Here is a 71169-nt window from a genome sequence, read left to right as displayed (position 1 = left end):
AGGCACAGTTCCATCAAATGCAAAAGTCATTCCTCTGCTGGATATTAAATCCACTTTCCACAGCAGACAGCCTCAGAGCAATGGAAAGCACCTTCTGTGCCCAGCACAGATCCCAAGGTCCCCCCAAACCCTCCCTGCCCCAATTCTGCCCAGATTTGCTCTTTGCACACACGAGTCACACACTGAAGTCAGGAGCTCCCTCCATGCCCAGAGGGAGGAAAAGAGAGAAAGGGGATGAAGAGCTCTCCTGTGCAGAGCCAAGGTCCAAGTGCTCTGGGATGTCCCAGCAGCATCTGACATGTCCACCATCCCCCAGAGATTTCCGCACAGGAACAGTTTTAGACAAAGGCAAAAGAAAAGGCAATTCTGTGAGATATAAACACAATTAAGATGTTGACTAATATGATATTTATTTCAGCTTCAGAAAGATTGGGCAATTCCCTGAAGCTCAAAGCATGAAACCAGTCAGCTGAAGGGCACTTGAATGACCAGAAAGCACTGGGAGGATTGCTGAGGGTTTTTTGGAGGACAATGGACATATGTAACATGTTCACAATCCAGCCTTCATAGAACCTGAGTGAGGTCACCATGCCCTTGAAGGACACAAAAGAAGGAGAACACGCTCAGCAGCAGACGGTTCAGGATGCAAAGGCAGACAAGAAAACCACAGCGAGATGCATGAAGATAAAAGACTAACTAAAATTAACTGAAATATCAAAATGCGTGCGTAAAAAGGATTTAACCAATCATGTGTCGACGGAAGGGAACCAGGACATCAGTTTGATCATCACAGGCTCAATTTTATTGATCAGTACGGCGGGTTAAATACAGTTAATAATGAGCTTCATACATATTGCAAAAGTTGAGCTCAGGATTGGTCAGCTTGCATATCAGCACCTACGCCTACTTCTACATTCCTATGGTTCTACTTTTGATACTTTCTACATATTCTTAGGATGTATTCAGGACTAATCTCAACTCCCTATCCTCATGTTGCAGCAAGGTCGCTGCTGACTCTTCCTTTCAGCTTGCTGACTGCTGACATTTCTCCTTCAGTTTAACCAGCGGCATTATATCAGTGTGGCCTTTCTCAGCTAACCAATTATTAATAATGCTCTCCACACGCTGTGAAAGCAGGCATGTTGTTGCACTTTTGAGCTCCCCTTGGGATGTCTATCGCAGCTGCAGTGTGCCTTGAGATCAGGGCTTCTTCATTATAAAAATCATAATCCTACGACTATCCCTAAGGCTAACCCTAGGAAGGTAAATCAGGCTGGGATTAGGGATGTTCCCAAGGAAAAAGCCCTGGAGGGAGCAAGTTGAGGCAATTTTGCGCTGCCCTAGGGAAGTCTTTCGCAGCTGCAGTGGGCCTGGAGCTCAGAGCTTACTCATTTAAAAAACCCTTTCCCTATCCTGCACTGGAGGCAGGTAAATCAGCCTAGGTATAGGGATGTTGCCAAGGAAAAAGAGGTGGAGGCAGCCATGTTGCACCACTTTTGCTCTCCCCTGGGGATGCCTTTCGCAGCTCTGCAGTGTTCCTGGAGCTCAGGGCCTCTTGCTTTAAAAACCCTATCTCTAACCCTAACTGGAGGCATGTAAATAAGCCTAGGGGTAGGCATGGTCCCAGGGAAAAAGCTGTGGAGGCAGGCATGTTGTGGTACTTTTGCGCTCCTCTTGGGTAGTCCTTGGCAGCTGCTGTGTTCTTGGAACTCAGGGCTTTCTGGTTTAAAAACCACTAAAAATCCACTAGTTCTGGCAGGGAGAAACTCTGCCAGCACAGAAAACATCTCCCATCGTGTTCTAGAGTTTGCACGGAGATCTGCCAAGTGTTTGGCAGGGAGAAAAGGAAAGTTGTCCAAAACAGCTTCCAATCGAATGTTCATGTGATTGGAAAAGTCAGGAGAGTGGTAAGGTACTGTTTTCTATCAGTTGGCAAGCTGCGCACACAATCCCAGTGTCGTACAGCTTCCTTCTTCACCTTTCCGAAGCTGCCGCTCTCTCCGGCTCCTGGAGGGGAAGAAGCGGCTTCTTCGCGCAAAGACGATTGTGCCGCTCACAGTGCTCTCCTTAGCGCGGCTTCTGCCGAAAGACGCCCGGGAGCGACCCTTAGCTCCGGAGAGCACCGTACCTTCCCATTCAATTTTTAGGCTCGACAAACGAAATGGTATACTTGCAGCAGTAGGGCGGGACATTGAACTGGACTTTCTCCTTTTAGAGAGAAGCTAATGGAAAAGTTTCACCGGAATCAGAGCAGGCTGTAAAAGAAGAAAAGTGTCATGAAAATAAGCCAGCCTTATCCTCTTAGTCTTGCTTGTTGTGATTGGCCAAGAATGAAATGTGTCAACTCTGTGTTTTTGGGTTTCACATCAGTAACAGGTACTTCAGCTGCTGTACTTCTCTCCTAAAGTTAAGAACAGAATCCAAGGAATTGTGATTCCATGGTCTCAATTCACCCTATGGTGCCGAAAAAGGAGTGGAAGGTGCACGGGTCAATTAACTTGAATGGCCTATGTAAATCAGCGGCCACTGATTTCCTGAAGGCTTCAACAGGTTAGTTGCCTATGTTTTTCTTGGAATTGTTTTAACCTTTGGTCATGTTTTTCTTGCGATTCTTTTACCCTTTCCCCATTAGTTCAGCCTTTGCTCTCAAGCCTTTGCTGACATTTCCAATATCTCGGTAGCCTGGAAAAATGTTGTCTTTATTGATCACATCATTATTCCCTTCCAAGGGTTGTTTGCCTCAAGTCTCAGTTTGGCTGGTTTTCTGCTAGTTGATTGTCAGAGGGCAGCAGGTGTTTTGTAAGAGCAAGTACACAATCCCATAGCTTGCTTTTCTTTGGATTTGGCCTGTCTAGAAAATGGAATGACTGAACATCTCTGAGAGGCTTTTCTCTCCTCATTAGGTTTCACTGGAAGGGCAGATGCAAATGGTCTACCTGAAGTCTTGGCACAGAAGAAAGTAGTGGTTTGCTGCTGCATAGAGCTAGAAGCTTACAAAAGGAAGGCCTTGGGCTGAGGCCCATTACTTTGGCTAAGTAGAAAAGGACTGTGGGAAGGTGAGGCAGCTGAATTCGAGGTAGATCAACAAGTTCTAGAACCATCGTGTGTTCACAGCGTGGCGCATGGTGGTTGGTTGAATTGTGTTTGTTATGGCTTAAAGCTATGGAACTGAGAAAGGCCTAAGTGTTTCAAAAGCCTGGTTTTTGTAAGAAAGCAGCTCTCCTTTGCGTCTGCCTGGAGACTCTGCATCACCACGGACCCTCACTGCCAGTTTGCCAAGGAGATGATCAGTAGGAATGTTGCAGAGCTGCTGTGTGCATCTGAATGGAATGGCAGAGAGCGAAGCGCTGGACATTTCTGGCTTTAGTTACAATGCTGCTGCATTGGTGCCAGTTGAGTTGGTTTTCCATCAGTGGCCTTTCTGTCTAGAAGTACACTGCCCAGAGTATTTGATGCCATTTCCTTCCTGTTGTTTTCATACCTTCCTTCAGTTGAAAGGATGATACAACCTTTCCATTTTGAAGATCCCTGTTAGGAAACACTATGCCAGAGGAGTCATCGCTCCCTTTTCTTCTGCCTCCTTTGCCATTTTCAGAGACTCATTTCAAATTTCTGCTCATGTCAAGAAGAATACTGAGACTACTTAGCAGGGTTGACGCTCTCAGCTGCTTTCTTTCCTCTTTCATACTGCTTCATACTGGATGTGACTTCAAGGCCTCGTTTTGTCATCTGCATTTTGCCGTGATCCAAAGCTTCCAGGCCTGTGATTCTAGGCCTGTGAACACAAAAAGAACTCTTAGTCTTTTGCAAGAACTACCCCTAGGAGGATTTGTGTTCACTTTGATCTCTACAGTGTTTCAGAAAAAAGGAGATTGTACTCTCTTCTTGTGTACTCTCTTCTTGTGGTCTCATTTCCCTCTCTCCGCCTTGCATGTCCTAGTTAATCTACCGGCGTGACTCATTTGGCATCATCTCACGGTGCAAATTCTGCATAGTTTCATGTCCTTACAAATGCCAGTTGCCAAGGAGCCTATCTAACCATTCAAGGGGCAAAGAATTGTAGGGCTGGCCAGTTCAGGTGCTGAAACTGTAAGTCATGCCATATCAAAGTGACAGAGCAAATCAATTGATCTCGGACTTTCAGCTGGACACCTCTGAGAATAGCAGCTTGTCAGCAATGACACAGCCATCTTCCTCGCTGTATTCCAGAAAGAGGAAAGGGATACCTTCAACGGTTAATATGTTTGGCATGAGAAAACAGCAAGAAATGTACCGCAAAATACTTGAGTCAGATCAAGTGCGTTTCTCTAGTGAGAATTTTGCTCTTGTTCTTTCTTGTCTGTGCCTTTACTTTTCACAGAAGACAGGGGAGCATTTCATTATTACTGTTCTTTTGTTTTCTCTTGTTGGCCTCCCTCTTTCCACCTGCAATTAACAAATTTGCCTTTCTTTACTGGCTTCTCTTTCTTTACTTCTACAAGTTGACATGAGGTCATCCAACCTTACCATCAATGTTCTCAGACAGTGGAGAGAAGTAGAAGGTACAGCTAAATGGATAAAAGAAACCCACAAAAATAGACAGGTTTTTACAGTCTTCTGTGAGAACATTAGGACACAAGATGTCTTTGAACTGAGTAATGCTCTATTGATTTAACTTTTAGTCCACTCTATTATTATTACTATTATTACATGTGTTTGGCCTTTAGTACAGAGCCTTGGAACTAATCCAGGCCAATACTTGGCTAATTTTGTTTTATTTCTAGTGAGGACTTTGTTTCTTAAGGAATAGTCCAGAGAAAGAGCGTCCATGGTACAGTTATGGGTCATAAATTTCTGGTACAGTTTGTGCTGGTAATACATCTAGGAAAGAAAGGTTTGACATCTTGTTTGACTTTCAAATGGAACCATGATTTGAAAAACCTAAGAGTTGCGGTTCCCCCCCCACCCCACACCCCAAGTACTTCTCTTTGCACTGTTACTCAGGAATTACACATAAAAGCCCACCCTGTAAAATACGTTGCAGATACTTTGCAATAAGTGCAGCTTAGCAGCTAGAGATGATAACGCGGGTTAAATAACATTGCTTCTGCAGTGATGGAAACTCTGTCTACGCAGACATACTCAACAAAGGTTACGATGGCTTAGCTCCTGGGCTCAAGTGAACGTGCATTTTAGAACTTCCCAAGAAGGTGAATTCAACCTCCTTCATTGCTCTCTGCTGGAGTCCCAAGAGAATTTCAGTCTGCTTTTTGTCATTTACAGCTGTCACTGCCTAGCTCTTGAACATGAGACTCCCTCATGACTGATGAAAGTTGTCTAGTTAAGAGTGGGTGAAAGACATGCTCTTGCTCTAGAAGGAGATGAGAAGGTTTCTGCAGTCTTTGTCATCTCTACTGCTTGTGATTTCTATACAAAACCAGCGGGAAGTTTTCTGAAGGCAGTCCAGAAGCTGGCAATATGGACAGCTTACAGCCGAACACTTGCTGCAGTGCAACCATGGTGACACCAGAAAGGACTTCAAAAATTTAAAAGGGCAAACAAAGCAGTTGGAAGGAAAAGAACATGAACCATTATTCCATTTTTCTAATCTATCTTTCTTTCAATCATCATTTTCGTGCAGTTTCGCGGCTTGCGTTGGTATCCCTCCGAAGGAATCTGAGACAGAGTAAGCTTTTGAATGGAGTAGAGGTGAGAAACGCAGGCCAAGTTGCCTTTTTTGCCATCAAATACCAGTTACGCTTGAACTACCCTTTGCTTAAGGTGCTTAGCTTACACTAAGAATTGATTAGCACATTTTGATGTGAGCAAATTTTACTGTCATGACTGAGTAAATTTTGCTGTCACTCAGAATTTTACTGTCGTCTGAATAGCAATGTTTGTGTCAAAATAGTATTTTGTCTCCTGTATCTGCAGCAGGTAAGCCTTTTGCTGTCAGCAGTGTTGCTTAACCTTTCATGTCATATCCCTCTTCACATCCATCTTCTGCTTAAGGCTTATTAATCTACTTTAGAATTGGCACGTGGAATAAGACTACTTTTCATTTTTGAAAGCTAATGTCATTTGACCTACTTACAGCAAATAATTCATTAATTGCAAGTCCCCAGCTAGCATCTTTTTGGCATATTCTAAACTTCTAAAGAAGTAACAAAAGCACTCTCCAATACTTGACTTTAATATCACAGTGGGAACGCTGGTCTTGTTTCCAATAAACAATCATGGGTATGGTAAAACAAAAGGATGGGTTAGAGTTTTCTCTGTTAACCTATAGTGAGCTTGGATTTTGCAATATGCATGAAGTTAATTAACACTGTTATATAAAATGGCTAATTTAATCAATAAATTGGAGTCAATGCTGATCAACGACAAGGTGGATAGGCTTCCCTTCGCTTTCAACACAGTGCCAAGTCAGGCTGGTTTGATAGTACCAAGTGGCTCCAGCAATCTGCCATCCAGAAGCGGGGCAAGTGAGTTTTGTTTGCCAGGGAAAAGGGCCGAGGTTTGTGTCTGGGAGCCTATAGCCTGGAGTGGCCGGCTGGCTCCTGAAAATCTACGATACACAGGACGGTTCCCAGACCCAAGGTGGCTCCAGTGCCAAGTTGGGCTGGTTTGATAGTATCAAGTGGCTCCTGCAATCTGCCATCCAGAAGAGGGGCAGCTGAATTTTGTTTGCCAGGGAAAAGGGCTGTTGATTATGTTTGAGGGCCTGGGGCTGGAAGAGGCCGGCTGGCCCCTGAAAATCCACGATACGCAGGATGGTTCCCAGACCCAAGGTGGCACCAGTGCCAAGTCAGGCTGGTTTGACAGTAAGAGGTGGCTCCTGCAATCTGCCATCCAGAAGAGGGGCAGGTGAGTTTTGTTTGCCAGGGAAACGGGCGGAAGTTTGCGTCTGGGGGCCTATGGCTGGGAGTGGCCGGCTGGCTCCTGAAAATCCACGATACGCAGGATGGTTCCCAGACCCAAGATGGCACCAGTGCCAAATTGGGCTTGTCTTATAGTACCAAGTGGCTCCTGCAATCTGCCATCCAGAAGAGGGGCAGCTGAATTTTGTTTGCCAGGGAAAAGGGCTGTTGATTATGTTTGAGGGCCTGGGGCTGGAAGAGGCCGGCTGGCCCCTGAAAATCCACGATACGCAGGATGGTTCCCAGACCCAAGATGGCACCAGTGCCAAGTCGGGCTGGTTTGATAGTACCAAGTGGCTCCTGCAATCTGCCATCCAGAAGAGGGGCAGGTGAGTTTTGTTTGCCAGAGAAAAGGGCCGTGGTTTGTGTTTGGGGGCCTGTGGCTGGGAGTGGCCGGCTGGCTCCTGAAAATCCACGATTCGCAGGATGGTTCCCAGACCCAAGGCGGCACCAGTGCCAAGTCGGGCTGGTTTGATAGTACCAAGTGGCTCCTGCAATCTCCCATGATCACATGAAGAAATACTTTCTGGTGTCTGTACTGGCCCATATGCTCTTTCTTCTCTCCCTCAACTTCTCCATCATCTCTCATCTGTTTCACATGCGCTATCTTCAAGGTCCACAGGCTACTTTTCACAGAATCTTCAGGCCTGATGCAGTAAGATCGATGAATAAAACAGAGCTGGGATCTATTTTCCAGTTTGGATAAAATGCATTCTGCACACAAATCCAAGGAGAAGGTGCTGCCCGATGCCCAGAAAAACTTTCACTACTGCTAGTGTTCTACGTCAACCGCAACTTAGTCTGAAAGAAAAGCTTTTTCTCTGAGAGCATCTGAGAGGTTTGCATGAAGCACTGATATCTGACATATGCAATTTTGAATTGGAGAGGAAAAAGAAAATGGCAAGAAGTTTTTAATTTTAGTGGTTTCAATTTTAATTTCCGTGCACTTTTTCAAAACTTGTCAGCTCAAATGCCCATCTACATCTTTTAGTCATCTGTAAGTCAGTATTCATATAAAATGTGCTTCAAATCAAAAGAATTTCAAATTTGCACTCCAAGTTTCTATGCCTAGATTTATGATTTCCTACACATATTAGATGAAAGGAAGGCCTTTTTTACTGAGGGAGTGCTGGAACACTGGAACAGGTTGCCCAGAGAAGTTGTGGATGTCCCATGCCTGAAAGTATTCAAGGTCAGCTTGGACGGGACTTGGAGCAGCAACAAAGGAGAAGCTTGATGGTAGAGAAACAAAGTTGGACTATAGAAGAAACTCGGATTGAAGTATAGGAGCAAGTTTTCTCTCAGCTCTTGGGGTAAATTCAAAGTTGTACAAAATGACATTTATCTGTGATATTCACGACTGTAACAGAAAGGTTCATGAAAACTGTACAGAAGATAGCAAATTTCAAAAGAGATAAGAATTACAGCATAAAATCCACGGGATGGGTTACAACATGAGACACTCTCTAAGAGAAAATCTCTGTGTTTCAGCACTTCATCATGGTAAGATTTCATGAAGTGCCAAAGAAGGCGGCAAAATATCATTCGGGACATTATTGACTGGAATTCAGCCTGGCCATTAGTAGGAACTGGCTTTGAACACATCATGTAGATATACCACACACACTTTCCCTTCACTGAAAAATGACTGTTTACAACGAATAAGCAATTGACGATCACAATTGATTGAAAGCATCTTAAACATGTCAAGTATTTCATTGTAGATGATCTGTGATCCAAATGCTTCTTCCACCTTAGAGAGGGACAGAACAATTCTTCCATATCATGATGGTTTAAAATTGTATCAACCAATGTTTTCTGCTGAAAAGATATCATCTATTTTTTTCTATTTTTGGAAGAAAATATTCCTAGACATACAACAGGTGAGAACTAAGTAATTTTAAAGAAACAAATGAAATGAAAGTATTCTGTAAATAGAATTAAATGAAAAGCTGTGTTTTAAATAGGAGCTAAATATTAAACAGAATTTTTGTACCAGGCATTTGAATTACTGCACCAGCTCTTTTGCCCATAAAGAGAGCATTTCAGTCTTTTCCTGCCTGCTTCCCCTTTGGAGACAGCTGTGGCCCTAGGATTTGCGTCTGAGGGAGAGCTCCATCCTTGGACCTCCTGATCTTTCCCAAGTGGCCAAATGGGGATGCACCAGCAGCACTGCTGGGAAGGTGCTGGCTCAGTGGCTGTTTTTTGAGACTGTGCCCCCCATATCAGCTTTATGTGTGTGTGTGTGGGGGGGGGGGGGGGGGTGCTCTGGTGGCTGTGGTTACACACTCACTGGCCTTGGCAGAGCACAAGTCGGAACCTTTGAAGGTTCCAGCTGCTGTGAGGCGCAGGAGGCAGAGCTGGTGCTAGGCACAGTGTGGTACTGTGCTGAGGGAAAGGTGAATACAGTTAATAATCCACCCTCAGCTAATCACTGAGGGCTGATGGGAGGCACAGGCTTGGTGGAGTGGCTCAGACACTGCGGCTCCGCCGTGCAAAGCAGCATGGCTGAGCTGGTTGTTGGTCAGGTAAGGGCTCAAATATATTTCCTGCAACTTGCTCCAGCACAGTTCAGCCTGGAAAAAAGGCGTTTTTCCAAGTGTAGGGGAGTCAAGCTCCAATAAATGTCAGCTGAGCCCTGGTGCTTGCTCCCCTGCATGAAGCCTCAGTGAGGCACCAGGGCCTCCTGTCAGCAGGAGGGGAAGGGAGATCAGAGTTGTTGGAAGAATACATGACTGAAGGCTGAGCACAGGGTTGGTGGTGCTTTGCGTGGCTCTTGCATGACATCCAGGCTGGGTGTTGCAGTGTGAGCTAACCTTTTGTTTTGCATCAGGCGTTATGCCAGAGCCAGCCCCAGGCTGCACATTTTCACCCAAATCCATTTTTGTTGTTGCAAGACTGCTATACCTGCCACTGGGTTTCAACCAGTGTTACCAGCAACACAGGTCTGTTGGTGTGAGTGAAACACCCACACAAGCTCTTTACAGCTTCAGCACAAATTGCAATACAGGAAAGAGGCCTTCTCCTCACAGCCCCAACAGATAAGGCTGAGTAAGAATCCCAAGCCAGGACAAACTTCTCTGCCATCCCTAACCCATGCCACACATAGATTGAGGGATAGGAGTCTGCAACAACTGGAAACTGCCCTTGACCCACTGCTTTACCTGGAGAGGATGCAGCTGTTCCAGCTGAGGGTTCCCACACGGGCACAATGGCTGGTCATGGTTCGGAGACGTTTCTGCTGCTCAACGTCCCATAGCTTATAGGGGCCTGAGTAAATATATGTATTGCAGTAAAAGATCTCTGTATTGTATAAGTGACCCTGCCCTGATTCTAGTTATTGTAAATGGGCTGCAGCTGCAATGTCCTTGATTGGGCAGTAGCCTGTGGAGGTAGCTGGGATAAAAGGGGGTGGGGCATTCAGGGAGGGCTGTAGAGGAGCCCTGGCTGAGAAGGAACAACAGCACTGCTGTGAAGAGCTGCTGTGAGAAAACCACCCAGAAGGTATGAGACCCTAGAAATATTATATACAACAATGTAAATGCAACAATAGCTGGAGAGGCAAAGTAAAAAGTTCTTCAGAAGAAACCAAATCCTGTTTCTATGCCCTAGGAACCTCACTGCACAGGCTCTGGCATTCAGCTTTCTCAGTAAGGGAACAGAGAAAATATGTATCTCATGACTATAGCACAGAAGGTAACGCTGCTTATCAGAAAACGCCCAAATCAAACCCTGCCTTGCACACTGGGCAGTTCCACCCCACACCAGGGAAGACAAGTCAGGTGCATGGCATCCTTCCTCTGCCAGCCAAGGTTTTGTCCCCAGGCCCCACAGTTCTGTCAATCCCTAGAAAACACCTCTAGTTTTACTCCTGCATTCACCTGAATCTCAGCACTACTTGTGCCAACAGCAAGGTAGTCTCCTTCTTTAATCCATGATGCAGAGGAAATGTAAACATCTGGATGCTCCGTCTGCAGCAGGGGGATAATCTCCCTAGTAGCGTGATTCCACAGATAAACAGTGTCATCCAGAACCACTGCCAGGAAGTTCTGGGAGCTCCAGTCTATGAGATTCAGTTCTACACTTTGAAAGAGCAATGCAGGTCACACCATGCTTGGCTAGAGAGCCCTGCCCTTCACCCGTGCTGCTGCAGCAGGTGTGGGTGCACACGTGCACACACACACGTGCAGGTGAGGGGCAGCCTTCTGAGTGTCACTATGCCCAGCTGCTGGGGCCAGGTACCCTGCTCCAAGGCATCTACACTGTGCCCTAGACCACTGTGCCTGTAAGGCCACACAGGGACACTCCAGAAGTGGTCTGTGCTGGCCTGGGTACACCAAATAATACAGACAGCCCAGTTACCCTGTCCTAGGAACAGCAATCCAGTTCAGAATGTTCTGGATGCCCAGCACTCAACCCTGTAGCCTACTTACAGTAGTCGTTGAATATCTCTGGTGCATCCAAGACCCGTTCTGGCTTTGAGGGAATATATCTGCTCTTCTTCCTGCTCAATCCAGGTGCCATTTTCTGACTGTAGAGCACTTTCAGGTTATTCTGATAGTCTGTGTGCAGGGGAACAGGTTTGTTAACCTGAGTTAGTTTCCTCCCAGCTGAGTGCTGCTCACCCAACTAGGAATCCCTTGGAGTGAAAATAAAGTCCTAAGAGAAACACTCACAAGCCTGCAGTGCACTAAAATCACTGGCAGAATGAACTGCTGAGCAGGGGTGAGCTACAATTTCCTCATTCATGGAAACAAATTTAACAAACACTTGGGTTTTTGAATCCCATTATATTTAGTTGCAGTTTAAGCTAGAAAGTGCACAGCAGAAGGTTTGATGCTCTTACAGACTTCATGAACGTTTGGAACCTGCAGTACCGGTAACTGTCACCGACATCTTTCCATAAAAATCCTTTCTTTAGGATTTTTCCCCCTTCTGAGAAGCTGTGGCCTCAGCAACAAAAGGTAAACAATGGTTATCTGCTGCTGGGGAATGCAACAGGTGGATGCGTGATCAGTCTTGGGTGAATGTTTGGATTTACTGACCACTCACAGTGGAGCTGGGTCTCACCCTCTGCTGAGACACAGCCCTTTGTTTATTCATTCTTTTCCTATTCTTAGCTTAGCTAGCTTCTGAGAACTTTCCTTCTATTTCTTTTAGTATAGTAATAATGTAATATATATCATAAAATATTAAATCAAGCCTTCTGAACATGAGGTCAAGATTCTCATCTCTCTCTCCACCCTGAAGACCCTTGCAAGCCCTGTGACAGGTGACCAACTGGCAGTCATAGCAACTCTCCTAAATAAATTCACTTTAACTGTTATGCCCTCCCTCGACCTCAGGAACCTTAAGAAAGGAGACTCCAGCCTGTACAGCTCTCAGAAACCAGTTGATTTCTCCTGTGACCACACACAGAGCCTCTGTGTTGCTGTTCCCCTGACCTGATCCCTCCTGCTGATTCAGCTCACACGGAGCCTGTATCATACCTTCTGGAGCATTCTGTGGTTTTCCTCTGAGGTGGAGGATCTTTGCCTCTTCCACATCAAAACCATTCAGATTCACTGCCCAGGCTTTCTGTTGCTCCTACAGAGACAAATCACCCTCAGTGCAATGCATTTAAAACAATTCCCACACTACAATTTAAACAGACATCTAAGTCCCCTTCTCTTAGAATCTGAAGATGTTTGACTGTGCTGCAAGGGTCAGTCACACAGAGGCAGGTCAAAGCAGTTTTCCTCAGACTTTCATACATTGTCCTGCTCACATTTTCAAACAATGGCAAATTCAGTGTCATTGCCAGAGGGAAAAGCCACAGCCACAAAGCGACCAAATGCTTCACAAACAGATTTCAGAACACAGTGTAAAACATTCCAGAAGTGTTCCCGGTGGAGACCTTGTCCTAGAATAGCTACCACCAGCAGTTTCACTTTGCATAGGCTTACAGCTTTGTGTTTTTGTTGCCTGCTACATTTTAAAGCCTCGTTAGTCAAAAGCTAAATTTTGCTACCAGAAGCAGCATAGGCTTCGAGTGCATGGCAGTCTCTACAGCTTCAGTCTCATCCTAGGCTCCTGAAGCCCAGAGCTGCAAGTAGTGATGGCTGGGACTTGTCAGTGCCGTGTGCCCCCTTGATAGAACCTATTGTTCACTGCTCTGTAGAGGGGCAGGAAGGCGTAGCAGTTATTGAAGTAATTGTAACTTAGCAACATGCTCACCTTCTTGGTAGGGGAATCCTCAGCAGGGTCATTCTCTTTGGTTAGGAGGAAATTTGCCATCTCCATCTGCATAGTGCTGCGTTTGGGAATGTAGCGATCCCCCCCAGCCTTTGCTGGGGTGCTTTGAATTTTGGATCCAGATTTACCTGCATTCACATATGAAAATATTGTCTTACAGCTATTTAACAGCCTGTATTAGAGCTTTCACGGGAGCAAACCCAACACACTTGCACATCACACCCACCAGACAAGTAGGACTCTGAGGTCTCATGCCACCCAGTCCCAACTAACTTATATTTTCCTCCCTGCCACCAAGTTGGTTAGGGACTGTGTGGTGCAACTCCTTGGGTCTAGTGCAACAATTCCAGAGTCCAGAGATAAGGGGAAGATACAAAAACGCTCACAGGATGTAAAGCTGTCAGCTGACAGTCCTGCCCACACTCGTCCTAGCATACAGCTGTGCCAGCAAGGCTCAGCTGGGTGAACAGCAGCTCGCCAGCCCCAGTGCTCAGAGCTCTGCCCCTCATGCTGGCAAGGAGGTGGGTGGCTGTCAGGAGCACAGCCCACCTCCTCCTGCCTGAGCAGCAGCCGGTAGGGCAGCGTGGCAGGGAGCCCAGAGCCCCATGGCTACGGACAAGCAGCCTGGGCCAGGCTCCCGCACTCAACCTCTGCCGCCGGTGGCCGGCGCTCACCGGGTGTCTTGGATGGCGTCTTGCTGGGGCTGTGGGAGCGACATGCCGGCTTTATGGGGGACACGCCGACAGGGCTGGGCCCGGGGCCGCTCTCCTTGGCCTTGCGCTGCCATGGCGCAGGCGGCGCGTTCGGGATCAGCGTGTCCAGCTTCAGCAGCCCGTGCAGGTCCGCCTCCAACAGGAACTGCACCGTGGTCCTGCGGGCGGGCAGGGTGAGCCGTGCCCACCGGCCGGGCTGAGCCTACTCCGACTGCCCCGCCGGCCTCCCCACCACCGGACCGGGCAAGCGCTCCAGCTGCTCCTCCCCACTAAGGGACACCCCCACTCTCCCCAGCCGCTCCTCGGGACACCCCATCAGCCGATACGCCCTCCCTCCGCTTCTCGGGGGTCCTTGATCAGGCAGCACCCCTTCCAGCCGCTCTTTGGGGCTTCTTCCGATAAGCAACATTCTCCCTTCCCCTGCCTTTCAAGGGCAATCTCGTCCCTGCTCTTTCTCCTCCCCACCGTGCTTTGCCTCCGCCCTGTGCCCCTGGGGCTGCTCTTGGCCAGGCAGCCTCAGTGGGAGCCAGCACTGGCTGCAGCCCCAGCGGGCCCCCAGGACAGGGCCCAGCAATTAGGAGGCCAATGAAAGCTCTGGGCAGCAGCAGAACCCTCAGCAGAGTTCTTTGGACAATCAAGGACTGGCCACCCCTACACTGCAACCTCACTCGGAATGTTTTCTGTCTGACGTAGACTTTCAAAAGAAGCTCTTTGAGGGAAAGGTGAACTAAACACTCACCCTTTTCTCTTCCAGCAAGTCCAAATTCGGACAGAGCATAAGATGAAGATAAGCTGCAAAACAAGCAGGCGGGCCAGTAACCCTAGCCAGAAGCCTGTTCCCTGACAGAAACCCCTTCCAAGGCCCTTCTGGGAATCAGGAACATGTGCTGTGGTTCCAGCTGCACCTGTGGGAGCAATGGGGAGCGTCAGCCCGTGCTGTGCTGCACTGCTGAGCTGGCAGCACGGTGGACGCGGGCAGGACGTTCTCCATTTCCCCAGAGCTGGGGCCTGCAGGGACCTTGCTGCCCCTTGGCACAGGCTGTGCCACCCAACAAAGCCCAGCAGGCCGAGAGGAGAGCCCGGGCGCAGCAGGAAGCTGAGAGAAGGCCCTGCTCTAGAACGGAGGGAGTTTCACCAGAAGCAAACAAAGATGGTAATTTGAAGACATTCCCACTGTGCTCAAAATTTGTCTGAGAAGATTAAGACGTGAGCTTGTCATAAATCCCAGGAAATAACTGGGAAAAGGTTTTATGTATGTTGGTTGTGACTAGGTACAAAGCTCCTGTGGGAAAAGAGCCTCTGCAGCAGGCTGGCTGGCTGAAGGGGTCTTACTTCTTCCTAGAATAAAGATTACCACTGAAATGCAATTTTATTTTTTATTGTATAAGGGGAAAATATTTTCCAGACCTCTAAAACCAGTTTCAAAAATACAGATGTGTTGTGGAAAAAGGAATGAAACATATGAGGATTTCTCTACACAAGAGATATTTCTAAATATTTTTAAAAATGAGAAGTGAAGACAAAATGAGGTCATTTTTTTGGATTCTAAAACTACTTTAAAAAATCTTTAAGTACTATAGGAATTGGGAAAAAATATTTGGGGGTGTCTGTCTACAGAAAAAATATTTTGAAATATTTCTACAAATTTCTAATATCTAAAAGTGAAAAATTAAGAAAATGGGGTTGCTTTTTCTCGGGAGCCCCATGCTGCTGCCTGCCCACTGGGCTCCCCCAGCCCTCGGGACCCCGCCGCTGGTCACAGCAGCCCCTGCCTGGCTCCTGCCTGCCCACACCGTGGGCATCCACGGCTGCTCCTGGCCATGGAGCTCAGCCAGTGGTGCTGCCGGCCGGGCTTTGCTGCTGCTGCCACCCAAACACTGGGGTGACGGCACCTTCCCTTTAGTGCAGCTAAAGAAAGGGCCATCACCTGGCCTGGCAGAGAGCGGGGATAACTTCAGTGTTGTTTAGAGGGCAGGCCCAGGGGGCTCAGGGGCAGAGGAAGGGACATGTTGGACTCAGGAGGGGCAGGAGGGTGCTGGGCTCCTCCTGGGGTCTATAGAAGAAGTCGGGACAGGACAGAGGAGGATTAAAAAAGAGATGGAAGTGGCTTGGGGATATACATGGGGAGAGGAGGTGGCAGTGGGATATCCAGGAGAATAGGAGATTTCCTTGTCGATGGCTGTTCTGCAGTCTTCTTCTCAGAACTCATGACAGGGCTGCCCAGGCCCTTCTAACTGCTGGAGGAGCTGCTCCTGCTGTTTGGGTGTGACATGCAGCCACCATCTTAAAACTCCTGTCCAGAGGTGGAACTGTGGAAAGAAGAGGTGGCTGAGGCCCCAGCTGCCAGTGGCACACAGGGAGCCTCCTGCACAGCCGGGCCCAGAGCTGGCAAGGCTCCCCAGCACGGCTGGAGCTGCTGGCACAGCTTGGCCCAGCTGCACAGCTGTCCCTCAAGGCCCCGGCCCGCAGGGCACGGCTCTGGGCAGGCTCCCTGGCCAGGAGCGGGCCCCAGAGCGCCTCTGCCTTTCAAGGGCAATCTCGTCCCTGCTCTTTCTCCTCCCCACCGTGCTTTGCCTCTGCCCAGTGCCCCTGGGGCTGCTCTTGGCCAGGCAGCCTCAGTGGGAGCCAGCACTGGCTGCAGCCCCAGCGGGCCCCCCCAGGACAAGGCCCAGCAATTAGGAGGCCAATGAAAGCTCTGGGCAGCAGCAGAACCCTCAGCAGAGTTCTTTGGACAATCAAGGACTGGCCACCCCTACACTGCAACCTCACTCGGAATGTTTTCTGTCTGACGTAGACTTTCAAAAGAAGCTCTTTGAGGGAAAGGTGAACTAAACACTCACCCTTTTCTCTTCCAGGAAGTCCAACTTCGGACAGAGCATAAGATGAAGATCAGCTCCAAGACAAGCAGGCCTGCCAGTAACCCTAGCCAGAAGCCTGTTCCCTGACAGAAACCCCTTCCAAGGCCCTTCTGGGAATCAGGAACATGTGCTGTGGTTCCAGCTGCACCTGTGGGAGCGATGGGGAGCGTCAGCCCGTGCTGTGCTGCACTGCTGAGCTGGCAGCACGGTGGATGCGGGCAGGACATTCTCCGTTTCCCCCAGAGCTGGGGCCTGCAGGCACCTTGCCGCCCCTTGGCACAGGCTGTGCCACCCAACAAAGCCCAGCAGGCCGGGAGGAGAGCCCGGGGGCAGCGCAGCTTTTTGGGCAGTCGCTGCTTGGAGGGACACGGGCCACACCCATCCCTGAGCAGCCCCTGCCAGCCCTGGCCCTCCCTGCCCCGTGACAGCTCCCCCCGCCCCAGGGCACAGAGTCAGGCCCTGTCAGGACCCAGTGCAGCCCCTGCCCAGTCGGGAGCCAAGGCTGGCTCTGGCCCTGGGCTCGCGGCAGGGCTCCCGCTCGGGGCTGCTCCTGTGCCTAGGGCCTCTGGGCACTCAGGGCCAGCTCCAGAGCAGCTGCAGCGGGAGGGACGTTGGTGCACGAGTCCCCTTTTCCCAGGGCTCTGAACGAGCTCCAAAGGCACCTCCAGCTTTGCCGGGCTGTGCAAGGGAGGCCCTGGTAGAAGAAGAAGAGCTGCAGCCACACAGCTCTGCCAATGGCTGAGCCCTGCTGAGCCTGGCACAGCAATTACCTTCTGTGCCTGTGCCCATGCCTGTGTTTGGCTCGGACTTCCTTCCTGCAGCAGGGGCTGCCAATCGGCCTCTGCTTTGTTGGGGAAACACCTCCTTCTGTCCTAACTTTTGGCCCATCACTTGAGAAACAAAAAGTACACCTTAAAAGATGGAGAAATTCTCCATTTCTTTAATGGCATGTTCAGAACGTCATGCTTATGCAAAATCGGATAAAATCAACAAATCATCTGGGCTTTTTCAGCTGGGCCATGGCCCACCGTCCTTCAAACACCTGCCAGTGCTGAGCAGAAGTTGTGAGTGGATCGTGCAGGGTGAGGGCACACACATGCATGGCTCTGTCCTGGCACCTGCAGCGATGCCCCCCTGGCCGAGCTTTGGGCTCTGAGCTGGCAGGTCTCACAGGGGAAAGGCCTTGGCGTACCCTCACCATCTCCCAGAGGCTCAATCCTGAACATGGGCTGGGAAGCCAGATCACCTTTAGCAACAGGCTCAGCTGCAAAGAAAGGCAGGACACAACAGCTCCAATGGCACTGCTGAAGATTCTCCTTCAGGCCCGAGTGGCAGTGAGGGCATCTGGGTGATTGGTGCCCTCCAAGGCACTCCCTTGGCTCTGCCTTCCACTCAGGAGCAGGGCCAGGGGGACCTCGTGCCTGCAGTGGCCCCACACTGGGATGGAAGGAGCCCCTTGCGGGGCAGTCGGGGCAGAAAGGACTCCCTGGAGCAGCCAGCAGCTTGAAACCCAGCCCCAGGCAGGGCCAGGGCTTAGCAGTGGCAGCAGAAGCAGCTCGGGCTCCCTGGGGGCTGCAAAGGAGCTGAGAAAGCCTCAGCCCCCAGGCACAGCCCTGGGCCCAGCCCCTTCCCTCTCTGCTCTTCTCTGTGGCTGCACAGAGCACACAGAAGGACACAGTGGCATTGCACACGGGAGGAGGATGGACAGCTAAATGCCCCTTCCTCCCACTGACAGCGATCCTGTGGGATCCCTCAGGGCTCCAGAAGGGAGCAGGGTAAGGTTTCCAGAACTGATCTACCTTCAGTGAAATTTAAGGGAACTGGCTCATGGTAAGCTCTTGGCATACTGACACAGATTATTCTGTCAGGAAAGGTACATTCAGAACATGACTCCAACATCTGACAAGGTCTTCAAAGCACCATTCACCAGCATTTCCAAGTAATCCAAGTCATGATCCCAGTCGAGGAGGGATCACAGATGCTACAGAACCATTTCCATGGTGTGTTGGGATCCCCTTCTCCCTTGGGGAATTGGGGACTGCAAGGGGGTGGGGTAAGGCTGCGGGAGCCTGTGGCTCCTGGTCACTCTGTACGCTCTTTGCAGGTGCTGTCCAACATGCCTGGAGGGGCAGCTGGAGCAGCCCAGGGCCCTGGGGCTCTCTCCCTGCCACACAGGAAACCCTCACTAAATGCTTGGGGAAATCTGCAGTGCCACAGCTGTCGCTCCCAACCTCCGTCCCTCCCTCCTGCTTGCCCACCTGCCCATGGAACAGCTCCCACAGCCCACGGGCACATAGCCAGGCCCTCTCAGGACACACTGGAGCCTTGCTCTCCCCCTCTGCCCTTTCCCCACCACGGGCACCCTGTGCAGCCGCTCCCAGGTTTCGGGACATGTCTCCCACGGAGGGAGCCCAGCAGGACAGCTCAGTACCCGAGTGCCCTGAGCCTGCTCGGGACAATTCCTCTGGGCTGTGCCCATCTTATCCGGGCTGTGCCCGCAGTGCCAAGCAGCAGAGAGGGCAGCTCAAGCCTCAGCAGGGCTCAGGCCCAGAAGCACAGCAACTACCTCCTGTGGCTGTGTCTGGCATCGCCTCCCTTCCTGCAGGAAATGCCACCTTCAATAGAGCCCCTCTGTCCATCCCTTGAGAAAGGAAGAGGCACAGCTGGATCAGATGGAATCATTGCACATCCAGGAGGTGGCCTGTTCAGGAGGCAATACTTGTCCAAAACATGGATAAGGATCAGGAAAATTGATCTTGGAAGGGCATTAAACCAAGAAACAAGTACTTCAAAACCCCTGGAGGTGGCTGCCATGGTGAGTTCGCTGAGGTGTCAAAGGCCAAGCCACACCCATGGCTGCTTTCCCTGAGGTGTCACAGCCGCAGCCCCAGCCCCATGGCCGGGTTTCCTGAGGGCTGGCAGTCCCAGTCTCGCTCCATGGCCGGTTTCCTGAGGTGTCACAGTCCCAGTCCCACTCCATGGCTGGTTTCCTGAGGTGTCACAGCCCCAGTCCCGCTCCATTGCCAGTTTCCCTGAGGTGTCACAGTCCCAGTCCCGCTCCATGGCCGCTTTCCCTGAGGTGTCACAGCCCCAGCCCCACTCCATGGCCGCTTTCCCTGAGGGCTGACAGCCCCAGCCCCACTCCATGGCCAGTTTCCCTGAGGGCTGACAGCCCCAGTCCCGCTCCGTGTCCGGTTTCCCTGAGGTGTCACAGCCCCAGCCTCGCTCCATGGCCGGGTTTCCTGGTCGCTTTGAGGTGCTGTTCCTCTCTCTCTGTGGAGAAAGTAGAGGCCAAGGAGCTTGCAGAGCAAGCCCAGAGCCACGAGGGCTCTACTGCCTGCTCAGCCCTGTGTGAGCTCTGCTCCTTCATGCCTTCTCCTCCCGTTGTCAGGTCGCACTGACACTCGGCCTGAGCCCAGTGTTCCCTTTTGGGGCCAAGGGAAATCTCTGCTCCTGCCTCTGGCACAGGGTGCTCTGCCAGCAGGTCAGGGAAGGAGACAGCCCTGGAGAGAGGCATGAGCAGTGGAGGAAAGCCAACATCACTGCAGTCTTGCAAAAGGGCACCAAGAAAGAGCCAGGAAACTGCAGGGCCATCAGCCTCAGCTCCATCCCCAGAAAGGTGACAGAACAGCTCCTCTTGGATGCCATCTCTAAGCCTGTGGAATAACAGGAATGGAAACCATGCTTGACCAATCCCATAGCCACCTGTGCTGCAGTGACTGGCTGGGCTTGTGAGGGGAGAGCAGTGGTTGTTGCCAGCTGGGACTTCAGCAAGGCTTTGTCCCTGCCTCCCATAACAGGCCCCTGAGGCAGCTCAGGGACAGTGGGGCAGAGAAGTGGACAGGGGAGCTCCAAACTCAGGTAGCTGTGAGCTCAGGGCGCCGTGCTGGGCCCAGCCTTGTTTGCCTTATTCCCCAGTGACCTGGCAGAAGGGACAGAGTGTTCCCTCAGTGTTTGCTGATGGGACAGAATTGGGAGCAGGGCCTGAGGCACCACAAGGCTCTGCTGCCCTTCAGTGAGACCTGGAGAGGCTCGAGAGTTGGGCAGAGAGGAACCTAATGAAGTTGCACTGGGAAAAGCCTCTAGAAGAGCTTCAGGCTTTGTAATTACCAGGCAACAGAAGTGTTTTAGTATAGTGGAGTCTATAACGTTGTCTTGTAATGTCCAGTCAGGGAAACCACTGCGTCTCTGTATGTCATAGGACCAGTCACTTGTATGTATGTCAAGAAAGTCTTTGGGAGAAACATGAATGAATTCAGAAACTTCCCCTGATATTATTTTGGATTTTCACGATTTTCTGGAATGCTGGGTGAAGTGTAAGGATGCCAAAAGGAAAGTGAAAGCAAACCAATAAATCTTTAAAAACTCAGAAGCCTCTCCTGTCTGTTCCTTGAAGAAGTTGCCAAACAATGTCACTTTTGCAATCCTTTGAAAGATCTTATAGGAAAAAGCATTGGCCAAAAGTGCTGCCCTGTGTTTCTGAACAGCAACATGCATTTTGTGTTGATGCAAGGTTTGTACCAGGGTTTGGGGTTTTTGTGTGTGCTTTGCATGTGAGTCTTTGCAGGACTATTAATAATTAGACCATGTACTGAAGAGAACATGTTACTGTGTTGTGCTGTTCAGTGCTGAAGAGGGTTGAGACAGAGCAGGTAGCTCTGTGTCTGTGTGTAATTGCATGAGCAGCACGGGAGCAGTGCCCAGGGCCTGGAGAAGCAAACGGGTTCCCGGTGCTGAGGACAAGGTGTCCAGAGCTCGGGATTGTCCGGCCAAGCTCTTCTGGCTCCTTGTGCTTCGAGACCTAGCCGGGAACCCTGCAGAGCCCCGGGTGCAGCTTCCTAACTTCCCCCCTCTTCCTCTGCCTCCTCCCTGCCTCCAGGGTAAAGGCGCTCCCTGGCATTGCACTGGCTGTGCCTCCCTCCTAGACCAGTGAAGGGATCGTTTCCCAGCCAAGGTGGCTCTTCCATGGAGACAGGAAAATGGGCAAACTCCTGCTGCCCCAGCATCAGGCAGGTGCAGTGTGTCCTTGCCTGTCAGTCCCTGCCCTGCTTCCCAGAGATGCCACTGATTGTTCCACAAGTCATGGATCTGCATTTCCAGGAGCATGTTTGCAAAGACACGAAAGAGAAAAATTGACAAGAATTGTTTGTGCTTCTCTTCCTAATTTTTTCCAATGTATTTTCTAGTAGGAAAGCATGGACCAAACTGGCAAAGTTCCTATAATGTAGGAAAAGCATCCTCCTGTATTTGACTTGAGTGGAGGACAGTTGCAAGCTCTCCTGTCAAATGTACATAGAAAATTCTCAGTGAATTTTCTGTCTTTCTGCTGAGTCAGTATAAAAGATGACGCTTCTCAGAAGCTTAATACTAATTTTTCCATTTATATGGAAAGTCAAAGTTGTTAGTTCATATGATGGCAGGATAACGGAGGCAGCTGTGGTGGTGTCCAGGTTTATCTCCTGTACCCAATGGTGATCAGCAGCAGCATCAAATCAGGTTCATCTTAGTTTTCTGCAGACAGGTCTTGATGAAAACATCAGTTCACCTAGAGCAGGGTTTGAATCCCTGTAGTGCAGCTGACTCCGCACGGGCTCTCTGGGCCACCGCCTGCCAGGGGCAGGAGCAGAAATTTCCCTTGGCCGGGGCCGGAGCCCTAGTGTGGCAGTGCCTGAACAGCACCTCCCTGCCTACAGTGCCACCCTGGCTGGCTGCCCCAGGGCCTGGCATTTGACCCTGCACTTGCTGCAGGAGTCCTGGCCCTGCTTCCACCCTGAGCAAACGCTCGGACCATTTTAGAAGCTCGGTGCCCAAGGGGGCCGCCACAAGTGGTTGCCAGGGACCTGGGGCCATGGCTGCCCCGATTTTGGGTACACGGTGCTGATGTCAGAGTGGCCATTGTGACCTGTGCCACCAAGGCCACAAAAGGGAACGCGGGGCTCAAGCCGAGTGTCAGTGCGACCTGACAACGGGAGGAGAAGGTAGGGCGGGGATGTGGCTGCCCAGGGACCAGAGGGGCCCCACACCTCGGGGCTCTGGGCCTGTGCTGCAGGCTCACCTGCCTCTCCCTTCCCAAAATCACAGAATCAGCAGAGGAACAGCCAGAGGACACTGCAGTGTTACTCAAGGCGACGACGGGAGGAGAAACAGACAGGAGCAGGGCTCACGCAGGGCTGAGCAGGGAGTAGAGCCTCGTGGTTCTGGGCCTGTTCTGCAAACTCCCCCCCCCCCCTTCTTTCTCCCATAGACAGAGAGGAACAGCACCTCGAAGTGACCACGTCCCTCGAGGAGATAGACTCAGCGTAGACAGCCGCCATGTCTGACAGAAAGCAGGAGGGTCCTGGTGCCAGGGAGCCAGGTGAAGGCAAAGCAGCTCTCTGATAGCTTGGCCCAGGGGCTCTTGTGGCAGCAGGCAGCGTGGGGATCAGAACAGAGGCAGGGGGAGGCAGGAGCTGCTCGGCCATGCCAGGGCTGGGAGCCTCCTTCCTGCCCAAGTGGGGCCCAGCTGGGCCAGGGGGCAGCTCCTGGGACAGCCGTGCCCGCAATGGCCCCTGCTCTGCAAGGCCTCCAGCGCTGCCCATCAGCCAGGCAGGGACAGAGCAGCCTTGGGGCCGATGCTGCTGCAGGCTCAGAGCCCCGCACAGCTGCTCATGCCCGGTGCCATTGGCTCTGTCCCCTGCAGCCTGCATGCTGTGTCGCCGTGCCGAGGCTGACCCGGACATGTGCGGTGACAAACTGCAGAAGGGTGGGCTCTGTGCCCACGTGTTCTGCATGGTGAGTGGCTCCGGGCGCTCCCTCCACCTTTGCAATGGGCAGCTCCTCCCGCCCCCTCCTCATCAGCTTCTCCCCTTGGCTGCAGTTCTTCGCCACTCTACTATTTCGGCAAGAGACGGACCGCGGGGGACTCATGGACTTTCTCCCTCGAGATCTCCTAATTGCAGTGCGGCGGGCGGCACAGAAGGTGAGAGCCTGACAAGAGCAGGGAGATTTGTGCCTGGCGAGGTTTGCCAGAGCTTAGCCCAGACTGCAGGAAAGAAAGGCCGGCCCAACAGTCGGGACAAAGTCTGGCTCCCAGCAGCTCTGGCACAGAGGCCCTGGCACAGCAGCCTCCCTCCTCCAGCTGGCGGCTCTGTGGGCTGGGAGCCGGCAGCGGCCACGTCCTGCGCCCTGCCCTTAGCCCTGGGGCTGCCTGGGGAGGCCTCGAGGCTGCTGCTGCTGCTGCTGCTGCTGATGCAGCTGCTTGGCTCTTTCCAGCGCTGCTGCGTCTGCGGCCAGAGCGGGGCAACCATCATGTGCTGCAGGGAGAACTGTGACAGATGGTTCCACTTGCCCTGTACCAAGGAGGGCGGCTGTGTCAATCTATACGTTACTCCGTTCAGGTACCTCATCTCTCTTTATGGCCACCCCTGGGGAATGATCCAGCATTTCTCACTTTCCCCATCCCTTTGCCCCCAGCTCTTTCTGCCCTGAGCACCGTCCAGAGCAGGAGGTGGATGCGACTCCTGAGCCGGACACCGTTTGCCCCATCTGCATGGAACCTGTGGAGGACAGAAAGACCTTCACAACATTGGTGTGCCCAGCGTGCAAAAAGGCCTGGTTCCACAGGGACTGCATCCAGGTAGGAGCCCTCCCCTGAGCCCTGGGGCACAGCAGGTGCTCAGCAGCAGCAGCAGCAGCAGCAGCAGGGCCTTGCTCACCCTGCCTGTGTTTGCCCTGCAGGGACAGGCCTTGTGCGCTGGTGCTTTCTATTTCCAGTGCCCCCTGTGCAGAGACAGTGGGGAATTCCCTGTTGAAATGTTCATCTTGGGGATCCGAGTCCCCTTCAGGTTGGTGTCCTTCTGCCTGGCCCACCAGCCAGGAGGGTGCAAGTGCTGTGCTGTGCCAGGCCCTGCCCCAGGAGCCCTGGCCCTGCCCTGTCCTGTGAGTCTGGGCTTCAGCTTCACCCCCAACTTGGAAAAGCGCTGGAGAAAGAGCTGGGACACCCTGGACCTCCGTGAGGGAGAGCAGCAGAAATTCATCATCTCTTCCTTTCTCCATCAGACAGCCAACGTGGGAGGACAACGATGCCTTCGCAGATCTAGGAGTGAGGCACGGCCAATGCAATGCCAGGGATTGCCTTTACCCTGGGGGCAGGGAGGAGGCAGAGGAACAGGGGTAAGTTGGGAAGCTGCACCTGGGGCTCTGCAGGGAACCTGTGTCTCGACAAGGGCTCAAAGCAGGAAGAAGCAGAAGCGCTTGGCTAGACAACCACGTGCTGGTACACTTTTTGTTCTCAGTGCTATGAGCTTGTTTGCCTCCCCAGGCCCTGGCAATTGCTCCTGTGCTCCTCCTGTGCTGCTGAGGGCACCCACAGGCGCTGCTCTGGCCTGAGGAACAGCACACAGAGATGGGAGTGTGACAGCTGTGCTGGGCTCGGAACATGTATGAGTCAAAGTCCCCGGTGTCCCTGGGCTAGGGCAGTGCCCAGGCCGGGCTTGGCAGAGCGCAGCATCCACTGCTGGAGGGCTGGAGGCACTGCTCTGGCCTGGCCTGGCCGGGGCCTGGGTGATCTTTGACATTCCTGCTTGCCCTTACAGCCTCCAGGGATGAGACAGAGCTCAATGGCCCCAGGCCGGCCAGACAGTCAGGACTACAATCTGCTCGTGGCTGGTCAGAATCTGAGGCCATCAGCCCCAGCTCCCACAGCCCTGTGCCATTGGTGCTGGTTTCCCCACCTCCATCTCCAGAGACGGGCAGCCACAGCAGGCCCCAACACGCAGCATGGCAGCAGGCGCTGCCATCTTCCTCACTGGACACCAGCAGCATCAGCAGATCAAGGGCAACACGCAGCACGTCCCCTGACCCTGAGGACAGGGTCCATTCCAGACGTGCTGGGCCCAGCCGCAGGCGAAGCTCCTCTCGCCGGCAAAGTCGCGCCCAGAGTCCACCTGTCCGGTCCAGGAGTCGCCATGACAGGAACAGTAGGACAGGGCCAAGGGCTGAGAGGCCCAAGCAAAGGGAGACAGCATCACGGACATCCCCCAGACGCAGGTGCTCCCGCCAGCAAGGTCGTGCCCAGAGTCCACCTGTCCGCTCCAGGAGTTGCCATGACAGGAACAGAGGGACAGGGCCAAGGGCTGAGAGGCCCAGGCGAAGGGAGACATGGTCAGGGCCATCCCCCAGACGCAGGCGCTCCCGCCAGCAAGGCTGGGCCCGGAGTCCACCTGTCCGCTCCAGGAGCTGCTGTGACAGGAGCAGTGGGACAGGGACAAGGGCTGAGAGGCCCAGGCGAAGGGAGACATGGTCCGGGCCATCCCCCAGACGCAGGCGCTCCCGCCAGCAAGGCTGGGCCCAGAGTCCACCTGTCCGCTCCAGGAGTCGCCGCGGCAGCAGCAGTGGCACAGGGACAAGGGCTGAGAGGCCCAGGCGAAGGGAGACATGGTCAGGGCCATCCCCCAGACGCAGCCGCTCCCGCCAGCAGCGCCGGGCCTCGACTCAAACTGTGTGGTCCAGGAGTCGCCAGGACAGGAGCAGGAGGACAGCAGCGAGTGCTGAGAGGCCCAGGCGTAGGGGAACATGGTCGGGGACATCGCGCAGGAGCAGCCGCTCCCACCAGCGACGTCGGATCTCAACTGGGACCTCCAACAGCAGCACGTAGCGCCGTCATCTTTTCTTTCTAGGCCGTGTGTTCCTTGCCAGAAGTGAAGGTGAGAACGGTCAGTGCAGGGACCCTGAGATGTGCAGCTCTGTGGGCAAACCCTATTAGCTCTTGATGTTTCTACTGGCAGGAAGAAGTCTGGGCTAAATACCTTGATTTCTGTGTAACTGTGTATTCAGTGAAAAGTCACTTAAGGATGTGGCTAATTAAAAAGGACTCTTGTTCCTGCTTTTAGACTTCAACCTCAGATGTTTCCCCACTGCTTACCCTTGATAATGAACCACTCCTTAATGGGCTTGGATATGCTTAGGGAGACATTCAGAGTAAGGTGGCTCTTAGGGAAGCTGTGTCCAAACAGGACGTGTGCTGTGTTGCTATCCTTGAACAATCTCATTTCAGTAAAGCCAAAAAAAGAAGAAAGAGATGAGACACTGCCTCACTGTCTGAAGACAACTCCTACACCATTGCTGTGGATTTGAAAGAGGCCTTTCAAAGAACAAACCAGAATAGACGGTATTTCCTCCGTCTATTCTGGTTTATTCTTTGAAAGACCTTCAAAGAGCAAACCAGACTGAGGAAATACCCTGGGACAAAGAGGATGCACAGGACTCTGCCCCAGATGACCATTTGGGACCTTTGCCTGAGGATGATGCAGCTCAGGAGACGAGTTACTTCAAGTTTTCTTTCTTTGGAGGCACAGAGGAGTTGGGCATCAAAGAAGGTAACAGCAGAACCCTTCTAACAGTGCCATTGCTAAGGAAGAGCTTCTGGCAGGCACTGTAGGGCAATATGGTGTAAAAAAGGTCAGGATGCAGGGGATTTTCAGCAACAGAAGTCAGTAATTAGGCAGAAGCATTTTGATCTTCATTTCTGCTTGCTAGGGTTGTGGTAGATTATTGAGAGGTGCCTCATGCTTGCATCTCAGGAATTCTGAAAGGCATGCTTTGAGAAGGCATTGGGGGTTTTTGCTGAGTGGTGAAAAAGCTTGTTCTCATGCCCTGAATTCCTCAAACAGGGAAAAAGGTGACACACCAGTCATATCAAGTTTCATAGGAACTCACAAGGCTTTTAAGGAAATGTGCGTTAATGTAGAGGGAGGAGCAAAGTCCGAGAGCTGGCCCCAAGATCCATGAACATTCTGTTTGTTACTGAATTCTACTCTTGGACCTTTAGAAAAAGGAAATGGAATGACACATGATCATTGGGGTGTCCTAACCTTAGATAAAACGAGGCCGTCTGAAATGAAGATGAAACAACATTAACTCAAGTCCCAGTCATGTAGGAGAGAAAAGAAACCCCGTGAAGTTACCCAAAATATTAAAAAACCCAACGCAACAGCACAAAGCAACGAGCCCCCCAGACTTGCGCTGAACTGAAAAGGTATTCAGTGTCTTCTGAATGCAATGAGAAATGTTTAAGAATACATAAGGGATCCCTGGAACAAAGTGGAAAATACAAAGTGGAGCAGAAATGTAGCTTAGAAAATCTGGCAGGGTCAGATTCTGTCCTTCCTAAATCTCTCTTCTCCACTGTAAGTATTTCACGTGAAAGGAGGAATTCTTCCTGATGATTAGAGGAATAATCTGGTTTTGGCTTTTTTTCTCTATTGGTGCTGTCATTGCAGAGCCTCACGCGCTTGGGACAATAAAGCCAGTAAAAGCCACATGGCAAGAGGATCCACGTTTCCAGGACAGCAGTTCTGAGGGTGACGATGAGCCTGAGATGTCAGAAATTGAACAGGACCAAGAAATGCAAGTTCCATTTCTCTTTGTTGTCTACTTGGCTGTAGTAGTTGGATGCTGTGGGAATATTAATAGCAGCACTCAGGGAATGGGAAACTGACATTGCACACCTCTGAGCAATGAAAGTCATCTTAGAAAACCGTTTGTGCTGCACAGAGTCAAAACTCCCAGCAACCCATTGGATGTGAATGTGAATATGGAAAGAAAGAGCAGAGCACAGGAAATTAACTGGGTCATTTTGGTTTGACCAACTCCAAACTGAGTTTGGCCAAAAGCCAAAGACACAGTCAGTTTTCTCTTTAAAAGAGGATTTGGAAAATAAAAAGATTTATTTGGTTTCTAGGGAATAAAGCTTTTCAATGTATGGCATTTCTCTGAAGCACTACAGGATTAACTTGTGTTCATGAAATTTGATAGTACAATTTAGGATGCTCAAATCCCTTTGTCCTTTTCTAGGTTTCTTTCTTTACCATGCACAGGAAGTGCTAGAGTTTTTTTTTTTGTTCTCCAAAGATGATGAACGCCTAAGAGGTATGATAGAATTTCTTTACGCTCTTTTATATTTTTTTTTCCTTTTAAACCCTTCCTGTAATTCAGTGAGGAGGAAAAAATGCTGCCTAGTTATCAAAGTTTTCTAGTCAAAATTTGCCACCCTCACTTGTGATCCAGGTTGTGGTAGAATCCCGTGAGAAAGTCCTGGCAAAATAAAGGTCAACCAGATTTTCTGGCTTTCTTTTCTTTCAGACAATTACCGAATAGGAATCTGGACTTTTAGAGTTTACCAAAAACTTAGTCACTTGACAGCTTATGTAGACATTTCGGATCCTTTCGGGTATTTAAATCATCTTTATCTTTTTCCTCTCTTTCTGGTGTTACCATTAGAAATGAGGAGTGTTCTTGTCAGTCACATATGTCCTTGTGGTTCTTTGTTCTAATGAATCTGGGGTTTTGCTTCTGAATCCAGTGAATTTTGTATTTAGAAACAAAGAAAACAACATCCAAAGGAAACATGCACAGTCCCCAAAACCTGCACAGGCCACCAAAACAATTGCTGGCTAGATTTTGTAGAATAGAGTCTTAAGCTTAAAGGATGTGCCTTCCATGAGACTGATTCCATAACTCTGCTGAAATGCACTGCTGTGTTCACACAGTTACCAGCCTGCAATCTTCCAGGCAGCCTGATTTACAGGGTGTGTTGAAATGGAGAGCTCAGGCCTCAGCAGGCCTCAGTTCTGGGGGAAGATGTGGGGTGCTGGTGCTGAGCTTCTAATGCAACAGCTGCAATTTCACTGCAATTCAGATTGCAGCATGTTGAGGAAAAGTGCTGCTGCCTTTGATTGTTCTTAGCACACCAGGCTGCAGTAGGGAACATTTCTGCTGGAGCCAAGGCGTGGTGGAGGCAGGAGAACAGGAAGGATGTGAAGAATTGATTTCTGATTTTAGTGCTGTGGTGGTCAAGATTGTTAGAAATAGCAGCACAATCACAAGTGTTTAAGGCTATTAATTGGATGTTTCTTTTGTGCAGAGGGTCCAAGTTATTTTGTAGATTAGTAGAAGTCAGTGAAGAAAAAGAGGGTTAGGAAGACAGACGTAGATTATTGCTTGAGGTAAGTATGGAACATCTGTTCCCTGGTAAGTCTAGGTGAAAACTGAGCATGGGGAGGGATTGCAGGTATGAATGTGCATGTAAAATTAAGTCAGGACCTCAAGAAGAGCTTTAAATTTGTGATGAACAGGGAAGAGAAGTTTTTTAGTGTAGCGGTGTGTATAACATCCTGTTGTGTGGTCCAGTCAGGTAAACCACTACATCTTTGTGTGTTACAGGAGCAGCTACTTAAGTGTATGTAAGGATAGTGAATGTAGAGACTTCTCCTCATAGTGGATTCAAGAACTTCTCTTTAGAATTTGTTAGATTTTCATTATTTTCTGGAATGCCAAAGGAAGCATTAGGATACCCTATAGGAAGTGCAAGCAAACCAATAAAGTTTTTACTGATTAGAAGCGAATCACGTTTGTTCCTTGAAGGAGTTGCCAAACAAGGTTACTTTCAAAATGCTTTCAAAGGTCTAACAGGGATCAATATCAGCAAACCCTGTTAGGTCGTGTTTGGGAGCTGGGGCTGAGGCTCTCGTGCCCTGGGGAGCCATGGGAAGGCTCCAGGCCTGAGTGTGCGGCCAGGCCGGGGCCATTGAGCTGCAGCCCATCCCTGGTGGATGTAAGGGTAAGCAGGAATGCCAAGGGACCCCAGGGCCGGGCCAGGCCAGGCCAGAGCAGTGCCCCCAGCCCTCCAGGAGCGGACGGGCTCTGCCAAGCCCAGCCTGGGCACTGCCCCCAGCCCAGGGACAGGCGGGTGCTTTGCCCAAGGGCTGGGCCCAGAGCAGCAGAGCTGTCACAGCCCCAGCTGGTTCTGGTCTGCGTGCGGCCCAAGCAGGGCCCGTGGGTGCCCTGGGCAGTGCAGGAGCAGCACAGGAGCAGTTGCCAGGGCCAGGGGAGGCACAGGCCTCAGCCTCTGCACGGTGACACAGCATGCAGGCTGCAGGGGACAGAGCCAATGGCACCGGGCATGAGCAGCTGTGCGGGGCTCTGAGCCTGCAGCAGCATCGGCCCCAAGGCTGCTCTGTCCCTACCTGGCTGATGGGCAGCGCTGGAGGCCTTGCAGAGCAGGGGCCATTGCGGGCACTGCTGTCCCAGGAGCTGCCCCCTGGCCCAGCTGGGCCCCACTTGGGCAGGAAGGAGGCTCCCAGCTCTGGCATGGCCGAGCAGCTCCTGTCTCCCCCTGCCTCTGTTCTGATCCCCACGCTGCCTGCTGCCACAAGAGCCCCTGGGCCAGGCTGTCACAGGGCTGCTTTGCCCTCACTTGGCTCCCTGGCACCAGCGCCGTCCTGCTTGCTGCCAGACATCGCAACTGTAAGCAGATAGTCCCTTTCCAGGAATGACGCAGTCACCTCCAGGTGCTGATCCTCTCTTTCTGTGGGATAAACAAGAGCTTGGGGCGCTGCCATGGCAGGGCTTCCCTCAGCTGTCGGCACTTCCAGCCCGGCTCTGCCAGGGGCTCTGGCAGTGCCACGGCGCACGGCAGCTCTGGCATGGCAGCTCTGCACTGCAGCCTCGGCCAGCAGCCAGATCTGTGGGCTGGGACTCCGCAGCGGCCGCACGCTTCTCCCAGAGCCCGAGCAGCGGCGGCTCGCTCCCAACACCGAGCCGGGAAGGCGCCGAGGTACAGCGCGGGCTCGGCTCTAGGCACGAACCGCCCTGCCCCTCACACCCGCCCGCCCTTTCCCGCCCTCTGGCCCCGCCGCGCGGCGTCCGCGCTGTCGAGGCGACTCTTGCCCACAAGGAGGCGCCCTGAGCCCTGCAATGGCGCCGCGAACCTTCTGGCGCTCTGGAAGGCGCGGGCCTGGACCTGTTGCAAGCTGGGCCCTACGTCCCATTTCCTGAAGAAAACATATCCTGTCATGCCTGGGCTATGCACACTTCCAAGCCTGATCAACAGGAAGAGACATTTAACCTGTGACACACATAGCAGCCTACAAGCTCGAAGTGATGGCCAGGTATTAGAAAAGCAAAGTAGTTGTTGCTAGAATTGTCTTTAAGACTCAGGGCTGGGCCCGTTTCACTGATCTCAGACCCAGAGGGAGGTTGACAAAGCTTGGGAAGAAGGATGCCCATTGATAGTGGACACAAAGGATGCAGAATTTAGGGGCCATAAGGACTTCTGCTAGAACTGCCAAGTTAAGGAAAACAGTCCTAAAGTTGTCTCAGCAAATATGCTGAGCTGAGCACCAGCTGGGTAAAAAAGAGTGTGATGTTTGCAGGCAATGGGACTTTGGCACCCAAATTATCCTGGGCCTGGCCATGGGATGGTTCTGGTCACCAGAACACATGAAAAGACAGCAAAATGCAAGCACTGGGCATTGTGCTTCATAGAACCCAGACAAAAAAGCTGGGAAGACTGCTGGATTCTTGTGTGGTATCTACCCCTTCTGTTCCTTCTTCTTCTCAAAATATATTGTAAGCCTGATTAAAAAAACTTACTTAGAGCCATGGTCAGTGCCATATTCTGAAAACTTACAGCTGACTTACAGGTTTAGTATCTCACAGAGCAGGTTTGAGGCCCTGGAATTGGAGGGACAGACAAGTGATGAAGTGGGCAAAAGTCCTTCTGGAATAGAGGAGCACGTAGGGCAGGTCAGGCAACACCATGCATGGTGACCACCTCTGTTCCAAGGAAAGGCAGGGTCCCTTCAGGCCTTCCTAAAAGCATCCCAAGGGAAGGTTTCCATCTCCCCTGCCCTCTTTCCTTGACTTTAGCTGAATCTTTCTCTCACTGAAAGACAGGAAGCTCAAGTGTGTTAGGAGAATACTGTGAGCATTGGCAGCGGTGAACAGTCAGTGTGAAAAACACCAATCACTTGTTTTTAAAATTTTAAAAAGTTTCATAGTAATAAAATAGTTATAAAAATAGTAACACAATTAGAGTAATAACAATTTGGATAAATTGAATTAAGACAATATGAGACAATAAAAACAAAGAGTTACGGATGTCCGGGTACCTTTTTCTGGGCATCAGGAGCCTGAAAAAGGACACCCATTAACAAAGGATTAACCCTTAAGAACAATAGCCTGTTGCATATTCATATACTTCATACATGATGCATAAATTCCATTCAAATACAGGATTCTGTCTGGTCATTGTCAACTTCTTTCCTTCTAATCCTAACAGTGCCTCCAAGGTGAGAAGAAGTTCATTTTTTCTGATAAGAAGGCAATAAATTCCCTTTCTCTGAAAGATTTAGATGTCCTGTGGCTGCTATCTCGCTGCAAGCCCTTTCTGTTAAACAAAGCATCTTACATAGCATAGTTTCTATTTTTATAACCTAAAACTATATTTAACACAGTGCTTAAGAAAATTAATACAGCATTGCTTTCTCACACAACACATATAATATTCATTTTAATATTTGCAAAAAGCCAATCATAAAATACATGCATTTTTCACAATCCCCACTCTTATTCTTTGTAAATCATTTGGCTTGAGCAATATTTTTTTTCTACTTATATCTTCTGGACTATGCTGGTAAAATAAAACACGGGATTACACAAGAAAGAAATATAAAAACAGTTGTAACACAAATGAAAGATCTTAATTTCTTCTAATACATTACCCCACCAGCTAGATTTTAACATTGTTTTCTAATTTTTGGACTGGTACCTGGGTTGTTATATGCGTATATATTTTTCTTTTTGATTTCTTTTGCTTTTGCTAGAATGACTTTTCTGTGGTCATCAATTTTCAACGATCTGATATATTGAACTTTCCACAAACACCCCCTTCTTTGGCCAATAAACAGTCTAAAGCGAACCTTTCTGATACCCTACAGTTTTTGTTTGGCTTAGCTGACTTAATGTTAACTCTAATGCCTGGGCAGCCTTATTTGCTATCATTTCTATAACTGCTTGGAGTCTTGTAATACAATTCAACAGATAATTTGGAGTCAATACAGAGTTAGATTGCTGTGCTGGTTTTACCTTTTCCTTTATTATTTGGGGTTTTTTTTCCAAATCTTGAACCGCATCTTCAAGATTAAATTTAAAACAAATCCATCTCTCTCCTTTTGGACATTCAGTTCTAAATCTATTGCCACTTTTTCTTAAGTTTCTTGTAATCTAATAATTTACTCTGTTTTGCCTACAAGTTCTTAATTTGGATGGGTTATAACAGTGGCTGTTGACATAGGTGTGTGTAATAAAGGAGGAACTTTGGTTTCTTTCTATGTGATGCTTTCTGTAGCATTTGTGACACAATCCTGCTGGTATCCCGAAAGGGAAAAGACAACAAGTGAGTGCCAGAAACAGGAATAACAGAGGTCCAGTATGGCTTATACTCCCACCTCCCATGCCTGTGAGGTTGCAACCCACAGCAGGTTTATTTGATCTTCTTGGTGGTGAAATACAGAGGCCAATCTGGTCTTGCCCTCTATTTTCTTGTCACTTTCTCTTAACTAATTGCTAGGCAAATTGGTTTTGACACTCTTTAACTGTGGTCTCTTACTGTTCCTCAGGTATCTCTCATTTAACAGGCACTAATAATTCCCATCCACAAAACCAAGTCAGTACTTTAACACTTTTTGCAATAAGAGCATAAATTTTGCGAATCACAACACTAATTACTCTTACAATTTAAGCATTTACTTATAACCCACCTAGCATGCCCAGTATTGGAATGAATCAAGTAAAGTTTACTAATGGAAATAGTAATTCCCCTTCTCCCTTGTACAATTCTAGGGCTAAGGTCAGAATACAAAAACGTTCTTGATCTTTCTATCTGAGGTATTCCTCCCCCAAGGAGATGTTTTATTCAGGCAGTGCTCAAATCCAGTGATATAAGCATTATCTTATTTCTTAATTCAGTGTTATTCTTTGTACATTTCTTGGATCATTTGGGTTTTCTCAAACCATTACCACTCAGTCCCCATTGGAAAGTCAGTTCAGTATCACCCGGTTTAAATATGATAGTCCGTTCCTCAAGTTTCTTCACAAGTCCTTTGATTCTGCTGGCATGAATTCACTCTCTTTCCGTGATTTTGGTTGTTGCTTCAGTAGTACCTGGAAAGGACTTCTTAATAGCATAGATAATAAAAGAAAGATAATACTGCATTAACTTTTACGATTCGCTTTCCTTCTAAACTTTCTGGGTTTAGCTAAAAGCTTTCTCTACAGCAGCCTCTTCTTCAGGAAAAAAGCCTTCTCGTTAACGGCAAACAAAACACACAAAAGAAAAAAAAACCAAAAAACCTCTTACTTAAGAAAAACAAACCGCTTTGTGAGGTTTGGAGAGTCAGCAATCTCTGCTTTGATTTTATCTTTTAGTGCTAGTCCCCCCTGCCCCTCTTTTCACAGCCCTGCTGTCAAGGCTGTTCTTGGCCCTTCCCCCGGTGCGGCCCCTTGGCTGCAGGGCCGGGGCAGGGGAGAGCAGCCCCGGGCATGGGGACCCTGGGGATTGCCCTGGGTCTCTTTTGCCCTCTCCCTCTCCCTCTCTCTCTCTCTCTCTCTCTCCCCTTCTCTCTCTCGGCCTACTTCCAGGCTGACGCTGCCATCCTGGGCTCGGCACCCCGACAGTCTGGGAGCCCCCCGGCAGCTCTGCCCCGGAGCCAGCCCGCTCCTGGCCGCAAACCTGTGTCCTCTGCTGCCAGCCCCGCCCGGGGCACCTCCATGGATCGGTCCCTGCCGCAGCCCCCGAGACCCCGCCGATCGCAGGGAGCGCTCAGACACCTCCCAGCCTTGACAACCCCAAACCTGGCGTGCCCAGGTGCTCCTGACATTCTTTCTCTTTCTCTCGTCAACTTAGCCTCTTTTCTCTTCAAGGAGGGCCCGTTCTGCTAAGGCTTTTCCGGACCCCAGTGTGGCATTGAAAAACCTCTTAACAACCGTGTGTTAAGATACTTCTCTGCCTTTCATGCAAAAAACTTGCATTCACACTTCTGCTCTCTTCTAGCACCAAGATGTCATCACTTCACATTCTAACATCTCAGAGTTTCCTAACTACTTCTCTACTTCAACTTCTCTCTTTCTCCTCTCTCAGTTGTAACCCTTATGGGGTCGATATTTATTCTTCCCCTATTTCTTTCTCCAGCCCAAACTTCTTTGTTGATTTTTTTTTCTTCATCCTCTTGGCTTAATTTCAAAACTCTAGCTGTCATTTTCTTATTTTCTGATATAACTCTTACTCTTAATTGCACTTGTAAGACTCTTCCCAATAAATTGCTACCTGCCCCTGGGACCAATAACACATCTCCCATCTAAATTTTAGTTTCTTCCCTCAATTACCACATCTTTAATGACCAGAAATGTAAAACTTCCTCTTTTTGCCCCTGTTACTTTCACTATATGTTTGCTCACACTATAACCTTTTGGAACGTTTAACAGGCAGGTTTTCTCTGCCCCTGTGTCTATAACAAATTCCAATTCTTCTTCTTGGGGACCCACTTTAAAGTTATCACAGGCTCCTGATGGTATTTGTTCCCCCCCAAAAAAATTAAAGCCTATGACTTTTTTTTTTTTTTTTTATGGGCCCATTTCTTTAAAGATTTTCAGATCTTCTGCTTACTTAGGACCATTTTCCTTTTTCTCTAAACTTTGTTTATCTATTTAGTTGGAGTTTTTTCTTTCCCCTCTAAAAGCTGTCTCTCAAAAATCTTTTGTTTTCACATTTCGCCTTTGATATGCTGTCTCATTTATTCTCTTGGTTATGTAATTACAATAACTGTTCATGTGTTTACTCCCCTCCTCATTATTTTAACCCCATTCAGGAGGTACAGTTGGCATTTTGTCTTCTCTGGGGGTCCCTGCAGATTATCTTTTTCTTAAGCTTTTATTTCAGTTGCTCTGATTAATTGCTTTTCTTCCTGAGAAAAATATTATTTTCATTACCAACCACATCTGTTCTCAAGTATACATGTTTGGACCTAAAAGTTGGTCTAATTGTTCAGCTATGCCTATGGGATTCTCCAAATATCTCTTTTATTTATTTCTTAAAATTTCAGACCTCAGACAAAGTCAAAGAAGCATTTACAAACTCTGATCCATCACCCCCCTTTGAGAACCTCTCTTAATGGAAATAGACCAATCTCTTTATCCCATTCTTTTTGGATTTTTATCTTCTACAGCCTTTCTCACGTATTTTTAGGAAGAATCAGGAGAGGGCTTTGTTCTAACTGATTTTTTAGTGTTTCAATAAAGTGATTCCTTTAGAGAGTTTCCTTAAGCAGCCGGAGCTGTGGTTACCAAGGGAATGGAGCTCAGGGCAGGACGGGGAGGCTCGGCACAGCTCAGGGTCTGGGGGCTCCAGAGGCGGGGTCTGCAGCCGGGATGGCCCGAGGGGATCGGCCCAGCTCAGGGTCTGGGGGCTCCAAAGGCGGGGTCTGTGGCTGGGATGGCCCGAGGGGATCGGCACAGCTCAGGGTCTGGGGGCTCCAAAGGCGGGGTCTGCAGCCGGGATGGCCCGAGGGGATCGGCACAGCTCAGGGTCTGGGGGCTCCAAAGGCGGGGTCTGTGGCTGGGATGGCCCGAGGGGATCGGCACAGCTCAGGGTCTGGGGGCTCCAAAGGCGGGGTCTGCAGCCGGGATGGCCCGAGGGGATCGGCACAGCTCAGGGTCTGGGGGCTCCAAAGGCGGGGTCTGTGGCTGGGATGGCCCGAGGGGATCGGCACAGCTCAGGGTCTGGGGGCTCCAGAGGCGGGGTCTGCAGCCGGGATGGCCCGAGGGGATCGGCACAGCTCAGGGTCTGGGGGCTCCAAAGGCGGGGTCTGCAGCCGGGATGGCCCGAGGGGATCGGCACAGCTCAGGGTCTGGGGGCTCCAAAGGCGGGGTCTGTGGCTGGGATCGCCCGAGGGGCTGTTCCTGTGCAGACCGAGCTGGAGCGGGGATCGCCCTCACTCGGCTCACGGTGGCTGATCCGGCAGAGACAAAGCCGGGACTGACCCCGGCTGCAGCGGCGGGAGCCGACAGAGTCAGGGCAGCCGGGGATGGGACAGACGGGACCCCCCTCGGTGCGATCAGCGCGGTAACCACGGTGCACACGGCAGGACAGACCCCCACCCCCGGCAAGAACGCGGGCCAGGCGGCCGGACCGGGACAGACGGACCGGGACAGACGGACCGGGACAGACGGACTGTGCCGGAGCCGGCACAGGGGCTGGGAGGGCTGGTGCGAACGAGTGGGGGAACGAACGGGAATGGATGAGGTAATTTGTTCTCAGCTCTGTACTTTCCCCGTTTTGCTTTTTGGATGCTTTGAAATGGTCGACGAGCTAACTGACGACCTTCTCATATTGTTTTTCTCATCACCCTTTTATTTATCTTTTGGCAAATTATACATGTTTCAGGTACTTGTTTTTTTACTCTAAAAGTCTCAATGCACCCATAGTTCTTTTAAAAAAATGATCACACCTAGCCTGTGTATCCCACCGGGCTTTTTGATACACGTCCTCTGCTATTCCCTCGTAAGCGTTTTATTATCTAATTGTCTTCCATATCAAGATGTTTCTATTTCCCCGATTTATCTTGTTCGCCACAATCTTGTTTTAATTCCCCCCCCCCTTTTTTTTCTTCATTTGGAGTTAATATTAACTCTTTCAGCTCTATTTTCTGCTGCATCTTTAGCTTCTTGATCTGCCAATTATTTATTTTATTTCTTCTTATTTCTAGGTCTTTACCTTTTGGTGTCCTTTAATATGTACTATTGCTATCTCTCTTAGGTAATTGTAATGCCTCTAAAACCTCGAAAATAAGTTTCTCATGTACTAATCTTTTTCTTCTTTAATTAAGCAATCTCCCTTTTAAAATTTTTCTTAAGGTATGTGCTACTCTAAAGGCATACCTTGAATCAATGTATAACTCTTTTGTGTTAAATTTTCTAATGCTGTTTTTAAGTATATAATTCACAAGTTTGCATGTTTTTTCTCATCAACTTCTGCATACCCTGTATTTTGCAATGAGTTGTATTTCTGTTTGTTAACATAACTCCCAAAGTGCTGTCTTGGGGTATTTCTGTTGGTATTTTTTTTCTGCTTTTCTTTTCCTGTATCCACCTTACTGAATTTCTGTCTCATTTTTCAGTTTTCTATCTATTCGTCCCCTGCTTCTGTTTGTCACTTTTTACTAACAACTTAAATACCACTTTTCTTTCAACTACTTACACCCAAAAAAACCCCTTTTTCTCACACTGCTTTTCAATACAATCCAACTCCCTCCAAGGAGATATGGTAAGGCTTAAAATGCACAATCGACATTACCTATACTTTCATTCGTCTACATTCACTCACTTTTATTTCTCATTCACTTTCACACATTCCTTCACACTCTCAAGACACAGAGTGGATCCTTATTGCTAGAAAATCACAGGTCCTTGTGGCCCCTTCTTTCGCTTTGGGGTTTACCTCCAGGTCTCAGTGTCACCAGGCCCCCTAGAAGGGCCCTGACTCTGGCTGCCTCTGGTGCCCGTTCCCCTGTGAGGCTGTCTGCGTGTCTTTCACACTCTTCAGCTACGGCCCCTCACACGCCCAGGGAACGCTAGCTTGGTTCGCAGGTCACTCGCTCCTCTTGGGCCCAGAAGCCCCCACCCAGCCGGGAGCTGCAGCCTGGTGTGCAGGTCACTCGCTCTTTCCACACCTCCCCCTTCCCACCTGCCCAGGAAGCTGAGGCTGGCTCTGTGTGTGTGTCACTCTCACACACCACAAAACAACAATAAGGTACCTTTTACTTTCACATCGCCTATTACAAGTTTAGGTGTTACTGGCCAGTCCCGGTGCTATTGGATATCCCTCAACCCAGCTGTGTTATCCAACCCCAAATGCTCTTGGGCAATTTTTCCCTCAATCCTGTCGTGTTGTCCAACCCCAGATGCTCTCGGGTAATTTTCCTTCAATCCAGCTGTGTTGTTCAACCTCAGATGCTCTTGGGCATTTTCTGTCCCTCAACCCAGCGGTGTGGTACAACTACAGATGCTCTTTGGCATTTAATTTGTTCTGCTGTGTTGTCCAACCCTGGATGTTCTTGGGCATTTTTTTATCCCCCAATCTAGCTGTGTTGTCCCACCCTGAGTGTTCTCGGGCATATCCTCACTCGGACAGAATTCTGCTCAACCCTGCTCTTGGATGCTCTTGGAATATAAATCCCTCAACCCAGCAGGTTTTAGGAGCCCCTCCTGTCCTGTTTCCTAGTGGATTGGGCTAGGAAACCTTGCTCCCCACCACCGAGGGGTCCAACCCCTCCCTGAGACCCAGTCCCAGTCACCCCCGGGGATTCTTTCACTCTCTTATGAGTCGCTTTGTCTCTTTACTGGCCGCTTTTCCAGCGCAAAGTCGGAAACGCAGTGTGGGAGACTCCGCACTCACTTGGCAGGTCTGGGACAACCAGCCCGCCTCTCATTCACACACATTCATCCCCCCGTACCTGCCCCCCGAGAAATACTTACCAATCCTTTTTCCTTCCCGGGTTCTTCGTGCGCACTACTACTCTTAGGGGGCAAATTACAGCAGTTGTAGGGACCCTTTTCCCGTTCTCTTTGTTTTGTTGTCTCCTTTTGTCCACAGATCGTAACCTGCGTCTGTCGGTCACTTCAGGGGAAGCAGAGCGAGGCTGCCAAAGAGGGCAGGGCGCGCCTTCCCCACTCTGACTCTCCCAAAGCACCGGCAGCGAGGAGTTAGTAACCATCCTCTGCTACCAAATTGTGAAAAACGCCAATCACTTGTTTTTAAAATTTTTAAAGTTTAATAGTAATAAGATGGTTATATAGTAACACAATTAGAGTAATAACAATTTGGACAAATTGAATTAAGACAATATGAGACAATAAAAACAAAGAGTTATGGACGTCCAGGTACCTTTTTCTGGGCATCACGGGCCCAAAAAAGGACCCCTGGTAACAAAGGATTAACCCTTAAAAACAACAGCCCGTTGCATATTCATACACTTCATACATGATGCATAAATTCCATTCAAACACAGGATTCTGTCTGACCAGTGTCAACTTCTTCCCTCTAATCCTAATAGCACCTCCAAGGTGGGAAGAAGTTTGTTTCTTCTGATAAGAAGGCCATAAATTCTTTTTCTCTGAAAGATCTAGGTGTCCTGTGGCTGCAAGTTATCTCGCTGCAAGTCCTTTCTTTTAAACAAAGCATCTTACATAGCATAGTTCTATTTTAACAATTTTTATAACCTAAAACTATATTTAACACAGTACTTAAGAAAATTAATACAGCATTGCTTTCTAATACAACACATATAATATTCATTTTAATATTTGTGAAAAGCCAATCATAAAATACATGCATTTTTCACACCCCATTCCTGGACATCAGGGCTCTCTGCTCCCCTTTTCCCGGCCATCCCATGGCTCCCAGCCTCCAGACTGGCCATTGGCTTGACCCTGGGATGCCCTGGAATGCCTTGGTCCCCCATTCCTGCCTTTCCCAGTCCCCAGCCCCAGCTGTGTGCAAAACCAGAGACCCCCTGAACTCCTCGTTCTCGAGCATCCCTGGTGTCCCCACGCTTGTCCCCCCTTTTTGGGAAACCCTGGACTCCCCTTTCCTGGGCTCAAGGACCCCCTGGAACTCCCTTCTACCTCTCCTCGTCCCTGCCCCTGTCTCCTGTCCCTCAGCTGTCCCCTGTCCCTCGGCTCTGTGGGGCCCAGGGTGGCAGCAGGAGCCAGGGCAGCCCTGGGGGAGAACAACCCTGAGCCCCAGCCGGGCCAGTTCCCCCAGTTCCCCCCAGGTCACTCCCAGCATGGGCCCTGTGGCTCCCAGTCACCCCCAGGATGGTCCCAGTCACTTCCAGTTACACTCAGTGTGATCCCAGTATCATCCCAGTCACTCCCAGTATGATCCCAGGTGTTCCCATTCACCCCTACTATAGTTCCAGACACTCCCAGTATGGTTCCAGTCCTTCCCAGTATGATTCCAGGATGAACCCAGTCACTCTCAGTACAGTGCCATTTGCCCCCAGTATGGTCCCAGTCACTCCAAGTCACCCAGTAGGATTCCAGTCACGCCCAGTAGGATTCCAGTCAATCCCAGATACTCCCAGTATTATTCCAGTGACTTCCTTTATGGTTCTTTTGTGATTCCAGTCACTCCTGGTCTCTCCCAGTACATCCCAGTTGTCCCTAATGTGTTTCCACTCACTCCCAGTTGCTCCCAGTAGCTTCCGGTATGATTCCATTTGCTCACAGCCACTCCCAGTCACCTCCAGCATGATTCCTGTCATTTCCTGTATATCCCAGTTGCCCCAACATGGTCCCAATTGCCCTCAGCCTGCCCCTAGTCACTTCCAGTATGATTCCAGAAGGATCCCAGTCACCCTCAGTGTGGTGCCAGTTGCTCCCAGTATGATCCCATTGGTCCCCAGCATGTCCCCATTTCCTCCCAGTGTGATCCCAGTTGCCTCTAGCACAGACCCAGTCCCTCCCAGTATGATCCTACTCTGATGCCATGATGATCCCAGTTGCTCCCAGCTTGGTCCTAGCTGCTCCCAGTTGCTCCCAGTCTGATCCCAGTTGTTCCCAGTGGCCCCTGTGTTACGTTTGGGAATGGGAGGAAATGCAGGGAAGTGATGCAAAGTTTTTTGTGTATCTGACAGTCTGTTGAGCTGCTGAAAAGCTAGACACGCTTTTGTGAAACACACATGGTAAAGACCAAAAAATTCAGAAACTTTTCTTTTCTTTGTTGGTCGGCAGGGAGGTGCTGGGTTTCGGTTTGGGCTTCAGCTCTGTGTCTGGGCTGGGCTGGGCCGTCTTGCTGCAGGCTGGGCTTCTTTTCTATTTCCTGGGCTGCTTGCTGGCTTCTCTCTCCATGGGCTCTGGTTTGGCCGGGCTGGGCTTCAGCAGCTGCCGGGCAAGGAGACAGGGGAGGCTGCGGAGCTTTAGCCAGAGCAGGGCTGGCTGTGGCTGCGAAGATCTCGCTGTCAGGCTGCTGCTTCTTCTTCTTCTTAGCCTGGCTGAGACCAGAGACTTCTGTGGCTGGCGTAGAAAACTAAACACTAACTACAAAGCTGATCTGAACACAACTGAGCCACAGCTTTCTGTTAGTAGTTATTGGTGGGTTAGGTAGGCTTCAGGCGTGATGTTAACTTTTTCAGTGCTTCAGTCTTCTTCTGAGTGAGAGAAAAGAACAACATGCACGTATATTAAAAACAAGATGGAGATATTAAAGGTAATAAAGAAGAAGGTAAGTAAGTCCCAGATGGGAGGGGGAGAAGATGCTTTGTTTTTAGAGCTGAAATCCTCTTGTAAGCTATAAAGAAAAGACTCTTTTCCCTTATAACACATAAAACTATAAGGAAATGAAAGTGTTTGAATTGATATTAGGTAAAGGCTTCTATGTTAAAGTAAGCAGATGTTGAAATAGCTGTAATCTCATGAGAAGTTTCCACAAAGAAAGAGCACAGTCTTGTGCTTCTAAAAATGAAGATCTGTGCTCCCAGAGATGAAGATGATTTTAGAGATAGATAATGAGAACTTTTGCCTTTTTCCTCAGGCTTCTCTCCTCAGGAGCTATCAGTGCTCTCCTGGGAACTCGTCGTAGATTGGAGCTGCCCTCTTGGCTCTTCAGCTCTTGAGCTTCAGCTTTTCAGGGCTGATCCCCTCCCGAAAGGGTTGGCGGGGAGTAGCCCACGCAGCGAACGCCACTTGTCGGTTTCTGGGCTGTTTAGGTGGCCTGGAAAGGCCCAGGGTGGCCTTGGACAGCCCGGCGCTTCAAAGGACGAGGAGAGACTTCTGATCTTGTTTCGGTCTCAGTGTTTATTAATTGTTTATCTAAAAGATTTTCTTTCAGCCCAACAGAGGTTTGCACAGCAAGCCAGCCATGAGCACACTGAGAGCCCCCGGGGCGGTCACTTATCTTTATACCCGAAGTTACGTGTACAATATTTATAATTTTTCCCCAATACCTTCTACTCTTATTAACCGGTGAACTTCTAGTAATGACCAATCCCAAAGTGCCACCATTACCACAGAAGATGGAGGCCAAGAAAAAGAAGAAGAAGGACAGGACACGCCCCAATTCCTCCATCTTACTTCTTTAGACCCCCCTGTACAGAAATCCTAAACCCTGTGTCTCACACTCTAATTAACTTATCCCTTCACCATTCACCCCAGCGAAATCCTCCCAGTCCTCATACAGGTGTCATCTCCTGTGTAGGATCAATGTCCAGCCACCAGACACTTCTGGCAACATTCCAGGACTCCCGAGCCCCCCAAGGGTGGTCTCGGCCGCTCTGCACCTCCATCCTGAGGTGCTGAGATCCCACAAAGGAAGGTAAATCAGCCGGGTATGAGGGTTCTTCCTAAGGAAAAAGCTGTGAAAGCAGCCATGTTGTGGCACTTTTGCACTCCATTTGGGATGCCTTTTGCAGCTGCATTAAGCCTGGAACTCAGGGCTTCCTGATTTTAAAAATCCTAGCCCTAGGCCTAAAACCAACCCTAAGAGTCAAAGCCAAATCAGCCAGGAATTAGGGATGTTAAAAGGAAAAAGCTGTGGAGGCAGGCATGTTGTGGTACTTTTGCGCTCTTCTTGAGTAGTCCATTGCAGCTGCTGTGTTCTTGGAACTCAGGGCTTTCTGCTTAAAAAACTACTAAAAATCCACTATGTCTGGCAGGGAGAAACTCTGCCAGCACAGAAAACATGTCTCATCGTGTTCCAGAAGTTGCAGAGAGGTCTGCCAAGTGTTTGGATGGAAGTAAAGAAAAGATGTACAAAACGGCTTCCAATTGAATGTTCACGTGATTGGAAAAGTCAGGAGAGTGGTAACGTACTGTTTTCTATCAGTTCGCAAGCAGCGCACACAATCCCAGTGTCGTACAGCTTCCTTCTTCACCTTTCCGAAGCTGCCGCTCTCTCCGGCTCCTGGAGGGGAAGAAGCGGCTTCTTCGCGCAAAGACGATTGTGCCGCTCACAGTGCTCTCCTCAGCGCGGCTTCTGCCGAAAGACGCCCGGGAGCGACCCTTAGCTCCGGAGAGCACCGTACCTTCCCATTCAATTTTTAGGCTCGACAAACGAAATGGTATACTTGCAGCAGTAGGGCGGGACATTGAACTGGACTTTCTCCTTTTAGAGAGAAGCTAATGGAAAAGTTTCACCGGAATCAGAGCAGGCTGTAAAAGAAGAAAAGTGTCATGAAAATAAGCCAGCCTTATCCTCTTAGTCTTGCTTGTTGTGATTGGCCAAGAATGAAATGTGTCAACTCTGTGTTTTTGGGTTTCACATCAGTAACAGGTACTTCACCTGCTGTACTTCTCTCCTAAAGTTAAGAACAGAATCCAAGGAATTGTGATTCCATGGTCTCAATTCACCCTATGGTGCCGAAAAAGGAGTGGAAGGTGCACGGGTCAATTAACTTGAATGGCCTATGTAAATCAGCGGCCACTGATTTCCTGAAGGCTTCAACAGGTTAGTTGCCTATGTTTTTCTTGGAATTGTTTTAACCTTTGGTCATGTTTTTCTTGCGATTCTTTTACCCTTTCCCCATTAGTTCAGCCTTTGCTCTCAAGCCTTTGCTGACATTTCCAATATCTCGGTAGCCTGGAAAAATGTTGTCTTTATTGATCACATCATTATTCCCTTCCAAGGGTTGTTTGCCTCAAGTCTCAGTTTGGCTGGTTTTCTGCTAGTTGATTGTCAGAGGGCAGCAGGTGTTTTGTAAGAGCAAGTACACAATCCCATAGCTTGCTTTTCTTTGGATTTGGCCTGTCTAGAAAATGGAATGACTGAACATCTCTGAGAGGCTTTTCTCTCCTCATTAGGTTTCACTGGAAGGGCAGATGCAAATGGTCTACCTGAAGTCTTGGCACAGAAGAAAGTAGTGGTTTGCTGCTGCATAGAGCTAGAAGCTTACAAAAGGAAGGCCTTGGGCTGAGGCCCATTACTTTGGCTAAGTAGAAAAGGACTGTGGGAAGGTGAGGCAGCTGAATTCGAGGTAGATCAACAAGTTCTAGAACCATCGTGTGTTCACAGCGTGGCGCATGGTGGTTGGTTGAATTGTGTTTGTTATGGCTTAAAGCTATGGAACTGAGAAAGGCCTAAGTGTTTCAAAAGCCTGGTTTTTGTAAGAAAGCAGCTCTCCTTTGCGTCTGCCTGGAGACTCTGCATCACCACGGACCCTCACTCCCAGTTTGCCAAGGAGATGATCAGTAGGAATGTTGCAGAGCTGCTGTGTGCATCTGAATGGAATGGCAGAGAGCGAAGCGCTGGACATTTCTGGCTTTAGTTACAATGCTGCTGCATTGGTGCCAGTTTAGTTGGTTTTCCATCAGTGGCCTTTCTGTCTAGAAGTACACTGCCCAGAGTATTTGATGCCATTTCCTTCCTGTTGTTTTCATACCTTCCTTCAGTTGAAAGGATGATACAACCTTTCCATTTTGAAGATCCCTGTTAGGAAACACTATGCCAGAGGAGTCATCGCTCCCTTTTCTTCTGCCTCCTTTGCCATTTTCCGAGACTCATTTCAAATTTCTGCTCATGTCAAGAAGAATACTGAGACTACTTAGCAGGGTTGACGCTCTCAGCTGCTTTCTTTCCTCTTTCATACTGCTTCATACTGGATGTGACTTCAAGGCCTCGTTTTGTCATCTGCATTTTGCCGTGATCCAAAGCTTCCAGGCCTGTGATTCTAGGCCTGTGAACACAAAAAGAACTCTTAGTCTTTTGCAAGAACTACCCCTAGGAGGATTTGTGTTCACTTTGATCTCTACAGTGTTTCAGAAAAAAGGAGATTGTACTCTCTTCTTGTGTACTCTCTTCTTGTGGTCTCATTTCCCTCTCTCCGCCTTGCATGTCCTAGTTAATCTACCGGCGTGACTCATTTGGCATCATCTCACGGTGCAAATTCTGCATAGTTTCATGTCCTTACAAATGCCAGTTGCCAAGGAGCCTATCTAACCATTCAAGGGGCAAAGAATTGTAGGGCTGGCCAGTTCAGGTGCTGAAACTGTAAGTCATGCCATATCAAAGTGACAGAGCAAATCAATTGATCTCGGACTTTCAGCTGGACACCTCTGAGAATAGCAGCTTGTCAGCAATGACACAGCCATCTTCCTCGCTGTATTCCAGAAAGAGGAAAGGGATACCTTCAACGGTTAATATGTTTGGCATGAGAAAACAGCAAGAAATGTACCGCAAAATACTTGAGTCAGATCAAGTGCGTTTCTCTAGTGAGAATTTTGCTCTTGTTCTTTCTTGTCTGTGCCTTTACTTTTCACAGAAGACAGGGGAGCATTTCATTATTACTGTTCTTTTGTTTTCTCTTGTTGGCCTCCCTCTTTCCACCTGCAATTAACAAATTTGCCTTTCTTTACTGGCTTCTCTTTCTTTACTTCTACAAGTTGACATGAGGTCATCCAACCTTACCATCAATGTTCTCAGACAGTGGAGAGAAGTAGAAGGTACAGCTAAATGGATAAAAGAAACCCACAAAAATAGACAGGTTTTTACAGTCTTCTGTGAGAACATTAGGACACAAGATGTCTTTGAACTGAGTAATGCTCTATTGATTTAACTTTTAGTCCACTCTATTATTATTACTATTATTACATGTGTTTGGCCTTTAGTACAGAGCCTTGGAACTAATCCAGGCCAATACTTTGGCTAATTTTGTTTTATTTCTAGTGAGGACTTTGTTTCTTAAGGAATAGTCCAGAGAAAGAGCGTCCATGGTACAGTTACGGGTCATAAATTTCTGGTACAGTTTGTGCTGGTAATACATCTAGGAAAGAAAGGTTTGACATCTTGTTTGACTTTCAAATGGAACCATGATTTGAAAAACCTAAGAGTTGCGGTTCCCCCCCCACCCCACACCCCAAGTACTTCTCTTTGCACTGTTACTCAGGAATTACACATAAAAGCCCACCCTGTAAAATACGTTGCAGATACTTTGCAATAAGTGCAGCTTAGCAGCTAGAGATGATAACGCGGGTTAAATAACATTGCTTCTGCAGTGATGGAAACTCTGTCTACGCAGACATACTCAACAAAGGTTACGATGGCTTAGCTCCTGGGCTCAAGTGAACGTGCATTTTAGAACTTCCCAAGAAGGTGAATTCAACCTCCTTCATTGCTCTCTGCTGGAGTCCCAAGAGAATTTCAGTCTGCTTTTTGTCATTTACAGCTGTCACTGCCTAGCTCTTGAACATGAGACTCCCTCATGACTGATGAAAGTTGTCTACTTAAGAGTGGGTGAAAGACATGCTCTTGCTCTAGAAGGAGATGAGAAGGTTTCTGCAGTCTTTGTCATCTCTACTGCTTGTGATTTCTATACAAAACCAGCGGGAAGTTTTCTGAAGGCAGTCCAGAAGCTGGCAATATGGACAGCTTACAGCCGAACACTTGCTGCAGTGCAACCATGGTGACACCAGAAAGGACTTCAAAAATTTAAAAGGGCAAACAAAGCAGTTGGAAGGAAAAGAACATGAACCATTATTCCATTTTTCTAATCTATCTTTCTTTCAATCATCATTTTCGTGCAGTTTCGCGGCTTGCGTTGGTATCCCTCCGAAGGAATCTGAGACAGAGTAAGCTTTTGAATGGAGTAGAGGTGAGAAACGCAGGCCAAGTTGCCTTTTTTGCCATCAAATACCAGTTACGCTTGAACTACCCTTTGCTTAAGGTGCTTAGCTTACACTAAGAATTGATTAGCACATTTTGATGTGAGCAAATTTTACTGTCATGACTGAGTAAATTTTGCTGTCGTCTGAATAGCAATGTTTGTGTCAAAATAGTATTTTGTCTCCTGTATCTGCAGCAGGTAAGCCTTTTGCTGTCAGCAGTGTTGCTTAACCTTTCATGTCATATCCCTCTTCACATCCATCTTCTGCTTAAGGCTTATTAATCTACTTTAGAATTGGCACGTGGAATAAGACTACTTTTCATTTTTGAAAGCTAATGTCATTTGACCTACTTACAGCAAATAATTCATTAATTGCAAGTCCCCAGCTAGCATCTTTTTGGCATATTCTAAACTTCTAAAGAAGTAACAAAAGCACTCTCCAATACTTGACTTTAATATCACAGTGGGAACGCTGGTCTTGTTTCCAATAAACAATCATGGGTATGGTAAAACAAAAGGAGGGGTTAGAGTTTTCTCTGTTAACCTATAGTGAGCTTGGATTTTGCAATATGCATGAAGTTAATTAACACTGTTATATAAAATGGCTAATTTAATCAATAAATTGGAGTCAATGCTGATCAACGACAAGGTGGATAGGCTTCCCTTCGCTTTCAACACAGTGCCAAGTCGGGCTGGTTTGATAGTACCAAGTGGCTGCTGCAATCTGCCATCCAGAAGCGGGGCAGGTGAGTTTTGTTTGCAAGGGAAAGGGGCTGTGGTTTTTGTTTGGGGGCCTGTGGATTGGAGTGGCCGGCTGGCTCCTGAAAATCCACGATACGCAGCATGGCTCCTAGACCCAAGGTGGCTCCAGTGCCAAGTCAGGCTGGTTTGATAGTACCAAGTGGCTCCAGCAATCTGCCATCCAGAAGCGGGGCAGGTGAGTTTTGTTTGCCAGGGAAAAGGGCTGAGGTTTGTGTCTGGGAGCCTATAGCCTGGAGTGGCCAGCTGGCTCCTGAAAATCTACGATACGCAGGATGGTTCCCAGACCCAAGGTGGCACCAGTGCCAAGTTGGGCTGGTTTGATAGTACCAAGTGGCTCCTGAAATCTGCCATCCAGAAGAGGGGCAGCTGAATTTTGTTTGCAAGGGAAAAGGGCTGTTGATTATGTTTGAGGGCCTGGGGCTGGAAGAGGCCGGCTGGCTCCTGAAAATCTACGATACGCAGGATGGTTCCCAGACCCAAGGTGGCACCAGTGCCAAGTCAGGCTGGTTTGACAGTAAGAGGTGGCTCCTGCAATCTGCCATCCAGAAGAGGGGCAGGTGAGTTTTGTTTGCCAGGGAAACGGGCGGAAGTTTGCGTCTGGGGGCCTATGGCTGGGAGTGGCCGGCTGGCTCCTGAAAATCCACGATACGCAGGATGGTTCCCAGACCCAAGATGGCACCAGTGCCAAATTGGGCTGGTTTTATAGTACCAAGTGGCTCCTGCAATCTGCCATCCAGAAGAGGGGCAGGTGAGTTTTGTTTGCCAGAGAAAAGGGCCGTGGTTTGTGTTTGGGGGCCTGTGGCTGGGAGTGACCGGCTGGCTCCTGAAAATCCACGATACGCAGGATGGTTCCCAGACCCAAGGCGGCACCAGTGCCAAGTCGGGCTGGTTTGATAGTACCAAGTGGCTCCTGCAATCTCCCATGATCACATGAAGAAATACTTTCTGGTGTCTGTACTGGCCCATATGCTCTTTCTTCTCTCCCTCAACTTCTCCATCACCTCTCATCTGTTTCACATGCACTATCTTCAAGGTCCACAGGCTACTTTTCACAGAATCTTCAGGCCTGATGCAGTAAGATGGATGAATAAAACAGAGCTGGGATCTATTTTCCAGTTTGGATAAAATGCATTCTGCACACAAATCCAAGGAGAAGGTGCTGCCCGATGCCCAGAAAAACTTTCACTACTGCTAGTGTTCTACGTCAACCGCAACTTAGTCTGAAAGAAAAGCTTTTTCTCTGAGAGCATCTGAGAGGTTTGCATGAAGCACTGATATCTGACATATGCCATTTTGAATTGGAGAGGAAAAAGAAAATGGCAAGAAGTTTTTAATTTTAGTGGTTTCAATTTTAATTTCCGTGCACTTTTTCAAAACTTGTCAGCTCAAATGCCCATCTACATCTTTTAGTCATCTGTAAGTCAGTATTCATATAAAATGTGCTTCAAATCAAAAGAATTTCAAATTTGCACTCCAAGTTTCTATGCCTAGATTTATGATTTCCTACACATATTAGATGAAAGGAAGGCCTTGTTTACTGTGGGAGTGCTGGAACACTGGAACAGGTTGCCCAGAGAAGTTGTGGATGTCCCATGCCTGAAAGTATTCAAGGTCAGCTTGGACGGGGCTTGGAGCAGCAACAAAGGAGAAGCTTGACGGTAGAGAAACAAAGTTGGACTATAGAAGAAACTCGGACTGAGGTATAGGAGCGAGTTTTCTCTCAGCTCTTGGGGTAAATTCAAAGTTGTACAAAATGACATTTATCTGTGATATTCACTACTGTAACAGAAAGGTTCATGAAAACTGTACAGAAGATAGCAAATTTTAAAAGAGATAAGAATTACAGCATAAAATCCACGGGATGGGTTACAACATGAGACACTCTCTAAGAGAAAATCTCTGTGTTTCAGCACTTCATCATGGTAAGATTTCATGAAGTGCCAAAGAAGGCGGCAAAATATCATTCGGGACATTATTGACTGGAATTCAGCCTGGCCATTAGTAGGAACTGGCTTTGAACACATCATGTAGATATACCACACACACTTTCCCTTCACTGAAAAATGACTGTTTACAACGAATAAGCAATTGACGATCACAATTGATTGAAAGCATCTTAAACATGTCAAGTATTTCATTGTAGATGATCTGTGATCCAAATGCTTCTTCCACCTTAGAGAGGGACAGAACAATTCTTCCATATCATGATGGTTTAAAATTGTATCAACCAATGTTTTCTGCTGAAAAGATATCATCTATTTTTTTCTATTTTTGGAAGAAAATATTCCTAGACATACAACAGGTGAGAACTAAGTAATTTTAAAGAAACAAATGAAATGAAAGTATTCTGTAAATAGAATTAAATGAAAAGCTGTGTTTTAAATAGGAGCTAAATATTAAACAGAATTTTTGTACCAGGCATTTGAATTACTGCACCAGCTCTTTTGCCCATAAAGAGAGCATTTCAGTCTTTTCCTGCCTGCTGCCCCTTTGGAGACAGCTGTGGCCCTAGGATTTGCGTCTGAGGGAGAGCTCCATCCTTGGACCTCCTGATCTTTCCCAAGTGGCCAAATGGGGATGCACCAGCAGCACTGCTGGGAAGGTGCTGGCTCAGTGGCTGTTTGTTGAGACTGTGCCCCCCATATCAGCTTTATGTGTGTGTGTGTGGGGGGGGGGTGCTCTGGTGGCTGTGGTTACACACTCACTGGCCTTGGCAGAGCACAAGTCGGAACCTTTGAAGGTTCCAGCTGCTGTGAGGCGCAGGAGGCAGAGCTGGTGCTAGGCACAGTGTGGTACTGTGCTGAGGGAAAGGTGAATACAGTTAATAATCCACCCTCAGCTAATCACTGAGGGCTGATGGGAGGCACAGGCTTGGTGGAGTGGCTCAGACACTGCGGCTCCGCCGTGCAAAGCAGCATGGCTGAGCTGGTTGTTGGTCAGGTAAGGGCTCAAATATATTTCCTGCAACTTGCTCCAGCACAGTTCAGCCTGGAAAAAAGGCGTTTTTCCAAGTGTAGGGGAGTCAAGCTCCAATAAATGTCAGCTGAGCCCTGGTGCTTGCTCCCCTGCATGAAGCCTCAGTGAGGCACCAGGGCCTCCTGTCAGCAGGAGGGGAAGGGAGATCAGAGTTGTTGGAAGAATACATGACTGAAGGCTGAGCACAGGGTTGGTGGTGCTTTGCGTGGCTCTTGCATGACATCCAGGCTGGGTGTTGCAGTGTGAGCTAACCTTTTGTTTTGCATCAGGCGTTATGCCAGAGCCAGCCCCAGGCTGCACATTTTCACCCAAATCCATTTTTGTTGTTGCAAGACTGCTATACCTGCCACTGGGTTTCAACCAGTGTTACCAGCAACACAGGTCTGTTGGTGTGAGTGAAACACCCACACAAGCTCTTTACAGCTTCAGCACAAATTGCAATACAGGAAAGAGGCCTTCTCCTCACAGCCCCAACAGATAAGGCTGGGTAAGAATCCCAAGCCAGGACAAACTTCTCTGCCATCCCTAACCCATGCCACACATAGATTGAGGGATAGGAGTCTGCAACAACTGGAAACTGCCCTTGACCCACTGCTTTACCTGGAGAGGATGCAGCTGTTCCAGCTGAGGGTTCCCACACGGGCACAATGGCTGGTCATGGTTCGGAGACGTTTCTGCTGCTCAACGTCCCATAGCTTATAGGGGCCTGAATAAATATATGTATTGCAGTAAAAGATCTCTGTATTGTATAAGTGACCCTGCCCTGATTCTAGTTATTGTAAATGGGCTGCAGCTGCAATGTCCTTGATTGGGCAGTAGCCTGTGGAGGTAGCTGGGATAAAATGGGGTGGGGCATTCAGGGAGGGCTGTAGAGGAGCCCTGGCTGAGAAGGAACAACAGCACTGCTGTGAAGAGCTGCTGTGAGAAAACCACCCAGAAGGTATGAGACCCTAGAAATATGATATACAACAATGTAAATGCAACAATAGCTGGAGAGGCAAAGTAAAAAGTTCTTCAGAAGAAACCAAATCCTGTTTCTATGCCCTAGGAACCTCACTGCACAGGCTCTGGCATTCAGCTTTCTCAGTCAGGGAACAGAGAAAATGTGTATCTCATGACTATAGCACAGAAGGTAACGCTGCTTATCAGAAAACGCCCAAATCAAACCCTGCCTTGCACACTGGGCAGTTCCACCCCACACCAGGGAAGACAAGTCAGGTGCATGGCATCCTTCCTCTGCCAGCCAAGGTTTTGTCCCCAGGCCCCACAGTTCTGTCAATCCCTTGAAAACACCTCTAGTTTTACTCCTGCATTCACCTGAATCTCAGCACTACTTGTGCCAACAGCAAGGTAGTCTCCTTCTTTAATCCATGATGCAGAGGAAATGTAAACATCTGGATGCTCCATCTGCAGCAGGGGGATAATCTCCCTAGTAGCGTGATTCCACAGATAAACAGTGTCATCCAGAACCACTGCCAGGAAGTTCTGGGAGCTCCAGTCTATGAGATTCAGATCTACACTTTGAAAGATCAATGCAGGTCACACCATGATGGCTAGAGAGCCCTGCCCTTCACCCGTGCTGCTGCAGCAGGTGTGGGTGCACACGTGCACACACACACGTGCAGGTGAGGGGCAGCCTTCTGAGTGTCACTATGCCCAGCTGCTGGGGCCAGGTACCCTGCTCCAAGGCATCTACACAGTGCCCTAGACCACTGTGCCTGTAAGGCCACACAGGGACACTCCAGAAGTGGTCTGTGCTAGCCTGGGTACACAAAATAATACAGACAGCCCAGTTACCCTGTCCTAGGAACAGCAATCCAGTGCAGAATGTTCTGGATGCCCAGCACTCAACCCTGTAGCCTACTTACAGTAGTCGTTGAACATCTCTGGTGCATCCAAGACCCGTTCTGGCTTTGAGGGAATATATCTGCTCTTCTTCCTGCTCAATCCAGGTGCCATTTTCTGACTGTAGAGCACTTTCAGGTTATTCTGATAGTCTGTGTGCAGGGGAACAGGTTTGTTAACCTGAGTTAGTTTCCTCCCAGCTGAGTGCTGCTCACCCAACTAGGAATCCCTTGGAGTGAAAATAAAGTCCTAAGAGAAACACTCACAAGCCTGCAGTGCACTAAAATCACTGGCAGAATGAACTGCTGAACAGGGGTGAGCTACAATTTCCTCATTCATGGAAACAAATTTAACAAACATTTGGGTTTTTGAATCCCATTATATTTAGTTGCAGTTTAAGCTAGAAAGTGCACAGCAGAGGCTTTGATGCTCTTACAGACTTCATGAACGTTTGGAACCTGCAGTACCGGTAACTGTCACCGACATCTTTCCATAAAAGTCCTTTCTTTAGGATTTTTCCCCCTTCTGAGAAGCTGTGGCCTCAGCAACAAAAGGTAAACAATGGTTATCTGCTGCTGGGGAATGCAACAGGTGGATGCGTGATCAGTCTTGGGTGAATGTTTGGATTTACTGACCACTCACAGCGGAGCTGGGTCTCACCCTCTGCTGAGAAACAGCCCTTTGTTTATTCATTCTTTTCCTATTCTTAGCTTAGCTAGCTTCTGAGAACTTTCCTTCTATTTCTTTTAGTATAGTAATAATGTAATATATATCATAAAATATTAAATCAAGCCTTCTGAACATGAGGTCAAGATTCTCATCTCTCTCTCCACCCTGAAGACCCTTGCAAGCCCTGTAACAGGTGACCAACTGGCAGTCATAGCAACTCTCCTAAATAAATTCACTTTAACTGTTATGCCCTCCCTCGACCTCAGGAACCTTAAGAAAGGAGACTCCAGCCTGTACAGCTCTCAGAAACCAGTTGATTTCTCCTGTGACCACACACAGAGCCTCTGTGTTGCTGTTCCCCTGACCTGATCCCTCCTGCTGATTCAGCTCACACGGAGCCTGTATCATACCTTCTGGAGCATTCTGTGGTTTTCCTCTGAGGTGGAGGATCTTTGCCTCTTCCACATCAAAACCATTCAGATTCACTGCCCAGGCTTTCTGTTGCTCCTACAGAGACAAATCACCCTCAGTGCAATGCATTTAAAACAATTCCCACACTACAATTTAAACAGACATCTAAGTCCCCTTCTCATAGAATCTGAAGATGTTTGACTGTTCTGCAAGGGTCAGTCACACAGAGGCAGGTCAAAGCAGTTTTCCTCAGACTTTCATACATTGTCCTGCTCACATTTTCAAACAATGGCAAATTCAGTGTCATTGCCAGAGGGAAAAGCCACAGCCACAAAGCGACCAAATGCTTCACAAACAGATTTCAGAACACAGTGTAAAACATTCCAGAAGTGTTCCCTGTGGAGACCTTGTCCTAGAATAGCTACCACCAGCAGTTTCACTTTGCATAGGCTTACAGCTTTGTGTTTTTGTTGCCTGCTACATTTTAAAGCCTCGTTAGTCAAAAGCTAAATTTTGCTACCAGAAGCAGCATAGGCTTCGAGTGCATGGCAGTCTCTACAGCTTCAGTCTCATCCTAGGCTCCTGAAGCCCAGAGCTGCAAGTAGTGATGGCTGGGACTTGTCAGTGCCGTGTGCCCCCTTGATAGAACCTATTGTTCACTGCTCTGTAAAGGGGCAGGAAGGAGTAGCAGTTATTGAAGTAATTGTAACTTAGCAACATGCTCACCTTCTTGGTAGGGGAATCCTCAGCAGGGTCATTCTCTTTGGTTAGGAGGAAATTTGCCATCTCCATCTGCATAGTGCTGCGTTTGGGAATGTAGCGATCCCCCCCAGCCTTTGTGGGGTGCTTTGAATTTTGGATCCAGATTTACCTGCATTCACATATGAAAATATTGTCTTACAGCTATTTAACAGCCTGTATTAGAGCTTTCACGGGAGCAAACCCAACACTCTTCCACATCACACCCACCAGACAAGTAGGACTCTGAGGTCTCATGCCACCCAGTCCCAACTAACTTATATTTTCCTCCCTGCCACCAAGTTGGTTAGGGACTGTGTGGTGCAACTCCTTGGGTCTAGTGCAACAATTCCAGAGTCCAGAGATAAGGGGAAGATACAAAAACGCTCACAGGATGTAAAGCTGTCAGCTGACAGTCCTGCCCACACTCGTCCTAGCATACAGCTGTGCCAGCAAGGCTCAGCTGGGCGAACAGCAGCTCGCCAGCCCCAGTGCTCAGAGCTCTGCCCCTCATGCTGGCAAGGAGGTGGGTGGCTGTCAGGAGCACAGCCCACCTCCTCCTGCCTGAGCAGCAGCCGGTAGGGCAGCGTGGCAGGGAGCCCAGGGCCCCATGGCTACGGACAAGCAGCCTCGGCCAGGCTCCCGCACTCAACCTCTGCCGCCGGTGGCCGGCGCTCACCGGGTGTCTTGGACGGCGTCTTGCTGGGGCTGTGGGAGCGACATGCCGGCTTTATGGGGGACACGCCGACAGGGCTGGGCCCCGGGCCGCTCTCTTTGGCCTTGCGCTGCCATGGCGCAGGCAGCGCGTTCGGGATCAGCGTGTCCAGCTTCAGCAGCCCGTGCAGGCCCGCCTCCAACAGGAACTGCACCGTGGTCCTGCGGGCGGGCAGGGTGAGCCGTGCCCACCGGCCGGGCTGAGCCTACTCCGACTGCCCCGCCGGCCTCCCCACCACCGGACCGTGCAAGCGCTCCAGCTGCTCCTCCCCACTAAGGGACACCCCCACTCTCCCCAGCCGCTCCTCGGGACACCCCATCAGCCGATACGCCCTCCCTCCGCTTCTCGGGGGTCCTTGATCAGGCAGCACCCCTTCCAGCCGCTCTTTGGGGCTTCTTCCGATAAGCAACATTCTCCCTTCCCCTGCCTTTCAAGGGCAATCTCGTCCCTGCTCTTTCTCCTCCCCACCGTGCTTTGCCTCTGCCCAGTGCCCCTGGGGCTGCTCTGGGCCAGGCAGCCTCATTGGGAGCCAGCACTGGCTGCAGCCCCAGCGGGCCCCCCCAGGACAGGGCCCAGCAATTAGGAGGCCAATGAAAGCTCTGGGCAGCAGCAGAACCCTCAGCAGAGTTCTTTGGACAATCAAGGACCGGCCACCCCTACACTGCAACCTCACTGGGAATGTTTTCTGTCTGACGTAGACTTTCAAAAGAAGCTGTTAGAGGGAAAGGTGAACTAAACACTCACCCTTTTCTCTTCCAGCAAGTCCAACTTCGGACAGAGCATAAGATGAAGATCAGCTCCAAGACAAGCAGGCCTGCCAGTAACCCTAGCCAGAAGCCTGTTCCCTGATAGAAACCCCTTCCAAGGCCCTTCTGGGAATCAGGAACATGTGCTGTGGTTCCAGCTGCACCTGTGGGAGCGATGGGGATCGTCAGCCCGTGCTGTGCTGCACTGCTGAGCTGGCAGCACGGTGGATGCGGGCAGGACATTCTCCGTTTCCCCCAGAGCTGGGGCCTGCAGGCACCTTGCCACCCCGTGGCACAGGCTGTGCCACCCAACAAAGCCCTGCAGGCTGAGAGGAGAGCCCGGGGGCAGCGCAGCTTTTTGGGCAGTCGCTGCTTGGAGGGACACGGGCCACACCCATCCCTGAGCAGCCCCTGCCAGCCCTGGCCCTCCCTGCCCCGTGACAGCTCCCCCCGCCCCAGGGCACAGAGTCAGGCCCTGTCAGGACCCAGTGCAGCCCCTGCCCAGTCAGGAGCCAAGGCTGGCTCTGGCCCTGGGCTCGCGGCAGGGCTCCCGCTCGGGGCTGCTCCTGTGCCTTGGGCCTCTGGGCACTCAGGGCCAGCTCCAGAGCAGCTGCAGCGGGAGGGACGTTGGTGCACGAGTCCCCTTTTCCCAGGGCTCTGAACGAGCTCCAAAGGCACCTCCAGCTTTGCCGGGCTGTGCAAGGGAGGCCCTGGTAGAAGAAGAAGAGCTGCAGCCACACAGCTCTGCCAATGGCTGAGCCCTGCTGAGCCTGGCACAGCAATTACCTTCTGTGCCTGTGCCCATGCCTGTGTTTGGCTTGGACTTCCTTCCTGCAGCAGGGGCTGCCAATCGGCCTCTGCTTTGTTGGGGAAACACCTCCTTCTGTCCTAACTTTTGGCCCATCACTTGAGAAACAAAAAGTACACCTTAAAAGATGGAGAAATTCTCCATTTCTTTAATGGCATGTTCAGAACGTCATGCTTATGCAAAATCGGATAAAATCAACAAATCATCTGGGCTTTTTCAGCTGGGCCATGGCCCACCGTCCTTCAAACACCTGCCAGTGCTGAGCAGAAGTTGTGAGTGGATCGTGCAGGGTGAGGGCACACACATGCATGGCTCTGTCCTGGCACCTGCAGCGATGCCCCCCTGGCCGAGCTTTGGGCTCTGAGCTGGCAGGTCTCACAGGGGAAAGGCCTTGGCGTACCCTCACCATCTCCCAGAGGCTCAATCCTGAACATGGGCTGGGAAGCCAGATCACCTTTAGCAACAGGCTCAGCTGCAAAGAAAGGCAGGACACAACAGCTCCAATGGCACTGCTGAAGATTCTCCTTCAGGCCCGAGTGGCAGTGAGGGCATCTGGGTGATTGGTGCCCTCCAAGGCACTCCCTTGGCTCTGCCTTCCACTCAGGAGCAGGGCCAGGGGGACCTCGTGCCTGCAGTGGCCCCACACTGGGATGGAAGGAGCCCCTTGCGGGGCAGTCGGGGCAGAAAGGACTCCCTGGAGCAGCCAGCAGCTTGAAACCCAGCCCCAGGCAGGGCCAGGGCTTAGCAGTGGCAGCAGAAGCAGCTCGGGCTCCCTGGGGGCTGCAAAGGAGCTGAGAAAGGCTCAGCCCCCAGGCACAGCCCTGGGCCCAGCCCCTTCCCTCTCTGCTCTTCTCTGTGGCTGCACAGAGCACACAGAAGGACACAGTGGCATTGCACACGGGAGGAGGATGGACAGCTAAATGCCCCTTCCTCCCACTGACAGCGATCCTGTGGGATCCCTCAGGGCTCCAGAAGGGAGCAGGGTGAGGTTTCCAGAACTGATCTACCTTCAGTGAAATTTAAGGGAACTGGCTCATGGTAAGCTCTTGGCATACTGACACAGATTATTCTGTCAGGAAAGGTACATTCAGAACATGCCTCCAACATCTGACAAGGTCTTCAAAGCACCATTCACCAGCATTTCCAAGTAATCCAAGTCATGATCCCAGTCGAGAAGGGAGCACAGATGCTACAGAACCATTTCCATGGTGTGTTGGGATCCCCTTCTCCCTTGGGGAATTGGGGACTGCAAGGGGGTGGGGTAAGGCTGCGGGAGCCTGTGGCTCCTGGTCACTCTGTACGCTCTTTGCAGGTCCTGTGCAACATGCCTGGAGGGGCAGCTGGAGCAGCCCAGGGCCCTGGGGCTCTCTCCCTGCCACACAGGAAACCCTCACTAAATGCTTGGGGAAATCTGCAGTGCCACAGCTGTCACTCCCAACCTCCGTCCCTCCCTCCTGCTTGCCCACCTGCCCATGGAACAGCTCCCACAGCCCACGGGCACATAGCCAGGCCCTCTCAGGACACACTGGAGCCTTGCTCTCCCCCTCTGCCCTTTCCCCACCACGGGCACCCCGTGCAGCCGCTCCCAGGTTTCGGGACATGTCTCCCATGGAGGGAGCCCAGCAGGACAGCTCAGTACCCGAGTGCCCTGAGCCTGCTCGGGACAATTCCTCTGGGCTGTGCCCATCTTATCCGGGCTGTGCCCGCAGTGCCAAGCAGCAGAGAGGGCAGCTCAAGCCTCAGCAGGGCTCAGGCCCAGAAGCAGAGCAACTACCTCCTGTGGCTGTGTCTGGCATCGCCTCCCTTCCTGCAGGAAATGCCACCTTCAATAGAGCCCCTCTGTCCATCCCTTGAGAAAGGAAGAGGCACAGCTGGATCAGATGGAATCATTGCACATCCAGGAGGTGGCCTGTTCAGGAGGCAATACTTGTCCAAAACATGGATAAGGATCAGGAAAATTGATCTTGGAAGGGCATTAAACCAAGAAACAAGTACTTCAAAACCCCTGGAGGTGGCTGCCATGGTGAGTTCGCTGAGGTGTCAAAGGCCAAGCCACACCCATGGCTGCTTTCCCTGAGGTGTCACAGCTGCAGCCCCAGCCCCATGGCCGGGTTTCCTGAGGGCTGGCAGTCCCAGTCTCGCTCCATGGCCGGTTTCCTGAGGGCTGGCAGTCCCAGTCTCGCTCCATGGCCAGTTTCCCTGAGGTGTCACAGCCCCAGTCCCACTCCATGGCCAGTTTCCCTGAGGTGTCACAGCCCCAGCCTCGCTCCATGGCCGGGTTTCCTGGTCGCTTTGAGGTGCTGTTCCTCTCTCTCTGTGGAGAAAGTAGAGGCCAAGGAGCTTGCAGAGCAAGCCCAGAGCCATGAGGGCTCTACTGCCTGCTCAGCCCTGTGTGAGCTCTGCTCCTTCATGCCTTCTCCTCCCGTTGTCAGGTCGCACTGACACTCGGCCTGAGCCCAGTGTTCCCTTTTGGGGCCAAGGGAAATCTCTGCTCCTGCCTCTGGCACAGGGTGCTCTGCCAGCAGGTCAGGGAAGGAGACAGCCCTGGAGAGAGGCATGAGCAGTGGAGGAAAGCCAACATCACTGCAGTCTTGCAAAAGGGCACCAAGAAAGAGCCAGGAAACTGCAGGGCCATCAGCCTCAGCTCCATCCCCAGAAAGGTGACAGAACAGCTCCTCTTGGATGCCATCTCTAAGCCTGTGGAATAACAGGAATGGAAACCATGCTTGACCAATCCCATAGCCACCTGTGCTGCAGTGACTGGCTGGGCTTGTGAGGGGAGAGCAGTGGTTGTTGCCAGCTGGGACTTCAGCAAGGCTTTGTCCCTGCCTCCCATAACAGGCCCCTGAGGCAGCTCAGGGACAGTGGGGCAGAGAAGTGGACAGGGGAGCTCCAAACTCAGGTAGCTGTGAGCTCAGGGCGCCGTGCTGGGCCCAGCCTTGTTTGCCTTATTCCCCAGTGACCTGGCAGAAGGGACAGAGTGTTCCCTCAGTGTTTGCTGATGGGACAGAATTGGGAGCAGGGCCTGAGGCACCACAAGGCTCTGCTGCCCTTCAGTGAGACCTGGAGAGGCTCGAGAGTTGGGCAGAGAGGAACCTAATGAAGTTGCACTGGGAAAAGCCTCTAGAAGAGCTTCAGGCTTTGTAATTACCAGGCAACAGAAGTGTTTTAGTATAGTGGAGTCTATAACGTTGTCTTGTAATGTCCAGTCAGGGAAACCACTGCGTCTCTGTATGTCATAGGACCAGTCACTTGTATGTATGTCAAGAAAGTCTTTGGGAGAAACATGAATGAATTCAGAAACTTCCCCTGATATTATTTTGGATTTTCACGATTTTCTGGAATGCTGGGTGAAGTGTAAGGATGCCAAAAGGAAAGTGAAAGCAAACCAATAAATCTTTAAAAACTCAGAAGCCTCTCCTGTCTGTTCCTTGAAGAAGTTGCCAAACAATGTCACTTTTGCAATCCTTTGAAAGATCTTATAGGAAAAAGCATTGGCCAAAAGTGCTGCCCTGTGTTTCTGAACAGCAACATGCATTTTGTGTTGATGCAAGGTTTGTACCAGGGTTTGGGGTTTTTGTGTGTGCTTTGCATGTGAGTCTTTGCAGGACTATTAATAATTAGACCATGTACTGAAGAGAACATGTTACTGTGTTGTGCTGTTCAGTGCTGAAGAGGGTTGAGACAGAGCAGGTAGCTCTGTGTCTGTGTGTAATTGCATGAGCAGCACGGGAGCAGTGCCCAGGGCCTGGAGAAGCAAACGGGTTCCCGGTGCTGAGGACAAGGTGTCCAGAGCTCGGGATTGTCCGGCCAAGCTCTTCTGGCTCCTTGTGCTTCGAGACCTAGCCGGGAGCCCTGCAGAGCCCCGGGTGCAGCTTCCTAACTTCCCCCCTCTTCCTCTGCCTCCTCCCTGCCTCCAGGGTAAAGGCACTCCCTGGCATTGCACTGGCTGTGCCTCCCTCCTAGACCAGTGAAGGGATCGTTTCCCAGCCAAGGTGGCTCTCCCATGGAGACAGGAAAATGGGCAAACTCCTGCTGCCCCAGCATCAGGCAGGTGCAGTGTGTCCTTGCCTGTCAGTCCCTGCCCTGCTTCCCAGAGATGCCACTGATTGTTCCACAAGTCATGGATCTGCATTTCCAGGAGCATGTTTGCAAAGACACGAAAGAGAAAAATTGACAAGAATTGTTTGTGCTTCTCTTCCTAATTTTTTCCAATGTATTTTCTAGTAGGAAAGCATGGACCAAACTGGCAAAGTTCCTATAATGTAGGAAAAGCATCCTCCTGTATTTGACTTGAGTTGAGGACAGTTGCAAGCTCTCCTGTCAAAGGTACACAGAAAATTCTCAGTGAATTTTCTGTCTTTCTGCTGAGTCAGTATAAAAGATGACACTTCTCAGAAGCTTAATACTAATTTTTCCATTTATATGGAAAGTCAAAGTTGTTAGTTCATATGATGGCAGGATAACGGAGGCAGCTGTGGTGGTGTCCAGGTTTATCTCCTGTACCCAATGGTGATCAGCAGCAGCATCAAATCAGGTTCATCTTAGTTTTCTGCAGACAGGTCTTGATGAAAACATCAGTTCACCTAGAGCAGGGTTTGAATCCCTGTAGTGCAGCTGACTCCGCACGGGCTCTCTGGGCCACCGCCTGCCAGGGGCAGGAGCAGAAATTTCCCTTGGCCGGGGCCGGAGCCCTAGTGTGGCAGTGCCTGAACAGCACCTCCCTGCCTACAGTGCCACCCTGGATGGCTGCCCCAGGGCCTGGCATTTGACCCTGCACTTGCTGCAGGAGTCCTGGCCCTGCTTCCACCCTGAGCAAACGCTCGGACCATTTTAGAAGCTCGGTGCCCAAGGGGGCCGCCACAAGTGGTTGCCAGGGACCTGGGGCCATGGCTGCCCCGATTTTGGGTACACGGTGCTGATGTCAGAGTGGCCATTGTGACCTGTGCCACCAAGGCCACAAAAGGGAACGCGGGGCTCAAGCCGAGTGTCAGTGCGACCTGACAATGGGAGGAGAAGGTAGGGCGGGGATGTGGCTGCCCAGAGACCAGAGGGGCCCCACACCTCGGGGCTCTGGGCCTGTGCTGCAGGCTCACCTGCCTCTCCCTTCCCAAAATCACAGAATCAGCAGAGGAACAGCCAGAGGACACTGCAGTGTTACTCAAGGCGACGACGGGAGGAGAAACAGACAGGAGCAGGGCTCACGCAGGGCTGAGCAGGGAGTAGAGCCTCGTGGTTCTGGGCCTGTTCTGCAAACTCCCCCCCCCCCTTCTTTCTCCCATAGACAGAGAGGAACAGCACCTCGAAGTGACCACGTCCTTCGAGGAGATAGACTCAGCGTAGACAGCCGCCATGTCTGACAGAAAGCAGGAGGGTCCTGGTGCCAGGGAGCCAGGTGAAGGCAAAGCAGCTCTCTGATAGCTTGGCCCAGGGGCTCTTGTGGTAGCAGGCAGCGTGGGGATCAGAACAGAGGCAGGGGGAGGCAGGAGCTGCTCGGCCATGCCAGGGCTGGGAGCCTCCTTCCTGCCCAAGTGGGGCCCAGCTGGGCCAGGGGGCAGCTCCTGGGACAGCCGTGCCCACAATGGCCCCTGCTCTGCAAGGCCTCCAGCGCTGCCCATCAGCCAGGCAGGGACAGAGCAGCCTTGGGGCCGATGCTGCTGCAGGCTCAGAGCCCCGCACAGCTGCTCATGCCCGGTGCCATTGGCTCTGTCCCCTGCAGCCTGCATGCTGTGTCGCCGTGCCGAGGCTGACCCGGACATGTGCGGTGACAAACTGCAGAAGGGTGGGCTCTGTGCCCACGTGTTCTGCATGGTGAGTGGCTCCGGGCGCTCCCTCCACCTTTGCAATGGGCAGCTCCTCCCGCCCCCTCCTCATCAGCTTCTCCCCTTGGCTGCAGTTCTTCGCCACTCTACTATTTCAGCAAGAGACGGACCGCGGGGGACTCATGGACTTTCTCCCTCGAGATCTCCTAATTGCAGTGCAGCGGGCGGCACAGAAGGTGAGAGCCTGACAAGAGCAGGGAGCTTTGTGCCTGGCGAGGTTTGCCAGAGCTTAGCCCAGACTGCAGAAAAGAAAGGCCGGCCCAACAGTCGGGACAAAGTCTGGCTCCCAGCAGCTCTGGCACAGAGGCCCTGGCACAGCAGCCTCCCTCCTCCAGCTGGCGGCTCTGTGGGCTGGGAGCCGGCAGCGGCCACGTCCTGCGCCCTGCCCTTAGCCCTGGGGCTGCCTGGGGAGGCCTCGAGGCTGCTGCTGCTGCTGCTGCTGCTGATGCAGCTGCTTGGCTCTTTCCAGCGCTGCTGCGTCTGCGGCCAGAGCGGGGCAACCATCATGTGCTGCAGGGAGAACTGTGACAGATGGTTCCACTTGCCCTGTACCAAGGAGGGCGGCTGTGTCAATCTATACGTTACTCCGTTCAGGTACCTCATCTCTCTTTATGGCCACCCCTGGGGAATGATCCAGCATTTCTCACTTTCCCCATCCCTTTGCCCCCAGCTCTTTCTGCCCTGAGCACCGTCCAGAGCAGGAGGTGGATGCGACTCCTGAGCCGGACACCGTTTGCCTCATCTGCATGGAACCTGTGGAGGACAGAAAGACCTTCACAACATTGGTGTGCCCAGCGTGCAAAAAGGCCTGGTTCCACAGGGACTGCATCCAGGTAGGAGCCCTCCCCTGAGCCCTGGGGCACAGCAGGTGCTCAGCAGCAGCAGCAGCAGCAGCAGGGCTTTGCTCACCCTGCCTGTGTTTGCCCTGCAGGGACAGGCCTTGCGCGCTGGTGCTTTCTATTTCCAGTGCCCCCTGTGCAGAGACAGTGGGGAATTCCCTGTTGAAATGTTCATCTTGGGGATCCGAGTCCCCTTCAGGTTGGTGTCCTTCTGCCTGGCCCACCAGCCAGGAGGGTGCAAGTGCTGTGCTGTGCCAGGCCCTACCCCAGGAGCCCTGGCCCTGCCCTGTCCTGTGAGTCTGGGCTTCAGCTTCACCCCCAACTTGGAAAAGTGCTGGAGAAAGAGCTGGGACACCCTGGACCTCCATGAGGGAGAGCAGCAGAAATTCATCATCTCTTCCTTTCTCCATCAGACAGCCAACGTGGGAGGACAACGATGCCTTCGCAGATCTAGGAGTGAGGCACGGCCAATGCAATGCCAGGGATTGCCTTTACCCTGGGGGCAGGGAGGAGGCAGAGGAACAGGGGTAAGTTGGGAAGCTGCACCTGGGGCTCTGCAGGGAACCTGTGTCTCGACAAGGGCTCAAAGCAGGAAGAAGCAGAAGCGCTTGGCTAGACAACCACGTGCTGGTACACTTTTTGTTCTCAGTGCTATGAGCTTGTTTGCCTCCCCAGGCCCTGGCAATTGCTCCTGTGCTCCTCCTGTGCTGCTGAGGGCACCCACAGGCGCTGCTCTGGCCTGAGGAACAGCACACAGAGATGGGAGTGTGACAGCTGTGCTGGGCTCGGAACATGTATGAGTCAAAGTCCCCGGTGTCCCTGGGCTGGGGGCAGTGCCCAGGCCGGGCTTGGCAGAGCGCAGCATCCACTGCTGGAGGGCTGGGGGCACTGCTCTGGCCTGGCCTGGCCGGGGCCTGGGTGATCTTTGACATTCCTGCTTGCCCTTACAGCCTCCAGGGATGAGACAGAGCTCAATGGCCCCAGGCCGGCCAGACAGTCAGGACTACAATCTGCTCGTGGCTGGTCAGAATCTGAGGCCATCAGCCCCAGCTCCCACAGCCCTGTGCCATTGGTGCTGGTTTCCCCACCTCCATCTCCAGAGACGGGCAGCCACAGCAGGCCCCAACACGCAGCATGGCAGCAGGCGCTGCAATCTTCCTCACTGGACACCAGCAGCATCAGCAGATCAAGGGCAACACGCAGCACGTCCCCTGACCCTGAGGACAGGGTCCATTCCAGACGTGCTGGGCCCAGCCGCAGGCGAAGCTCCTCTCGCCGGCAAAGTCGCGCCCAGAGTCCACCTGTCCGGTCCAGGAGTCACCGTGACAGGAACAGTAGGACAGGGCCAAGGGCTGAGAGGCCCAAGCAAAGGGAGACAGCATCACGGACATCCCCCAGACGCAGGTGCTCCCGCCAGCAAGGTCGTGCCCAGAGTCCACCTGTCCGCTCCAGGAGTTGCCATGACAGGAACAGAGGGACAGGGCCAAGGGCTGAGAGGCCCAGGCGAAGGGAGACATGGTCAGGGCCATCCCCCAGACGCAGGCGCTCCCGCCAGCAAGGCTGGGCCCGGAGTCCACCTGTCCGCTCCAGGAGCTGCTGTGACAGGAGCAGTGGGACAGGGACAAGGGCTGAGAGGCCCAGGCGAAGGGAGACATGGTCAGGGCCATCCCCCAGATGCAGGCGCTCCCGCCAGCAAGGCTGGGCCCAGAGTCCACCTGTCCGCTCCAGGAGCTGCTGTGACAGGAGCAGTGGGACAGGGACAAGGGCTGAGAGGCCCAGGCGAAGGGAGACATGGTCAGGGCCATTCCCCAGACGCAGGCGCTCCCGCCAGCAAGGCTGGGCCCAGAGTCCACCTGTTCGCTCCACGAGTCGCCGCGGCAGCAGCAGTGGGACAGGGACAAGGGCTGAGAGGCCCAGGCGAAGGGAGACATGGTCCGGGCCATCCCCCAGACGCAGGCGGTCCCGCCAGCAAGGCTGGGCCCAGAGTCCACCTGTCCGCTCCAGGAGTCGCCGCGGCAGCAGCAGTGGGACAGGGACAAGGGCTGAGAGGCCCAGGCGAAGGGAGACATGGTCAGGGCCATTCCGCAGACGCAGCCGCTCCCGCCAGCAGCGCCGGGCCTCGACTCAAACTGTGCGGTCCAGGAGTCGCCAGGACAGGAGCAGGACGACAGCAGCGAGTGCTGAGAGGCCCAGGCGTAGGGGGACATGGTCAGGGACATCCTGCAGGAGCAGCCGCTCCCACCAGCGACGTCGGACCTCAACTGGGACCTCCAACAGCAGCACGTAGTGCCGTCATCTTTTCTTTCTAGGCCGTGTGTTCCTTGCCAGAAGTGAAGGTGAGAACGGTCAGTGCAGGGACCCTGAGATGTGCAGCTCTGTGGGCAAACCCTATTAGCTCTTGATGTTTCTACTGGCAGGAAGAAGTCTGGGCTAAATACCTTGATTTCTGTGTAACTGTGTATTCAGTGAAAAGTCACTTAAGGATGTGGCTAATTAAAAAGGACTCTTGTTCCTGCCTTTAGACTTCAACCTCAGATGTTTCCCCACTGCTTACCCTTGATAATGAACCACTCCTTAATGGGCTTGGATATGCTTAGGGAGACATTCAGAGCAAGGTGGCTCTTAGGGAAGCTGTGTCCGAAAAGGACGTGTGCTGTGTTGCTATCCTTGAACAATCTCATTTCAGTAAAGCCAAAAAAAGAAGAAAGAGATGAGACACTGCCTCGCTGTCTGAAGACAACTCCTACACCATTGCTGCGGATTTGAAAGAGGCCTTTCAAAGAACAAACCAGAATAGACGGTATTTCCTCCGTCTATTCTGGTTTATTCTTTGAAAGAGCAAACCAGACTGAGGAAATACCCTGGGACAAAGAGGATGCACAGGACTCTGCCCCAGATGACCATTTGGGACCTTTGCCTGAGGATGATGCAGCTCAGGAGACGAGTTACTTCAAGTTTTCTTTCTTTGGAGGCACAGAGGAGTTGGGCATCAAAGAAGGTAACAGCAGAACCCTTCTAACAGTGCCATTGCTAAGGAAGAGCTTCTGGCAGGCACTGTAGGGCAATATGGTGTAAAAAAGGTCAGGATGCAGGGGATTTTCAGCAACAGAAGTCAGTAATTAGGCAGAAGCATTTTGATCTTCATTTCTGCTTGCTAGGGTTGTGGTAGATTATTGAGAGGTGCCTCATGCTTGCATCTCAGGAATTCTGAAAGGCATGCTTTGAGAAGGCATTGGGGGTTTTTGCTGAGTGGTGAAAAAGCTTGTTCTCATGCCCTGAATTCCTCAAACAGGGAAAAAGGTGACACACCAGTCATATCAAGTTTCATAGGAACTCACAAGGCTTTTAAGGAAATGTGCGTTAATGTAGAGGGAGGAGCAAAGTCCGAGAGCTGGCCCCAAGATCCATGAACATTCTGTTTGTTACTGAATTCTACTCTTGGACCTTTAGAAAAAGGAAATGGAATGACACATGATCATTGGGGTGTCCTAACCTTAGATAAAACGAGGCCGTCTGAAATGAAGATGAAACAACATTAACTCAAGTCCCAGTCATGTAGGAGAGAAAAGAAACCCCGTGAAGTTACCCAAAATATTAAAAAACCCAACGCAACAGCACAAAGCAACGAGCCCCCCAGACTTGCGCTGAACTGAAAAGGTATTCAGTGTCTTCTGAATGCAATGAGAAATGTTTAAGAATACATAAGGGCTCCCTGGAACAAAGTGGAAAATACAAAGTGGAGCAGAAATGTAGCTTAGAAAATCTGGCAGGGTCAGATTCTGTCCTTCCTAAATCTCTCTTCTCCACTGTAAGTATTTCACGTGAAAGGAGGAATTCTTCCTGATGATTAGAGGAATAATCTGGTTTTGGCTTTTTTTCTCTATTGGTGCTGTCATTGCAGAGCCTCACGCGCTTGGGACAATAAAGCCAGTAAAAGCCACATGGCAAGAGGATCCACGTTTCCAGGACAGCAGTTCTGAGGGTGACGATGAGCCTGAGATGTCAGAAATTGAACAGGACCAAGAAATGCAAGTTCCATTTCTCTTTGTTGTCTACTTGGCTGTAGTAGTTGGATGCTGTGGGAATATTAATAGCAGCACTCAGGGAATGATAAACTGACATTGCACACCTCTGAGCAATGAAAGTCATCTTAGAAAACCATTTGTGCTGCACAGAGTCAAAACTCCCAGCAACCCATTGGATGTGAATGTGAATATGGAAAGAAAGAGCAGAGCACAGGAAATTAACTGGGTCATTTTGGTTTGACCAACTCCAAACTGAGTTTGGCCAAAAGCCAAAGACACAGTCAGTTTTCTCTTTAAAAGAGGATTTGGAAAATAAAAAGATTTATTTGGTTTCTAGGGAATAAAGCTTTTCAATGTATGGCATTTCTCTGAAGCACTACAGGATTAACTCGTGTTCATGAAATTTGATAGTACAATTTAGGATGCTCAAATCCCTTTGTCCTTTTCTAGGTTTCTTTCTTTACCATGCACAGGAAGTGCTAGTTTTTTTTTTTTGTTCTCCAAAGATGATGAACGCCTAAGAGGTATGATAGAATTTCTTTACGCTCTTTTATATTTTTTTTTCCTTTTAAACCCTTCCTGTAATTCAGTGAGGAGGAAAAAATGCTGCCTAGTTATCAAAGTTTTCTAGTCAAAATTTGCCACCCTCACTTGTGATCCAAGTTGTGGTAGAATCCCGTGAGAAAGTCCTGGCAAAATAAAGGTCAACCAGATTTTCTGGCTTTCTTTTCTTTCAGACAATTACCGAATAGGAATCTGGACTTTTAGAGTTTACCAAAAACTTAGTCACTTGACAGCTTATGTAGACATTTCGGATCCTTTTGGGTATTTAAATCATCTTTATCTTTTTCCTCTCTTTCTGGTGTTACCATTAGAAATGAGGAGTGTTCTTGTCAGCCACATATGTCCCTGTGGTTCTTTGTTCTAATGAAGCTGGGATTTCGCTTCTGAATCCAGTGAATTTTGTATTTAGAAACAAAGAAAACAACATCCAAAGGAAACATGCACAGTCCCCAAAACCTGCACAGGCCACCAAAACAATTGCTGGCTAGATTTTGTAGAATAGAGTCTTAAGCTTAAAGGATGTGCCTTCCATGAGACTGATTCCATAACTCTGCTGAAATGCACTGCTGTGTTCACACAGTTACCAGCCTGCAATCTTCCAGGCAGCCTGATTTACAGGGTGTGTTGAAATGGAGAGCTCAGGCCTCAGCAGGCCTCAGTTCTGGGGGAAGATGTGGGGTGCTGGTGCTGAGCTTCTAATGCAACAGCTGCAATTTCACTGCAATTCAGATTGCAGCATGTTGAGGAAAAGTGCTGCTGCCTTTGATTGTTCTTAGCACACCAGGCTGCAGTAGGGAACATTTCTGCTGGAGCCAAGGCGTGGTGGAGGCAGGAGAACAGGAAGGATGTGAAGAATTGATTTCTGATTTTAGTGCTGTGGTGGTCAAGATTGTTAGAAGTAGCAGCACAATCACAAGTGTTTAAGGCTATTAATTGGATGTTTCTTTTGTGCAGAGGGTCCAAGTTATTTTGTAGATTAGTAGAAGTCAGTGAAGAAAAAGAGGGTTAGGAAGACAGACGTAGATTATTGCTTCAGGTGAGTATGGAACATCTGTTCCCTGGTAAGTCTAGGTGAAAACTGAGCATGGGGAGGGATTGCAGGTATGAATGTGCATGTAAAATTAAGTCAGGACCTCGAGAAGAGCTTTAAATTTGTGATGAACAGGGAAGAGAAGTTTTTTAGTGTAGCGGTGTGTATAACATCCTGTTGTGTGGTCCAGTCAGGTAAACCACTACATCTTTGTGTGTTACAGGAGCAGCTACTTAAGTGTATGTAAGGATAGTGAATGTAGAGACTTCTCCTCATAGTGGATTCAAGAACTTCTCTTTAGAATTTGTTAGATTTTCATTATTTTCTGGAACGCCAAAGGAAGCATTAGGATACCCTATAGGAAGTGCAAGCAAACCAATAAAGTTTTTACTGATTAGAAGCGAATCACGTTTGTTCCTTGAAGGAGTTGCCAAACAAGGTTACTTTCAAAATGCTTTCAAAGGTCTAACAGGGATCAATATCAGCAAACCCTGTTAGGTCGTGTTTGGGAGCTGGGGCTGAGGCTCTCGTGCCCTGGGGAGCCATGGGAAGGCTCCAGGCCTGAGTGTGCGGCCAGGCCGGGGCCATTGAGCTGCAGCCCATCCCTGGTGGATGCAAGGGTAAGCAGGAATGCCAAGGGACCCCAGGGCCGGGCCAGGCCAGGCCAGAGCAGTGCCCCCAGCCCTCCAGGAGCGGACGGGCTCTGCCAAGCCCAGCCTGGGCACTGCCCCCAGCCCAGGGACAGGCGGGTGCTTTGCCCAAGGGCTGGGCCCAGAGCAGCAGAGCTGTCACAGCCCCAGCTGGTTCTGGTCTGCGTGCGGCCCAAGCAGGGCCCGTGGGTGCCCTGGGCAGTGCAGGAGCAGCACAGGAACAGTTGCCAGGGCCAGGGGAGGCACAGGGCTCAGCCTCTGCACGGTGACACAGCATGCAGGCTGCAGGGGACAGAGCCAATGGCACCGGGCATGAGCAGCTGTGCGGGGTCTGAGCCTGCAGCAGCATCGGCCCCAAGGCTGCTCTGTCCCTGCCTGGCTGATGGGCAGCGCTGG

The sequence above is a fragment of the Melospiza melodia genome, chromosome 7, assembly GCF_035770615.1.
Source record: "Melospiza melodia melodia isolate bMelMel2 chromosome 7, bMelMel2.pri, whole genome shotgun sequence".
NCBI lineage: Eukaryota > Metazoa > Chordata > Aves > Passeriformes > Passerellidae > Melospiza > Melospiza melodia.
The sequence above is the reverse complement of the archived record's forward strand: the minus strand, read 5'-3'. Positions refer to the sequence as shown.